The sequence below is a fragment of the Procambarus clarkii genome, chromosome 49, assembly GCF_040958095.1.
Source record: "Procambarus clarkii isolate CNS0578487 chromosome 49, FALCON_Pclarkii_2.0, whole genome shotgun sequence".
NCBI lineage: Eukaryota > Metazoa > Arthropoda > Malacostraca > Decapoda > Cambaridae > Procambarus > Procambarus clarkii.
Genome location: NC_091198.1, coordinates 17,167,088 through 17,239,176, shown reverse-complemented (window position 1 = coordinate 17,239,176; position 72,089 = coordinate 17,167,088). Strand labels below are relative to the sequence as shown.

Here is a 72,089-nt window from a genome sequence, read left to right as displayed (position 1 = left end):
TTTAAATGCAATTTTTCTTTATGAAAAATTTTCAACTTTGAGACCTAATAAAACATTCAGTTTCTGACCGATTCTCACCATTTTTACATATTATGTGCAAAGTTCTTAGTGCTAAGGTTTCTAGTGAATCGATTAGTCATAAAACCATAACATTTGGAGTTATAAATATTTTGCGTATAAATTTGGCACATATTTGGATGGCCACATTCAAAAAATGCTTTACAGTAAACTATACTCTAAAACAATAATTTTCAACTTGTTTTTTCTGTTCATGATATGATGTTGCTCCATAAGGAAAAGTTGGAGCATTTGACATGAAGATTATGCACAAAAAAAAAAATTGAGTGTGTATGAGGAAGTTTCTATGCACATGCCCTGGGAACCTTAAGCTAGATTTGACACAGTCTCGCTCTGTAGGGTGCAGAATGTGGTAGAGATGGAACAGGGAGCACTGATTTACAGGAGCTACTGTCTTCACTAAAACCAAAAGAATTAATGAAAAACGTACGAATATATTCCTGGCCAAAACAATGGCGAATGCAGAACATGCAAATCATACAATCAACAGTGAATACATTTATCCCAACTAAAGAAATTGCAACAAAACAAGTACCTACTGATGGATGTAATATAGGGTCCACCTTCTGTGATTGTTACATTAATGCTATCTGTTATAATCACCAATCAAAATCAACTTTCCCCTTGTAACAACTGATCATCTGAATATGGCACTGTTCACCACAACTGCTTGGCCAGATGACCCTTAGATACTTGTGTGACTCACTTGGGCCATTTGGTGTGGCAGTCTCACCACACAACTGTTTTCTTTTACATTCCACACTAAGCACTTAGTTTTCGTATTACTGTACTTTCTCACCTCTACCTTTAGTTGCCGACTGGTGATGATCAGGACTACACACTGACATACCCCCCTTCTCCCAGATATATCCCTAATGTTGAGTCAGCCACACGACTATCTCTGACCCTTTATTTGGCTGTGCAAAGGGCAGCGGTGAATCCCGGATCCACCTGTACTTCCATAAGTTCTCCTCCAGACAATGGCACCCTGTACTGTACTCTGGCAACTTCCCAAGGAAGTTATTTGCTGATGATGGCATCGCTTCCATGAGCACTTCATGTCAACCAAGAGTCTTCTGTTCTAGCCAAGTCACTCTCCTCTGAGTAGTCAAGGTGTAGTGACAACTGGCCTGCACCTCCTCGCCTCCCTTGCGAGTCAGGTGACCCCAGTATTGGTTGAGCCTTAATTGCTGTTGGCCTGTCACCCAGTAAGTACTGATTTAACCCGCGTCATTGGGTCGTTCACCAGCTTGTTCTCAGTACTTGTCCAGCCATTATGGTGGCTCCTTTGAAAGAAAATGGAGCACTCTACTCCAGTTAAGCGGATACTTTAAAGTTTCAATGGATTTTATGTTGGAGAATGACTCTAAATGTAGGTGCCTGAATGGAGGAGTGATGCTTGAAGGCTGCACCTGTGATAAGAGCACAATAAAGTACTGTTCACAGGATGAGTGGTGAGCACAGTGAAATACTGCTTGCAGGATGAATATGTAGTGCACAGTAAACTACCATTTATTCAATGACTATTAGGTGCACAGTATGGTGGCTATAAATTAGCCACCATTGGCAGCAGCAATCAATAAGAACTGTTTTGCAATAAACTTTAAGCAGCAAGATCCTGAGAAATACTGTACAGTACTTGTAATAAGGGAAAAAATCTTTTTATAAACAGGTTTTCTTTATAGGATACATTTTTAATTTCACTCATTGAAACTTACTTATTGCTTCAGTCTCCTTTTTAATGAGTTTCATTGATTGGCTTAACACTAAAAGATGTACAGTATTTGGAGTTTTGGGAAAGCTAATGAGCACTATTTAAGGGGGCATATTATTGTAAAATTAAAAGTGGTTCAATTTACTTATAAATTTATTTATGAAATGGTTATAGAAAGGGCTGCAGCTGGTCCAAGTTTCACCATCACACCCTAAACAGAAAAGGAGAAAAAAAATACACAACGAATTATGCAACGAATTTTCAAATAGTTTCAGGGAACACATGTGTCAACTAAAATCATTTCTATAACACTCAGATATTAAATTTAGCACATAATAAAGGATTCTAGTGATCAGTTTTATCAAAAAAGTGTTTAGTGCAATAATATAATTATTCAAAGTTACCCTTCTAAAAAATATGCAATATATGATATTTATAAATTTTTATAAAATCAACAAATAGACTTTGGACTAAAATGTCTACTACATTCTGTAGAAGCACAAACGCTACATATAAGGTGTAATTTGCATGTAAATTGATTAATAAATGAAAGCTCTGAAGTACTTTGAAGGTGTAAATTACTTTCCAGAGTAAAATAAAGATCCAAGTTCGGCCACCTGTAGCTGAGCTTGACTTCGACAGATTTCGTTCATAATTGGCACCCTTGCAGATAGGCATCCATTGAGCAAGGTGTGCAAGTTTCATGCAAATCCCTTGATAACAAACGAAAAAAAAAAATTGGCCAAAAAAAAAAAGAAGAAAAAAAAATTTTACATATAAATATATTGCACATACATATTACAATTATTACAAGAGTTTGTGCTTCTACAGCACATAGTAGACATTTTAGTTGACACATGTGTTCCCTGAGATTATTTGAGAATGTTGAACATTCGTTGCATAATACGTTGTGTATTTTTTTTCTCCTTTTCTGTTTAGGGTGTGATGGTGAAACTTGGACCAGTTGCAGCCCTTTCTATAACCATTTCATAAATAAATTTATAAGCAAATTGAACAACTTTTAATTTATAATGATTTATAATGATATGCCCCCAAATAACATTCATATAACATAGATATAACAAAATTCAATGATTTGTTTCCATTTTGAGTTGGTGTAGTTTTCGTTCACTTAGGTTAGGGCCTTGCTACATTGTTTTGAGGCGTGGGCATGGAAAATATGTTTGATATGATGAAATCTCTTTACAGGCAGGTTCTGGTAGTTGTCCTTCATACTATGGTTTAAAGTTAACAAATTTTGCTCAGTAAAATTTACCCATAGAGCTTGGGAAATACAGTAAAAGGGAATGGTTGTGATCAGATTTTTAATCATTTTTATAATGGACACAAAACTAGGAGTAACATGGATCTAATCATGTTTTTAATGGCAACGTATGAGATACATTTGGTACGTTCAAGATGCCAGTGCTCTCTAGAGAGTACTGCTGCACAATGACAGCCCCTTTCAAAGCTGGAGAAATTGCTGACCTGGAGAGCATGCAGAGATTCTTTACTGCTAGAATCCACTCAATAAAGCATCTAAATTATTGGGATCTACTAAAGAGCCTAAATCTGTATTCTCTTGAGTGCAGGCGGGAGAGATACATAATAATTTACACATGGAAAATAGTAGAGCGGCTGGTCCCAAACCTGCACACAGAAATAACATCACATGAGACCAGAAGGCATGGCAGGGTGTGCAGAATACCCCCGTTGAAAAGCAGAGGTGCAACAGGTACAGTACTCTGAAAGAGAACTCTATCAACATCAGAGGCCCGAGTCTGTTCAACATGCTTCCACTTCACATAAGAGGCATAACTGGCCGACCCCTCACAGTGTTCAAGAGAGAACTTGACAAACACCTCCAAAGGATACCTGATCAACCAGGCTGTGACTCAATATGTCAGGCTGCGAGCAGCCGTGTCCAACAGCCTGGTTGACCAGTCCAGCAACCAGGAGGCCTGGTCGATGACCGGGCCACAGGGATGCTAAGCTCCGGAAGCATCTCAAGGTAACCTCAAGGTAAGGCCTGGTCAGAGACCAGGCAGCAGATACATTGATCCTGAGAATCATCAACAGGTAGTCAACAGGTAGGCAGGTAGCATTAAGAAAGCCATTGAGCATATTTAAAATAAAATTCTATAGTTTATATTCATTTTAATTTTTACATGAAAAATATAGAAAATTTAGTAATAAATAGCCAAACATGTGAAAATTTCCTGAAAGCTGTACAGTATTTCACAAAATTTAGATCTGGTCTAGAATGATATAATCTGGATTATGGAGGTGTACTTGTGCTGTACTATTATCAGGAAAGCCGTATGATTGCAGGTGATTATAGAATGTAAGAGAAAGTTAATATTTTATAATTTTCTATTTCAGATTACGGAAGATGATATCAAGACACAGTTTAGCTTGAAAGGCAATATAACAGATGTCAAACTGAAGTATAAGAATGGAGAATTTCGGAGGTTTGGGTTTATAGGTTACGAGAAGCATGAAGATGCACAAGCTGCTTGCAATTTTTTTAACAATACCTTCATAAAGCAGTCCAGAGTCACTGTTGAAATTTGTCAAGATTATGGTAAGTTATTTGATATAGATCATTTATAATCACCTTAACATAAATTTTGAATATACTACTGCAAAAGTGTTTTTCTTTTGTTAAAGTAAATTGCTGTTTCTTTTATTTAAATTAATCCAAAAGTTAAAAGAAAGTACTGTAATTGTTAAAGATTAATTAACATGCCAGCCTTGGTAGCCTACAAATTAGTCATTTATGTTCAAATAGGTAAACCTCCAGTAAATCTCTCTCTTTGAGTTATGCTTGGATATGAATAATTATTACCATACTTTATTTATACAGAAACAAAGAGTGAGCAGTCATACATTTGTTTAAATATTGGAATTTGTGCCACTTGTGCACCTGTTCCTTAATAATTTGGTTTACTGGTTTTAATTTTAATTTGGTATGCATCCATCAGTCTGTGATGGACCAAAATAATTTGGTCCATCACAGACTGGTTTTAAAACATATTAATGTACTGTGCATAATTTATAATATTAAATTAGATATAAACAGTCAGTATTCACTACCAGTTCCTTAGCATGTTTAAAATACAGTACTGCCCGAAATGTAAAAGTGGTATTAAAAAGGAAAATACAACCCTTGGAGAGCTATAGAGCCTAAACAGAAGGCCAACACAACTCCTGGAAAATAAAAGCCAGAAAAAATAGGATAAACTAAAATCCTCAGAAGAATGCATGAGGTAACAACACAAGAAAGATCTCAGTCCCTGTAGTTACTGATATGTAAGCAACTCCAACTGCTTCATTCCCCTTTCGAGGGGAATGAAGGAGAATTTTTTATGGTCTTTAGATCATGTTCTTTCGTTTTATATTTGTCTTCTCATTCACGGGTGTGTACTTTACTTTGTTATGATTTCTTCATGGTTGTTTTCGTGTTTGCTCAGGGTTTTCAGTCTTATCAGCTTCAGTTTTCAATGTCATTTTAGGTGAAGAACAAGACTTTGGCGTTACTGAAGGGTCCTTTAATGAGTTTGCCTTTTTTCCAGGTGTTAGGGGTTCACGTCTTGGGTTATCTCGATGGCTGGGTGGTTTGGGTTCTAAGCAAATCTGTGTCTGCAAGCCAGGGATCTGGTTCTTCACATCTCACTAGGTTTTTTTTTTTCTTTTGTGAAAGTCCCTTTTGGTTCCAAAGTAGGTTTGGACTTTATTGGGCCTGGTCTGAGATTCTTGGTTGGCTTTCCTTCCAGTCACCTGCATTGCTGCTCTACTTGGATACAAATCTCCAGGCTGGTGGAGGATTGTCTCTGGGTCATTCGTCATTTGCTCAAGCAGCTGTGTGGGAGTCTGAACTTTGCCTGCATGGTGTATCCTCTGGTCAAGGTCTAGCTCTGAGCACTATACTGTACTGTTGTCTTTGGTTTTATACCTTTTGCCATCACTGAGACTGTTGGGTGCCGGTTCTGTGGGGATCTTCGATAGCTTCTGGTTTGTCAGTTTTCCTTCAGGCTTTTTGGGGTTTTCCCATGACATGGTATATGTCCCTATGATATATGGTATATGTCCCTATGATATATGGTATATGTCCCTATGATATATGGTATATGTCCCTATGACATATGGTATATGTCCCTATGACACATACCACCCTCTTTGAGCTTCGTCATCCACCTTCACTCGGGCTGCTCCCAGGTGGTTGATTGTCTCAATTGCTGGGGGGTTGTTTTAGTCTCTTCCCTTGTGAGACAGGACTCTATGGGTAGCTCGTCTTCTGGATTTTCTGGGTTTGGCTCACTTGCTTCTTGTGTTTGGGGCATGTCCAACCATAGATGAATCATCCTTTGCAAGATGTTCGGCTACTCCAAGGTAGACCGCTTCATGTTAATGGCTCCTAATTTATGTGACCCCATTCCCTGATTGTAAGACTTACAGTGGACGCCTTTCATCTAGACTGGGGTCCATGGCAGTTTCTTTATCTCTTTCCTCTAATTGGGTTGTTGCTTTAAATTGTGTCTAGACTGGAAACATTCTCTAGCAAAGTTCTCCTGTTGGCTCTCTTTTGGCTGGCCCAGTCATGGTTTCTGTCTTTTTGGCCCCACTGCACAGATCCACATCATTTTCTGCAGCTCCACCACTTTCAGCAGGAAGGTCCAGATATGTTTCTCAATGGTCCGTGGCTTTCTGGCTTATGTACAAATTTGGAGTGTTTTATTTGTATACTACTATTTATGTGGTCCACAGGCAGCTGATCTTTGGGTATCTCACCTTTGGTTTTGGGATGATGACAAGGTTTCTTGGTGCTTATTCCATCTTTTTCACTATCTTCATCTATTGCCTTCAGTTTCTGTACCTGTAATCCTTTTATTTTTGTTGTGATTATTTATGATAGGCTTGTAATGCGCTATACTGTTACCTCATATTGTTCAGCCTTGGTGTAGTTGCTGCTGTTTATATTTAGTGTTGACGTATTGTTGGCCCTGTTTTACAAGTTGTCTTGGGCAATTTTTCACCTCCAGCTATCTTACGTGCCTCCGTAGCTTTCTTGATCTTTGGACAAGGTTTTATCATCACTCCCTTGGTTTTCTGCTTCCCCTTCAGACCAGGATTATTTCTTAAAGGCTTTGCTTCTCTTGGCCCTTACCTTCGATTGTTGAACTGGGGAGTTTTATGCTTTCCTTGGGAAAGTTGGGGTTTTACTCTTTTTGGTACTGGGGTAATTTTCTTCACTTGAAGCCGCCTTCAAATGTGTCCTCATGGCCATGAGGACACACTTGAACAACCACAAAGGAAGATTGACAATGAGAAAGCAAGAGACAAAGAGCATAGAGAATAGCATAAAATTCTGCTGTGAAGATGCTAGTCTCCAGAGGTAGGCGACACATATAAGTGTGGTCAGGAAAAACAACAGAGTAGCCTACACTGTCCTCAGACTTAAACCCATCGGTGAAGATGGAAACGGAGCAGAAGTGTGAAGAAAAATGTTCAAGGAAAAGGCGTTTAAGAACCGTAGGAGGGGTAAAAGCTTTAGTGATGCAGGTCAAGGAAGAACAAAATTTAGGAAGGGGGACTCGCCACAGGGGCAAGAAAGGAACAATACGAGGAGAAATATTAGAAATATGAACCGAAAGAGAATCCTGTAGGCGAGATGTACTACCCTCAAGACATGGTTTTCCATCCTCCCTGAGCCAGTAGCGCTCCATCTGCTGGTTGTACTGTCTTAAATTAAACATTGGGAGTTACCGATATGCTATCCAGAAAGGCGCATTTCATTACCCCCTAACTTATTGTTTATTTAAAAAAAAATTAGATTTTTTAATTAGCAATACATACTGTATGTCTATATAGGCTTGTATAGAAAAAAATATTGTTTTGTAAAGCTCTACTGAACAACTGCCATTTATATTTTCAGGAAGTGATCAGAAACCTGTTTCTTGGTCAGAAAAGAACAAGCAACGTAAAAGTAAGGATGAAAAGAAGCTTCTCGATAATGTCACTGAGAGTGAAATTGATGCTAAAAAGAAAAATAAGAAAGACAAACAGAAAAGCAGTAAAGTGTCTCTGAAGGAACAGTTGTTGGAGCAATATGAGGCTGATCCTGAATTTAAGGAATTCCTAAGCATTGACGAAAAGGGATTAAGTGAAGGAGCCATCAATGCTTCACAAGACACAAACAATGAAAGTGTTGGAGATGGAACAATAAATGTAGAAGAACAGAATGAAGAGGGTGACAAGGAAAAAAAATTAGCTTTTAAAAAGAATATTTCAGATTTAGATGTAAGTTAAATTTTGTTTGTTTGCATTACTTTACAGTACATTATCTTATTATGTTGTTATTAGGTTAAAGTAAGATCCAGCTGTGTCCATAGAACATAATTAGGCACAGTCAGGGAGGACAAAATATTGGGACTAGTGTCACAGGAAACATTTCAACTTATCCATGAAGGGTGTGCAATACAATATTTATTGTCACAGGTGTTTGTGGTGGCAGAGCTGCTATCCAGAGTATTGGCCTTTCAGCCAGATTCTATCCTCCATGCATGCACTTTATGGTACAGACTTTTGTAGTCTTTAACTGTGGCTGTTGCGAGTTAGCCATTACCTTGAGATGGTTCCGGGGCTTATCGTCCCTGTGGCCCGATCGTCGACCAGGCCTGTACCATACCAAGTACCGACCAAGGTACTGTACAGGGACTCCAAACTCAGAGACCGCCATGGTCGGGGCCGGAGATGAACCACCCGATCAAGGGCTAGAACGACCCCGGCCTCTTGAAGCAGAGCCTCTGTCGCACGAGCCCCAGGAGGTGGATGTCCTAGTCTTGTACCTACGGGTTTCAGAGATCATCACGGCCCTCTTTCACCCGGGGCCGGCTTCCTTCAAGACCAAGTAGAAGGAAGACTGATAATTATTAATTAATTATATTATTTATAGAATTTGAATATAATTATATAAACAGTCATGATTGCTTCACAGTCAAGTAAAATATAAAATGAAAACATAATAATGCAGTAATATATGTAGAAAAAATATATACTGGTTATGTTATATTGTATTGATATTGAATGGATTTGTGGAGTTCAGCATTAAGTGTACGAGAATAAATGATGGTGCTACAACTTATTTTGGTATGGTATTGTAAGAAGATGGGTTCCCAACAATTTAAAGCTTTAACCTTATGGTGAGCTTTTTTCATTGCTTTTCATACAACGCCACAAGATACAGCAGTATGTTACATTATGTTGTACATTTACATATTTTTCATGAATGTCTTTTAATACTGGTTTGTTTCTATTTTCAGTATCTCAAAAGTCTCATGAAGTCCCAGCCGGAAAGCAGTGATGATATCGAGGGCAAAAAAATTGAAAAGGAAAAGGTATAATACTTGATGTTACATGTATTTTGTGTGTGCGTGTAATTACCCAAGTGCAGTTACAGGATGAGAGCTACGCTCGTGGTGTTCATCACTCTTTGTTGTCATATAACGCTTTGAAACTACTGATGGTTTTGGCCTCCACCACCTTCTCACTTAACTATTCAAACCGTCTACCACTCTGTTTGCAAAAGTGAATTTTCTTATATTTCTTCTGTATCTTTGTTTAGTTAGTTTAAATCTATGACCTCTTGTTCTTGAAGTTCTAGGTCTCAGGAAATCTTCCCTATCAATTTTGTCAATTCCTGTTACTATTTTGTAAGAAGTGATCATATCACCTCTTTTTTCTTCTGTCTTCTAGTTTTGGCATATTTAATGCCTCATACCTCTCCTCGTAGCTCTTGCCCTTCAGTTCTGGGAGCCACTTAGTAGCATGTCTTTGTACCTTTTCCAGTTTGTTGATGTGCTTCTTAAGATACAGGCACCACACAACCAATGCATATTCTAGCTTTGGCATAACAAAAGTCGTGAACAATTTCTTTAGTATTTCACCATCCATGTGTTAGAAAGCGTAGCATAGGCTCCTCGCACAACGTTCTTTATGTGGTCCTCAGGTGATAGTTTACTATCTAGAACCACCTCTAGATCTTTTTCTTTATCAGAATTCTTTAAAGATTTCTCACATAATTTATATGTGTGTGTGGGGGGGGAGGGACACCACCTACTGTGCATGTGTTGGCTATCTTCATTGACATATACTGCAATGTACTGCAGCAAATATTGCAGTAATGGCAGAAATTATAGCTATCACGTTACACTCAATGCTCAATTTACTTTCTTCTTAAATCCTCATTGATCAGATTTTGTGTTCAACTAATTTTTTCATATACAACAACAATACCCAATTTTAATTTGCTGTCTTATCATTATTTTCAGAAATGGAAGGAATTTCATACTGTTGTTATTCGAGCTAGAGGAATGTGCAAGTCCCAGCAAAACACTAGCCGAACATTTACAAAGAAAAGCGTGAAGACGTTCCTCAAACCTCTAAAATACAAAAGTCTTAGAATTCCAAAGAACATTCGATTAGTAGCCTATGTTGGCTTTGGAACTGAAAAGGAAATGAAGCAGGCTTTGATGAAAGATAAAAGTTTCTTAGGTAAGTATCTATGCCCTAGATCACATATATATAAAGTCATTTTTTGCCTTTTGCAGTTATTATTGGGTTTCTCATTATTTCCCCTACATCACAAAATAGTTTAATACATCTGCTTGAATATAGGACTTTAAAATGTCAGGGGTGACATTCATTCATTTTGCTTCCACCATTCTGTCTGTTGGATTGGTGACACCTATGATCCTGAGTTCTATGGGGTTTGTTCCTCCCCAGTGTGGCTCTTCTCTTAGACATTCCTAGTGAAATGCAAGCTTATCAGGTAGCTGTTGCCTTGCGCATTTGATTTGCCCACCTTCAGCATTCATGACTTTGTGCCCAGTGGATGCCTTGGAGTTGGCCTGTCTTGGTTTTAGGCACCTGGAATTGGAGGTGTTGATGAATTCCACCTTGGATCTGTCCACATCTCTTCCTTCCCTTTCAGGTATAGTGCCCCCGGCTTCCACTCCCTCCCTCCCTCCCTTGCTTCTAGCCCCAAAATGTCTTTGTGCTGGGATAAACACCTGAACAAGTGGATCCTAAGAGTCATTCTAAACTAATTTAATTATGTGATTTAATTTAATTACAAGACATGCACCACCTGATATAAGGAAAGATGCAAATGGAGTTCTTCCTAAGGAGGAATTGCCTCCATTAGAGAAAATAACTCTGTTCACATGAAATCTTCGCTAAACAGTGTGCCATTGAAGATAACTTTGAAAGCATAGCTGAAACAAAGTATAAACCGTGAGACATGCAAGGTGACTGGGAAATACAGTTACAAAGAGTGTAATAAGGTATAAAACAAACACTACACAAATAAAAATAATAGCAAAACCAGCCACTATGCAAAATATTCTCAGTCTGAGAAAGACATGAGCCAGACAGCAGGGAACTGGCTGAAGATTGATAGGTTCGGTCGAAGCCAAACCCCTGGTAAATTAGCTGTGTGTGTGGTGACAGGAGAGGGCAGTAGCTGGTTGGTATTTTGCTTCCTTGTCAATAATTTTTGAGTTTGGTATTTGTATCCAACATTTTTTCTTGAGTGTTTTGAGCTTTTATGATGCTCTTTCAGCCCCTTTAGTAGGGTTTTCCCTAAATGTGTGGTGTCTTGATACCTTCAGCTTCTTCGTTTCAGTCAGGAGATGGAATTCTGGTTCCTGTGTCCGTTACAACAGTGAGAAAGTCTGAGAGTGTATTGTCCCTATGGTGGCAGTCATAATGGTGAAGAAAGCCACTGAGGGAATGTAGTCATCCCAGAAATTATTGCAGAATTTATATATTATTTTATTGACAGTTTATTTAACCTTATAAAATGATTTGATGCTACTGTATCTTCGTTCCATTTCAGTTGAACTTCTCTACTTAAATACTGTATTGAAAGTATTTCAGTAAATATTGAAAATTGCAATCAGTCATTAACTCTTATTCTTTAAATAAGATTCATTATTGTGTATTTGTACCAATTTACTTTAAAGAATGGTATGCACAGTAATAAAACAATGCCAGATGCTCTGTACAGTACAGTATATCTAATTAGAATTTGTATATTAAAATTTGTTACATATTTTTCTACTTCAGATGGTGTTCAAGTACATATCATGAAATATGAGAAGCCTCCTGAAATGAATGATTTTTCACAAAATAGTGCTCCTTGGAGTGCTACTGAAGAAAAAGTGAAGAATGCAGAGCCTGTAGCTGAATCGGGAAAGATCTTCGTGCGGAACCTTTGGTACTCTATTACTGAAGATGACTTGCGGGAACTTTTTGTGAAATATGGTAATTTAAATATTGTTAAGATTTTGATTTTTAATTATTAATTAGAAATGGGTTATCTTTATACAGTACAGTAACTATATTGTATATCTACCTCAGAATAAAGATGGCCCAAATACCTTTGGTTGTCTGAGCAGCTGTTTTCCCTCCATAAATATTCACACTGAAATTAGATTAACTACTTAACTGCGCCAACCGAGTATTCTCGGTCGGTGGGAAACTGCGCCAACCGAGAAAACTTTTTGATTTTTTCGTACCCATTCTAAATGTGTGTGAAGTTGGTTGTGTACGAAATGGACTCTTAGGACCTTGTTTGAAGAACATAAGGGTCATAATATTGGTGAAGCTAGGTGCAATAAGGACCTAACACAAAGGTCGGATGCAAGTGATACAGCACCTATGAGGACAATACAGCGAGTGTATCCAATTGTAACTCTGAGCTCCATCCTTGCCCACCTATGCTATGCTATCTCCAATTTATTTAGATGATACATAGATGAATCATTTTCTACGTTCAGTGATGATGCATCTGATACAAGTAGCATAGATGAACAGTATTAGCGGCTTCCATGGTGGTGTTTTCCATAGATATTTTCAAGAATAGCTGAATCTCTTCTTGACTGGCGGACACATTTTGAGGCTGGCTGAATCTCTTCCTGTCACTTCCTTACAAAGTGATCTTTTCATGACTACCTTACAAATTGATCTTTTCCTGTAATCTTTTCAAGACTACCTTACGTTTTACAAGCTTGGCTACATATCACCTACAGGTACTAATGCCAAGGGTGTACATGAGTGCGTTATTTGCAAGCACACAGAATGAAGAAACAGGAAGCGAAAATCTATCTGTACTTGGTGTAACGAGAGCGAAGTTGCGCTGTGTACCATGGACTACTTCGTTGATTTTTTCTCACTTCCAAAATACTGAGTGTGTAATACAGTGTGTTACTGTGTAAATAGTGTGTGAAACTGTACATATTGTAATTTTAGTGAATTTTTAACAAGTAATATTGCAACAATAAACATTTATTGTGGAAACATTACTGACACATGTATCACAGTTCCATGGAACATTATGAACATTCTACTGTATACATATTGTAAAGGACACAAATGTGCATCATATACGATAAAAAAACAAATAAAACCGCATTGGAAATACATAGAACAAATAATTGAAAATATATTTGTGGCAACACCCGGTGCTTGAATGGCCCGCGTGACTGTGTCTGGGTGAATCACGCACGGTCGACCAGGCCCTCATGACGTCACAACGCACCTTGTCCACGTCCCCACAACCAAAGTAAGTGGAATTTAGTATATATTTTTACATAGACATGTTCAGGGAAGGAAATTATCATTTTATGAAGAAAAAGAATTTTTTGAACACTTTACAGTATTTCATGCGCACAGGGGGAATTTCACAATAAACTTGGGGCAGCATGGTGGTTAATGAAAATACTGTGTGGAGTAAACATGAAAATATCTTTCTGATCATGAGCCATCTGATTTTTCCATTAGTTAAGATCTACTGTGTCCTCTGGACAACAGTACTTATTAAACGTTTCATACAGGGCTCCTTGAGGTTATCTTGAGATGATTTTGGGGCTTAGCGTCCCCGCGGCTTGGTCCTCGACCAGGCCTCCTTTTTGTTACACTCCCCTTCCCCAGGAAGCAGCCCATAGCAGCTGTCTAACTCCCAGGTACCTATTTACTGCTAGGTTACGGGCATCAGGGTGAAAGAAACTCTGCCCATTTGTTTCCGCCTCCACCGGAGATCGAACCCGGAACCTCACGACTATGAATCAGAAGCGCTGTCCACTCAGCTGTCAGGCCCCTCAAGATTCTTGGGTTGCTGAAAATTCTAGAATAGCAATGAAAATATGCTCAGTTCAAGTACGAATTACCGATATTCCATATTTACCTGCTCCTGATTTCATGAATTCTCTTCCTACATCCTGGCCTGTGGCCAACTTTTTCTGTTAATTAACTGGTCTGTATGGCTGTTTTGTAGTCTGTAAGCTCACATAGCAACAACAGCCAGGCTGATCTGGTACTTTCAGCAGAAACTTTGCCAGCTCTCTCCTGAGAGCTTCCATTATTAATTGAGACATTTCTTATGTTTGTTGATTGGATATTGAAAAGTAGTGGGTCTATGATGTTTACCCTGTAATCTCTAATTGTGCTTATAGCACCCTAACTTTTCAGTGGATTTATTTTACATTTCCTACCATATTTCTCACTCAAATATACTACAGTTGTTCTGTGCAGATTTGAAACCTGACTTACAATTTCCCAAGCATATACAGTGACACCTCGACTTACGATTGCCCCTACTAACGATAATTTCGAGTTACGATGTAAATTTCATCGAAAAATGCAACTCGACATCCAATGGTGTCGTCGACTTACGATATTTGTTGGTACACGTTCGGGTCGACCGAGCGCGTGGTTCCCAGCCACGCGGTCCGACCTGCCTCAGTTTACTACAGCTGCCCGCTTAGTGACGATCGCGCCTATAAGAAATTCCGCGTTTGTGGTGATTTTTTGCATTTTGAACATTAAAGTAATTATTATATATCACACCATGAGTCCCAGGAAAGTCAGTGGTAAGGCTCAACATATGAGAGCCCATGTAAGAATGACCATAGAGCAGAAACAAGATATCATTCGTAAATATGAAGATGGTGTGTGGGTTGTTGAACTGGCTAGGCAGTACAACAAACCTCAGTCAACGATATCCACCATACTGGCTAAGAAAAAGGACATTATGGGTGCTAAAGTGGCAAAAGGCGAATCAATAATCACAAAACATAGAACACAAACACTTGAGGATGTTGAACAGTTATTCCCAAGGGTTTTCCCGTGGCTCCGCCTCTTTCAGATGATCGGTCTGGTTCGATCTTCTCCTTGAGTCTTCGCGTCTGGTATGTTTGACTCAGGTCTATCACCATCTGTATGGTGATCAGGTGGCTTCGTTGATGATGTCCCACCTGCGTGCTTCGTCTCAGTGGCAGTATGTAGTTTCCTCGCGGTCCTTGCATTTCTTTTTGTCTCTTTGTAGGTTTACTTTGCTTCAGTTCGGGTAGTCTTGTCCTTTCTCTTGTGGCTGTTTCAGAACCGTCATCCTATGCTGAATACTGTTGCCTCTTATCGTGTGACGCTGGCGGTGCCGCTGCAGCTTGCTTTCGGCATTGATGTTACTTCTGTGCTGTTTCGCAAGCTGTCTCAGACATTGTTTCACCTCCGGCCTGCTCATGTGCCGCCTGAGCCGTCGAGGTCTTTGGATAGGGTTCTCTTATTTCTCTCCTCGGTTTGTTGTGGCCCCTTCAATTCTGGATCATCTCTCTGAGGCTGTTTTTCTTGTTGGCATTAGCCTCTGGGGGTCGGGTCGAGGAGCTTCATGCTCTCCTCCGGCACAGGGGTTTCTGCTCATTTGGTCCTGGTGATAGGTTTGTTCGGTTGCAGGCATCTCCCACTTTTCTGGCGAAGAATGAAACAGCTGCTTTCCGGAGGGGTCCTTGGGTTGTTGATGCTTGGTTGGTCAGGCTGGGGGTGCATCATGTGTTGCGTCTGGTTGTAGCTCTTTGCCGTTATTTACCGGTTTCCCTTCTTCCCTGTTCCAGGATTCGGGTCTCTCAGATCATCCGCAGGTTATTCTGTCCAGCCGGCCTGCGGTCTATTCCCGTGCCCACGACGTTTGTAAGTGTGCTGCTCCTACTGCCATCTTCGGTTACATGTCTTGGGCGGACATTTGGGCATAGGGTTTTTGCAGTCTAACAGGGTCCTGGCTGCGTGTTACCTGGTAAATGTTCCTGGGCCTGTGCCGCTTTGGGTCGGCGGTTGCAGCCAGTTGTCTCAACTTCACGTTGAGGAGCAAGCAACGACCGCCTCCTGGGTAAGTCCCTCATGTTTTCGTCTTTTGGTACATAGCTCCAGGGAGCCAAATGGGCTCCCCCCCCTTCCTCCCCAGAAAACCAGCGTTGAATGTAATGAAATGCCATTTTCTGGGTGAAACCCGGAGGCTTCCCGGCAACCCTCCCTCCCTCCCTCCGGTCGGCAGTTTTTTGCATGTTTTTTATATCCAGCCTCAGAACTGAGGTTTTGGGTGGCTGGCACAAGGGGTTAGGGGTTCCCCTTTTCCTCTCCCGGGGAGGAAGAAGGGGAGTTGCACAGACGGCGGCACGGCAACGTAGTGACGTCTTGCTCGTTTGCGTGTTTTTCTTTGGGGAGTTCTGTCCACTCGTTTGACTTTTAGTAGTAGTTTCAACTAAAATAGGGGTTTGTTTTGGGATGCTTACCTTTCTGGATGCCTGACCCAGTCGATGGTAGACATAGAATGCTCCAAACCAGGGACTGGTCCAAACGAGCCAGGACCAGGGGCCAGGTCCTGGCTCGTGGTCCCCGGTTGGCCTAAGAACTCTATTCACACTAACTGATGCCAAAGTCTAATATATGCATATCAGCCTGGATAAGCTCCAGGGAGCCTCTGGGTCTCACCCAGAAAACGACGTTTCATTACATTCAGCAGGGCTGGTTTTTTACTTTAGTGATACTTAAAATTAAACTTTTAAAGGTACAGTATGTGAGGTGCTGCTGTGATAAGATAGCTGACATACAATATAGTTTATTGATGTGCTAATAAATTCTATAGTTTTTTATGAAATTTGTTGATATAAAGTGTAGTTATGTTCAGTATGTTTATTATTTACATAAAATAATTTGAATTCTTTTTAATTCTTCATCAGGAGAAATTTCAGATATTAGTCTTCCTATCTGTAAATTCACCCGTCGCCCAAAAGGATTCGCTACAGTGACCTTTCTGTTTCCTGAGCATGCAGTCAGAGCTATGACTGAATTAGATGGAACAACTTTCAAAGGAAGATTGCTACATATTCTTCCAGGTGTTTCAAAAGAAGAGGATGAGAAATCTAAAGGTAATGATTATTTTTGACACTGTTCTGAATATATTCTGGATCCAAGTCATTCTTGTGTGATCTTGGGTCACCAGTTGCAGCCAGTTGTCTCGTCTTCAAGTTGAGGCTCGTGGTGCTACCGCCTCCCAGGTTATCTTGAGATGATTTCAAGGCTTAGCATCACCGTGGCCCAGTCCTAGACTAGGCCTCCTTTTTGTTACACACCCCAAGGAAGCAGCCCGTAGCAGCTGTCTAACTCCCAGGTACCTATTTACTGCTAGGTGAACAAGAGCATCAAGGTGAAAGAAACTGCCCATTTGTTTCCGCCTACGCCAGGGATCAAACCCGGAACCTTAGGACTACAAATCCCAAGTTCTGTCCACTCAGCCGTCCCACCTTTACTTATCTTGGGTATGTAGCTCAAGAGAGCCGACAGGGCTCCCCACAGAAAACCAGCGTTGAATGTAATGAAACACCATTTTCTAGGTGAGCTCCGGAGGCTCCCTGGCACCTTCCCTCTCTCCAGTCAGCGGTTTCGTTTTCATTTGCTTAGTCTCCGAAGTGGGAAGAGGGCTGCCGGCACGGGATCCGGTACTTCCCCTCTGGGGTGGGGAGAGATGCACAAACAAATGGTGTGCTGGGTTGATGACATTTGCTTGTTTCCTTTTGTCTTTTGGGGGAGTTCTGGATCTCTGTTCGGTCTCGGGTTTCCAATTTTCTACCAGGTGGGGTTTGTTTTGAGACGCTTATCTTTCTGGTCTGGGGGCCTAACCCCAGTCGTTGGCAGACGTGGAATACTCCCAAAAACAGTGGGGTTTCCTTAGGCAATTGCTCTCTGCGCCTCTCTGAGGGGGCTAGGTTCTGGTTTGTGGTCCCCAGTATGCAGAACTCCAATTGACTGAAGCCCCAGACTAATACAGTGGTACCTCCGTTTTCAAATTTAATCCGTTCCCAGAGACGATTCGAAAACCAAAAATTCAAAACCAAAACAAATTTTCCATAAGAAATAATGTAAATTGAATTAATTTGTTCCACGCCCCAAAAAATATTAACTTAAAAACACATTTTATACATACTACTGTACTTGTACATACTGTAGTACAAAATATAAGTACAATATATCTTACCTTTATTGAGGACTCTTGTTGGTGTATGGAAGACAGTGAGGAAGGGGGGAGGAGGAGAGGTGTTAGTGTTTGGAATGGGAGTCCCCTTCCATTATAACAGCAGTGATGATATTTCTGGGGTACTCTCTCTCTTATGTTTTGCAGGCATTTCACTAGGACCTGGTCGTGGCTCACTGCTTGCTTGTCTTACTAAGAATCTGTCTATAGACACTTGTTTTTCCCTACGTTTTAACATGTGTCTGTAGCGAGACATCACATTGTCTCGCTATGAATGTTCGCTTTTTTTCCTCTATCGTCATCTTCACAACTATTTTCTTAGATTGAACTTTACCACTGACTTTCTTGGAACCCATGGCGTGATATATAATAGCTCTTATATTCAGAAACCAAAAAAGCACAAAACCAATTAAATTCTTCATAAAGAATTCAAGCGTGGTCATCACTAGGCGGGAGACACGGATATACTGAAGCATGCAACGCATTCAGTCGGCCCTTATGTGTATCGACAAACTTGAGCACCAAGGAAAACCTCGAATGTCGAGTCAAGTTTGTCTATGAAATTGAGCTTGAGAGCCAAAAAAAATTGAAAACGAGGCCTTTTTGAAAATCGAGGTTTTAAATGTTAGGTAATATCAGTCTAATAGCTCCAGGGAGCCTCCGTGGCTCACCCAGAAAATGGCCTTTCATTACATTCAATGCAGTTTTTTTGTTTTGGATATTCCTGATGAAATAAAAATTGCAGTATATAAGAGATAATATATGAACATTTACATAGGATCACTAAGGAGTGTGCTGGGGATACCCATTGTAACAGAAAGGTGGTGGTTAATTGTCGGTCGCAAGTAGGAGTGACTTGGTATAGAGCATCCTGCTTTTTATAGCACAAGTGACTTTGTATGATACTACACTAGTGGTACTTTCAGCACGAACTGAATTGTATGTTTTACTTTATTATTCCTCTGTATGTTTCAGAGGGTATGAGCTTTAAAGACAAGAAAGCTAAGGAGCAGAAAGCCACAGCTGGGTCATGGCACAACTGGAACACCTTGTTCATGGGTAGTAGTGCTGTTATCGATGTCATGGCTGAGAAATACAACAAATCCAAACAAGAAGTATGTAATTAATCATTCATTGTCATTTTTTTTTTCTATTGTACCTGCTTAGTTGTGCTTGCAAGGCTTGAGCTTACTGTTTTTGACCCTCTACAGTTCTTTTCCATTCTATCTGAGTGAGTGTTTCAATGCCTCATGATAGTGAGTTATCTTTCAGCAATAACCCTTGCACTGTCCACCTGTTTCATGTGACAAATGTCAAAGGTGCAGTTCTGAATGGATTGTTATATATTACCTGAGAAGTTTTAAAAACCAGAACAATGACAAAATATTGCCAAATTTAGCAATTTTCACTTCAAATCAGTGAAACTAACATTAAAATATTGCAGAATTTAAAATTTGTTCACACCACCCATTGAGTGCCTTAAGGCACTATGTGCAGTGCAGTAGTTAAATATATTATGATTTATAGGTAATGCTTGCTGTTATTTCATATTAATGGAAAATATTCTTGCATCATGTAGTATCTCATATTGTTTCAAGTATCATCCTCGGCATTATAATAACGTAACCCGATTTTTGCTGTAATGGGAAGGGGGAGACATCGGCTTGGATAAAGAAAAAGGAGCACCACAGTCTAATGAAACAGTTACACAAATTTAAGCATAGCATTTATCAATTTATCCAAATATCATTGTCACTATATAGCTCTACGGAGAGAGAAGACAATCACACTGCAGCAAATCTTAGACATCAACACCTAACCACTTGATAAGACAAGATGTAAACTACTACTCATGAGTTGAACTGTATACATTACAAAGATTGAGTCCCTCATAACAAAATGCTGTCACTCAGAATTGTTCCTCACCATGTCGTGTGCTGTTTTTATTCTCCTACACTTGCAATGTTTGCCTGTCTTCTTCTCATCCTTCCTCTTACTATCCTCAAGTTTGCTTGAATACACTTGCTGCCTGTCTTTCATCATTCATTTGCTCAACATGCCAAAATTTCCTCAGTATGCTTTCCTCAATCTTGCAATTCACTCGCCTCTTTCCATGACATTTTCATTTTTTATTCTAAAAATTCTTCCAACATCATGCCTGTTTCTTGGAGTATTAATTTCTACTGTTCTAATTTTTTTCTTTTTATCTTCATATCACACCGTCTACATAAGGGTAGGTATTATTTCTCCTTAATGCAGCTTTGTATCATCCTTCCTTATCTTATTTTCTGGTCAGATTTCTTCAGTAGTCCCCCTCAGCTTATGGCAGTGATGCAGTAAGTCTCTCTTAACTAAGCCTTGAGTGGCAGGAAGTGAGTCCTGTCCTTTAGATGGTTTTGGGTGGTGCTGCTTTTTGGCCACACAAAAGCTGCTTGCTTGTTCTGGTTCTTCCCTGGATGTGAATAAGTTGCAGCTCCTGTCCAGCTGCTTTTGGTCTCTGAAGCCCTTGCTGAGGAGGCTCACAGGGCTCATGCTCACTTGGTGGCCATTTTGTACATCTGGGTGGTTCTCTGACCAGCTCCAAGGTGATCTTGAATGTTCTGGCTTTGGTGTGGCTACCATGTTGCCTGCAGCTTTGACCTTGGCAGTTTGGGAGGCACTGGCAGCATTTTTCTGGGCTCATCTTGCATGTTGACAGGCAGTGCTGGCCCAGGCTTTAGATTCATGTTTGGTTCTTAATGCTCTAGCCCACCTTCCATTTTTTGCTCCTCTTTCTAGCCCCCTCTCATTTGGGTTCTTTTGCAGAGGGGATCTGTCTTTTGCGTTGAGCCCTCATTGGTTGCTGGTTGGGGTAGCAAAGCCTGATTTCTGTTTGTTTGTACTTCCTCCAATTGGTGCTTCTTTTGGCCAGTGTCATTTCCCAGGGTCTCCAGAGGAGTAGGTCAATCACCTTCCCACCCTTCCTTTAAGTTCAAGGGTGTTGGGTTAGGAGTCCTCCCCTCAGATTCATGTGGTCATCGCAATGTGGTTGGGTTGATTATGGTCGAGTTCACTGCCTCTGTTCAGTGAGTGTCCCTGTTGTTTCCATTCCCCCAGCAGGACTTGGCAAACCTGCGAGACATTCTCGACCTTTCAGGATTGAACTGCTTCATTCCCTGTCCAACCTTCTGCATGAACTGTTTATGTTTAGCCTTGGCAAAGCTGCTCTTGTTTCGCCTTTGGTGTTAACATTTCTTCAGCACCAAGAGAAAGAAAGAAGGGGAAAATAGGAAACTTTTGGTAACCATATTTCCCCAACTTTGCTTCACAAAAACACACAAGGGCTGACTTGTGCATCCACATCAACTTCCAGCTGCAACAACACACATGGAAAAACAGACCCTTAAAGCAGCAGCCGCCCGATAAACCCCACACACATACAAACACAGCACACAAAACACATACATGATCCATATATCATAGGGCAGGGAGGGGCTGGGGTGGAGCAAGAGAGGAATGGATCCCCTCCTCCACAACAACAAACAAAGCAGGCCCCATAGTGGAAAGGATGTCCATAAGCAGTTTTGACAGAGGCAGTAAGATTGGCCATTGCCATGGAACAAGACCGAGACATTCAGCAATTTCTCGCCTCACAAGGGCAGCACTGAGGGGCCAGCTTAGGAACACACAGCTGTGATAAGGCATAAGTGACACATCCCAGCAAAGAAGAAACCCCCTCCCTAACCTCAGAGCTCTCACAGAAGAGTTGCCAACCTGTGCAGTACTCATGGCGAAGCACCTTCCTTCTGACGGCTGGCCTCTCTGGGACTGACAGCTAAACCCCACCAGGCAAGTAAATCCTGTTAGGATGGGGGCAATTCTAGCAAGCACTTGGGGAAGGGAACCCTTAATCATAGTTAAAAGTCCATATAAGAAAGCAGGTAAATAAACACATACACACTTGAAACAAATGCACAAAAATGGAACAATACATAAACAAAATGACCCCTGCAGGACAGTGTCCAAAGGATGGCCTCCACTTATCTGAATAACAAGGACTTGAAGAGGAAGATGTGATCCAAGGAGCAGCAGTGATCTGCATAAGGCTACATCAGGCTAAAGACTGGCCATGCACTATGAGGTGGTGGTGGTTGGCTGTTACTAGAATGACTTTCAGTTCCTGCCCTGCTTTTCTTCTTGTGATGCCTGAGGATTGTTCTTCTACACATTGTGGAAAGGACTGGACTGGCTGGCCAGAATCCTTAAGTGACCAAATCTGCCACCTGGTGGTGAGAGAGTGAGTGTGCCTAACTAGCAGTTGGACAATGTGTATATAGTTTGGACCAGTTTCAAATGTCCAAGCAACTGCTTGTTTTGAGGTACTCTTCCTTTCTGGTGGATTTTTCATTTGGTTCTGTAATGATCCAAAATCCCCAGACTTATTTTTGCTTATACAGTATTAAGGGGACCCGAGTCTGATCCTGGTACCTACTAGTCACTAGTGATCCATTTGAGCCTGGTGTGGTATCTAAGGTTTGGAGGGGTCCAGATGGATAGCTCATGGGGCCACCAAGGGACCCACCAGAAAGAGACATTTTATTACATTCAATGTGATAAAAAACCCACACTTGTGTACTGTATTTGTGAAATTTCTGTAAGGAATTACACCAAGTCTTTCACACTCTTGAGTGCTTTATTAAGGTCTGAGTGTGTGGTTAGAATGAGACTTACATCTTTACATCTAATCTGTCTTAATATGTCTAATGTCAATGTCGTGTGTCTGTGAGAAGCCATTACCATTACAAAATGCAGCATTGAATGTAATTAGTGACCTAAATTTAAGGTAATTAGAATGTAAGGTTTTATATTTGAAATATCTTTCCAGATCCTTTACTCAGAAGGCAAGCAGAGTGTGGCTGTCAATCTGGCTCTTGGTGAGGCTCAAATTGTAGATGAAACTAAAAGGTGAATATAAAATTTATTCAGATATTGAAGTTTGTCTTGACTTTTTGTGCATACACACTTTAGGTTTGTCTAATTATAACGTCACATTTTTTAACATAAGTCACTCAGTTCCTCCTTAGGCAAGCCCCACTTCTCAATAGGGCCATGCTACCTACAGCCAGGGTTAGAACAACTTTCTCATCACCTTAGCCAGCAGAAATCTTTTTTAAGTCTCACCACCCAACTACCTTAAGAGGACATTAGACATTGGAGTTCTCAATCCAGGCAGGACTGAGCATCAGGTCAACAAGGGACTGATTCTTAGTTGAGCGACAGCAGATGTGTGTGTGTCTTTGTGCAATGATCTATGCTTGCAAACAATTTATGTGTGTACTTGTTTGTGTTTGCATGTCTATGAGCTTTGGTGATGTGACGTGGACAGACTTGTCTTCTCTCTGCTTGGTCTGTGATACACTCAGCTGGGTTACTCTCCTCTTGAGAAGCCTCTTTGTACACAGGTGCCTAGAAATCAGGTATGAGATATAGGCATTTGGACTGTGCACATTTTTAATTTTATTTTTTATTTATTTATATATATACAAGAGATTTTACATTCTTGTACTCCTGCACATATTTTAATGTGTTTGGTTTCAGTGCCTCACATGTGGGCTCGAGCATCATACATCTTTGGTTCTCTTGATTATTCTGTGACATTTTTTAAAGGGCCTGAATCTATTCTGCATTGGCTAGCTCCATGTCTATAGTCACACCAAGCCCTTGAGAGTCCTATCTACCGGAGACAACAGGCCAAAACCTGGCCCCCATCAGAGAGGTGCAGAGTTCAACTGATCTCCCTCAGCAAGGAACCAATCTTCAGAAATGTCAAGTGAATCATAACAGACAACAGCAAGGCAAATGTATGCATAGTAGGTAATGACTCCCCCCCCCCTCCCATTATTTAGGTCATTCACCTTATAGATGCAGCTGCTGAGCCTGTCAGCAGAGTCTGGCTGCTCCTAGTCGCCCAACCCTTCGGGTCCTGGTTTATCTTTCCAGATAAGCACTGGTCATCCTCTTAAATGACTGGAGCCTATTTTCTTGTGTACTCATTTCCATTTTTTAGTATTTGCTTCACTAGCATGTGTTTATATCCTTGTTGAAACTTGGTGAAACTGTTCACCTTGAGCTGCAAAAGTCTAGGGAAGTTGTAGCTGCTGTATTCCATGCTGCTTTGGCATTCATTGCTCTCTTTTACACTATTTGGCAACCCAGGCAAGACATGACATTCCTCTAGATTGCATGGTGGTAACCATTCAAGGCATGGTGATGTGACCAAGTTGAATATTCCTCCTTGCCCTGGTTCTCCTCCTCTTGGTGATTTTTTTTCTTTCTTTTAATTCTGAATCAAGATGAAATGTGAAGTGATTTTATGTGAGGACCATGTTGTGGTTAGGTGCTGCCATCTGTTGGCAGTCAGTTGCTCTGACTGCCATTGTGTGCCAAAATGCAGCTGTGTCTGGAGTTGACTTATGGGTTTATGGAAAGTACTTTTCTGTCTACATTCTAGTTTGTATTAATCCACCTCCAGGGCAGCCCTGACCAAGCTGTAAGAGGAGGAGAAAATGTCTAAATCATCTGCAATAATCTACACTGGTACAGACCAAGTGTGCTGCTTAGTATATATGTATACTGTACAAGTGCTTTTCACATATTTAAAGCTTGTTTGTTCGTTTCATGAAGCCTAAATAAATAGCTACCAAAATTCTAATTAGCATGATTTTTTAATATACTGTACATTATATTGTATAAACTATTTGTTTTAATAAAATAACTCATTTAAACAAAATTACTCTACTAATAGGTTCCTAGAGGATAATGGAATATCTTTGGAGGCATTTTCGAGTCCAGGCGTGCAGCGATCTAGCACAATAATTTTGGTGAAGAATCTCCCAGCTAAAACAACTGCCAGTGAATTATCAGAAATTTTTGGCCGCTATGGAGAACTGGGACGGGTAGTTTTGCCTCCTGCCGGTGTGTCTGGTAAGTATCTTGAATTTTGTCTCCCCCTTTTATTCTCCTCATAGTGGTTTAAACATAATATCATACTCTTCTCAATATTAGCATTAGTTTGCCTCGATGTTTTTATTCAGTTTTCTCAAAATATTTTTAAATTGTCTTGAATTATACTTTAAAATTGACATTGTACTCTGCTTTTCTAGGTGTTATTGAGTACCTAGATCCAGGTGAAGCCAAGAAAGCATTCCGTAACCTTGCTTACTCAAAATTTAAGTATTCACCCCTGTACTTGGAATGGGCTCCTATACAAGTTTTCAAGACAGACTTTACACCCAAGCAACAGAAAGAAAACATAGAGTCTCCAGTACCTTTACAGGAAGGTATGTAAAATGGTATATTTATGATTAAGCGTATTTTTGTTTTAATAGATTTATACATGATAATAAGAGCAAGCATTATACTCTACAATGCTACAAATTGATTGAAACTACCAAGACTAGGCACACAGACTGGACTGGTAATGATTCATGAGAGCCTATCAGGGCTCAGCACTAGAACCTGCCTCCCTCCCTTTTCCTGCACCAAGTTTAAGGTATGTAAAATGGTATATTTATGATTAAGCGTATTTTTGTTTTAATAGATTTATACATGATAATAAGAGCAAGCATTATACTCTACAATGCTACAAATTGATTGAAACTACCAAGACTAGGCACACAGACTGGACTGGTAATGATTCATGAGAGCGTATCAGGGCTCAGCACTAGAACCTGCCTCCCTCCCTTTTCCTGCACCAAGTTTAAGAAAGAGTCTAGGAATCAAAGATCACCAAAAAGTCAAAGGATAAATTAAAAAAAAACAGAAAGGTGCAACACTCCAAAACAAGCAACTGCTTGGACACATTTGTGACCTTGACTAATAGTGTAAACACACTTTACTGTAGTTAAATCACCATCTGAACACAAGTCACTTGCCACTAGATAGCAAGCAAGGCATAGGCAGCCAAGCAGCTCATTCACAAGCAAGATGTCCCTCCGGGAGGATGCCACTCACTCTACAGGAGCCTCCGTCTCCACACCTAATGTACATACGTTGTTGTTGTTGTAGATTTAGCTACTCGGGACAAAAGTTCCAAGTAGCACGGGCTATGGTGAGCCCGTAGTAGACTTACCTGTCTCAGGAGCAGGACTGTAACTGAAATAATGTACATACAGAAAGCTTACCTGTTATATTCCTTGAGGCTCTCTACAGTTTTATCTTTTGCTAACCTCAATGAGAAGATCCTCCTTTTTGGGTGTGAATACACAGGTTTCTTTTGAGTTAGTCTGTTGTAGGGACAAATGTCCACAATTGGTGCAGTGTTCACTAATAGGTTTTTCTCCTTTGCTTTGTTAGATTATCAGTACTCACACAGCTGTAAATATGATATGAATCAGACAGTCTGGTGTTGATCTACTTGCTCAACTTTGGTGCCAGATTACTCTAGGGTTTGACAATTTAAGAGATCACCTTGTAATGTGTCTCATATTGTATACACTGCAAATATCTATCCAAGGTCAGCCTTACTACACATTTCTAAACTGTGTAAACTGCTGCAACAAGGGACCAGGGCTGCTAGAAGTGAAGACCCACATGTGTTCTTCATGCCCAAATAAAGATTGCTGCTGTTTTAACTACTGTCTTGGACCATCTCACAGGACTCAAATCAGTCCAAAGTTCTAAGTGGGTGAGTGCTGAGGTTGGGTATCCTCTTTTCATAACATCTGGGCAGCGAGTAATGGCTGCTGACCAATCCTAGGCCAAATCTACTGTCGTGACCTTTCATGTCATCTCCCATTGGTCCTCCTAGGTCATGTGATGTGAAAAGCATTGTTGCATCTCATGACATCGTAGCTATGCCAAGCACTATACTGTTTTGAAAAATATTCCAGTGAAATACAAGAATTCCAAAATACTCAAAAGTATACTGTACATTGTAAATGAAATTAAATTTTCTCTGGCAATCATATGTGCTGGTTAAAAATGAGTATGCTCTCAAAGAGGGTAGAGTGGTGTTAAGGTGAACTGTAAGTACCATAACACCAACCTATCATAAAAGAACATTTCATTCAACACTTGATTTCTGGGAGATCTTCCATGGTAGCTCCTCAATGCTACAACCTTGGTAGTCGAGCCTGACCTCAGGCCAGGATCGGGGAGTAGAAGAACTCCCACAAGCCTCTTCGGGTATGGTAACATCCAAGCCTTAAAAGCCAAACTAGACCTCTAGCAAATCCTGCACAGTTAACAGAAGCCGAGACCAGAATATGGCTCTCTGAGAGGGGCTAAGGGAAGCTGGGTGAACTAGGATCATCACAGTACTTAGTGAATTAACCACCAGAAAAGATAAAGATAAACAAGCATGGAAACATTTGTATTGTTGATGCTATGTTAACACTTGTTACCAGAACAAGGACACCGCTTAGATACACCAGTTCACCATAAAATGGCAGCCTCAGCAATTTGGTGCCCTGGCCAGCCAAACAACTGTCTCATGCCTGTTGCATTCTCAGCCACACTGCACTACTGGGCCCCTCAGTTTTCTGTTCAGATAAGTGGTGTTGGCCATCCCTAAGATTGTATTCCAAATCAGAGAACTGTCCTCTTTGAGCACAGTTCTTTGAGCGAGCGAGCGAGCCAGATTCTGGTTCTGGCCTCTGGTGGGTGATCAGGATTTGCTAAAGACCTGGTGTGGTTGGTAAAGCTTGGATGTTATCAAAGCATTAACACTTTCGCGCTCTCGGCGCTCAAAAAAAAAAAAATACCCCAGATGCTTTCGGCACTTCGCGCGCCTACGCGGTAAGACCGAAAAAGTGTACACTCTTTTGACTGTCCTGACAATAATTGAAGGCGCACGTATTTAAATTTGGTATCACTGTGTTCGCAATGAAATTGTCTATAAGAGCATACCTATAAAATGCCGCCCAAGCATAAGGAGTATCAACACCAAATAAAAAACTATGCAGATCACTCGCCGAGAGCGCCAAACAGCAACAAAATGTTTCCACTCTCTTAATGGTTGCGAAGCCTACAGTTGTCCTACATCGCTAATTTTGGTATCATTGGAATCACAATAAAATTCTCTACACGGACATATGCATATGAATGTTTAATATAGGTAATTGCCCACCCGCAAGAGTGTGTGAAGTGGAGAGTAGTTAGCCGCGAGTGCACTGGCGAAAACACAGGGAAAAAATCATGCTTGGAAAGTTTATACGTTTCCTGACCCTACTTTTCTATGTACGTATTTCTTTTTTATACCAATGTGTTCGCAATAAAATTTTCTATAAGATGAACTGTATAACATTTGTACAAAGCATGTGTAAGAGAAGCGCCAAATATAGAACCACGTTGCTCAGTATGCGTTGGCGGCAGAAACGAACGCATTGTTTTCGTTCGTTTGATGTTTGTCATGTTTATACTTGTTGAAACATTTTATAATTTGTATGACAGTGATCGCAGTAAAATTCCCTACACAGACATATACATAACACATACAAATATTTCCCACGTGTTGGATATATCAACGGCTAAAGGGAACCCACTGCCACACGCTCGCCACACCCCCAAACATACTTTGTGTATTTTTTTTTTTTTACTCATAGAAGTTTATGTGATATAATATTCATTCTTGTACCAAAAAATTCGCAAATAAATTCTCTACAAAACAAAAGTATCCCCATCCATTTCGGTTAAAAAATGGAATTTATAGAAATTTTTTTTCGATGGACGAGAAAAGTAGGCTGTTATGCGGAATCGTAAGAAAAAACAGCAACGAGTTATCTCTAATCTAAAGCGCGAAAGTGTTAAGAGTGCTAATGAGGTCTTTGCCAGAAGAAAACCATTCATTACAGTCAAAGTGGGATTTATAATATTTTAAGTTTTTATTGTTCTTACATTTCCTTGTGTATTTGCAGAAAAAGCAGAAGAGAAGGACCAAGAAACCACAGGTGACCTGCCTAACCCTGAGCCAAGTACCACTGTTTACGTTAAAAACATTAACTTCGCAACTACTGAAGAAGTACTTAAACAGGTACATAAAACTTATTATAGGTGTATCTGTTTTGTATGATTGATATTACAATTTTCTGGAGGAGCTTCTGTTGGCTCCCTGTAAGTATATCATAAAGGTAGCTTTCCCCTACTGAGTCACATCAGCCATAGGAGTCCTATTTGGCCTATCAGGAACCAGAGCCAGAATCTAACCCCCAGTCATCCCCTCACAGAGGCACAGGGGATTGTTACCATTGCCAGCACTGAGAAAGCAGCCAGAAAGTATGTGAAGCAATATAAACAACGGCACGTTTCACACAAAATGAACACCAAAATAGCTAAATGATTCCAAAACTGATCTATTTAATTCCAAATTATTCAATCAAGAGTACCTTGATAGATATATTATGACCACAATGCTACCAGAGTCGTATGTAAACACAAACTTATATAGATCAGATATAAATGACTGCATAAGAACTGATAATATTGGGATGTATGATAATTTAGTCTTCATGCAAGTTAAATGCTGACCTTGACTAACAGTTATTGGATCATTTACCACAAACAAGTATTTGTAGCTTGACCTAATTTCTAACAAGAGCATAACTAATGGGCCGGCCTCCTTATTTAGAAGAGTGCTATACGCCATTGATATAGTGCTCTAGTACTAAAGTATATGAATGGAGAGAGTAGAAAACTCCATTGAAAACATAGATGCCTGCTAGTAAAATCTATAGTAACTGAAAAAATATCACTGATGATAATTTTGTGTACAGTATATATTCAGTTCTCTTAATATAACCTTTTTATCTTATAGCATTTTCAGAGAGTTGGTCCTGTTCACTCAGTGTTGATAGCCAAGCGTCGTGGACTTTCTCAGGGTTATGGGTTTGTTCAGTTCTTGAGAAGAACAGATGCACAAAAGGCTCTTAGAAACTTGAATGACACACCTCTTGAAGATCACACACTGCAAGTTAAATTGTCAGAAAAGACGCTGGTGTGAGTATTTTGAAATTTTTTGGCGATTTAAAAATGTGATTTATCGCCGCTTCTGTAATCTTATTGTGGATTCATGGCAAATGACTTACTCCAACTTTATGTATATTGGTCCTTAAAACAACACATGCACTCATAACGTCTAAACTGTTGGTATAGTGCCTATAGGCGAGAGTTCATAGTATACTGTAGTGTACCAAACTAAATTGCTTAAAATTTACTGATACCAGTTTGAACTTGTGTGGTGACAATATTACAAAAGTTACTTCTGACCAGAAAATAAACACACTGTGAGTGCAAATACAGTATGTAGCCATTTGAGATTTTTTGGGGGGAGGGGGGGAGGGTTGAGCAGCCAACAACTTGAAAAGCACAATTTGGCTATTGGAGACTTTTGTACACAGTATTATAAAGCTTTCAGTAATGTTTGCCTATATTTATCTACTGATAATTAACTTTACAAATATAGTATTGGCATGAATATATCATGTCATAATATTCTTTACAATGCTGACGTTGCTTCACAATAATAACCTCTTAAATTATTAAGTATTACGAAGAAATGACATAATTAATAAAGTACTAACCTCTTAAATTAAGAGCAAACTATTACTGTATTGCAAAATAGCTTAAATTACATGCATCCTTCAATTCAATAGTATTTTATCTCTCACAGAACCGAGTTGAAAAGTACAAGAAGAATGCATGACAAAAGGGAGCAGACATCTTCAAAAATAATGGTGAAAAATATTCCTTTCCAAGCAACACATAAGGAAGTCCGACAATTGTTTGCGTGAGTTTTGTGAAAAGCTTTAGTTTGATTAATTCTAATCCTGTATTTACCTAGGTCTTTCTGTATCTAAAAACTTATCTAGTTTGTACCATCCATTATTTTGTGTTAATATATCTAACACTATTATTATTCATCTATTTGCAGTACTTCAATTATGTCCTTACTTTTGCCTTTCTAGATAATGTGCTTACCTACCAATGGTTACAGGGGAGCGAGATCTAACTCAATGTCCACCACCTAGCTGCTAATGCATACTACAGTATATTAACTCCTTGTGCCTTTCTCAACATTAATGGTTTCTTTATAAAGTTGTGAATGGAATTGACTTCATTAATCTCGTCTTTCAATGGATTCCACTTGCTAACAACCTGTACAGGCAACGAGAGCTTCCTTACATCTCTTCGACTCTGTTGTATATCCGGCTTCCACTGATGTCCCCTTGCCTTTTTTTTTCTGTGGGGAGCCCTGTCGACTCCCTGAAGCTACCCAAAATGATATGTGCTATATTAGTTTGGGGTCATCAGTCACAGGAGTCCTTATACCTACCAGGAACCATGAGCCAGAACTTGAGCCTCTCAGAGAGGCACACAGAGCAATGGCCTAAGAGCACTTTACACTTAAAATACTGTATGTCATAATTGCCGTCGACCAGGAAAGGACCCAGAAAGGTAGGCAAATCAAAACAGACCACTGCCTGGTTAATCTGTGCAATCTATATCCCAAAGGATCAAAATACCTCCTCTAGAAAGAAAGCAAACAAGTAACCCTTCATGCGACTAGCACTTCTGCTCGTTAGCGCGACCTCCTTCCACCCCCGGGGAAGGGGGGGGAGCCCACCATACACTTTTTTCTTCTCCTTTTTGGTCCTCCTTTCCTGAGGAGTTCAGGGGGTGATTATGAATGAGCAGGTGAAACCCTTGCATGACTTTGGCTGGCATCCTGTGGATGCAGTGGTTTGTTGACCTCAGACAAACTACTATTTCCGTTTTTTCTTTCTTTCATCAAGATAAGTATGTAGTGTGCTTTGCTTCACTTGGTTGTGTTTGGCAGTTTTATCCCACTTATGAGGTTGAGCTTAGTACCCCATGAACCTCTCGCTTCTGTGAGCGCACCAGATTCTGGTCCTGAAGCTCAGTACAGGTGCACAGATCCAGACCCTTGGTAGTTGGCTGTCTGAGGTGCACCAGCGCTACAGAGTCTGCCTGGAAAAGGGCATTTCATTACATTTGATGTTTGACTTCTAATAAATACTCTTCAATGTACATTTGGAACTTTCCTGGTGTTTTAAAATGGGCTTACATTTTTTTGACCAAGAATGAGACAGCCGTCCTGTAAGGGCATGCCTTTATCTTGGCATGTGTCTGGTTCGTTTAGCTTTGTCTTGAGGTTATTTTGAGATGATTTCGGGGCTTTAGTGTCCCCGCGACCCGGTCCTCGACCAGGCCTCCACCCCCAGGAAGCAGCCTGTGACAGCTGACTAACACCCAGGTACCTATTTTACTGCTAGGTAACAGGGGCATAGGGTAAAAGAAACTCTGCCCATTGTTTCTCGCCGGCGCCCGGGATCGAACCTGGGACCACAGGATCACAAGTCCAGTGTGCTGTCTGCTCGGCCGACCGGCTCCCTGTCTTATTTGCTTTGTAAGATTTTTGTGCCAGTATGTATGTATTTTTATCACCCTTCATCCAAGTCTATCTCCCTCAATCTCCATACTATAGTGTAGTTGTCTCGGTTTCTTCACAAATTGGGTAAATATTGATATTCAGCCATTGTCTATTTCCCATACCCATGACCAGCAGAACTTTGCTACCTACAAAGCATTCTTTACCATGATGTCCTGTGCTTACTCTGGACTTGGGGCTTTTAGAGGTCGAACAGACATTTGTTTCGCAGTACTCCCCAAGATTCACCACCTGTGCCATCAGTGTACAACACTTAGGCGAGTGTCTCCAGTGTTCATCCCCCTCATGCAGGGTTCTGGATCACTATGGAGGCAGGTCTATTCTTACCCTTAGGCCATGTCTGCTAACACTGCAGCACATAAGTACATTCCTTTTCATAAGTAATTGTCTTCCAAGATACTTTTGTCTAAGGGAGCAACCCGATTAATTCTAATATATGTACAGTACTGTATATCAAATCTTTAACGGTAAATGAAAGCTGTTTTTCTAAGTAGTGCCGTTCAATCCCTGTTTTGGTTTAACACTTTGTATATTGCTCGAGATTCGAGTCAAGCAAAATGTGAAGTACTGGAAGTTGGTACCAACTTCAAGTCCTTGCATCTCTTTTTTTTATATTTAAAGCCAATTCAAGTACTGTAAATGTCTATATCTTTATGACCACATCAGTTGATACTGTATGTTTAGAGTATCTGGGTCACCCTCTCAGCATGTAGTACCTAATTAAACCAAACTTCTGAACAGGACGTTTGGCGAACTTAAATCTGTCCGTTTGCCAAGTAAACCAGGAAGCTCCGAGCACAGAGGGTTTGGGTTTGTTGATTACATTTCAAAAGAGGATGCCAAGGTAAATATACACTAAATCTTTATAACTGTACATGTAACATAAGACAAAAGAATTAGAAGCTAATACTGTCAAGTACTGGCATTGTATATGTGAAGAAATTTAAATAGTCAAGGTTTATACCGCCACTACATCAGGAAATCAGTCAATAACTTATGACCATAATTCTTAATGCAAAAAGATAAGGTTTTACATGAAATATTGCTTAGTATATAAAAAAGAAAAAAAGATAATTTACTGCTTATGTTCACACTTTGCTCTAAGAAAACTTTAAACACAATCTTAATACTTTTTAAATTATATACACAGCATATATATATATATTTAATATATACATACTGCATATATAGTCTCTCTAAAAAATTATGTTATCTTAAAAATTTCAGCACCTTGTTCAGTATGCCACAACTTGAAAAAAAAAAGATTGAAAATCTCCACCTTAATATACTGTGTTTCCAGACTTTCAAATATGTTATTTTAATTCTTCAAAACAATGCAAACTGAAAAGGGGTTTATTGCAATAGTATTTTTTCTTCCCCTCAGAAAGCCTTTGAGGCCCTTGGGTTCAGCACTCACTTGTATGACCGCCGGCTGGTACTAGAATGGGCTAAAGACGACGAGTCGGTTGAGGAACTACGGAAAAAGACAGCAGAGCACTTTCTTGCTGCAGGTAATTTAATGCATTAATGCAGATTGTAAACAGGTACATTTTGTGTTACTTTTCCACACATTGCACATCAGAGTTAGCATACAAAATCTTCAAGCATTTATTGATTTCCATACATAATTTCATGTACAGTACTGTACTATATTTATGATGTGCACAATTTGAAACTGTTCTGACTGGAATTTCATTCTCTGCTGGAAATTTTTCATTGTCAATTTTACCGTAAACTTTAGTGAGAAACTGTTTAAACAGTTGTCTTTTGTTTCAGGCCCTGCTAAAAAGAAAACAAGACTTGACCTGGATCCAAAGGCAACATATGACAATGATGAGGACTAAGACGGGGAAGGAGAGACTATTGTGATAATTTATAACACCGGTGTAGGAGTTACAATGTTGCCCCCACACGATGACTCTTATATACATACTTGCATCTCTTAATGAAAGCAAAAAGTGCTGAATTTTCATCATTGTTTAGTATGGCTGAATTTTTATACTGTAACAGAGCATATCTAGATATTTGTTAGACCTTTATAATTACTGTATAGTGGTTTATTATTAACCCTTTAACTGCGCGGCTTATAAATATGACACCCCCCAGTGCGCAGGAAATAAATTATCTTGAAAAAATAATTTTGTTTTTTTAAAGTGTCAAACACCTTTCCCCCAATATGGGTATGTCAAAAAAAAATTTGAACTTGTACTTACTTTGGCTGCTATAGGGTCCGTAAGTTGGCGCGTGACGTCATCATTCCCCGTTCGCCCGTGCAGTAAGCAAGCTCCCGGGGCCGGCGAGTTGCCGCGAATATATTTTTGTTCAGTTTTTGCGCACAGCTCCAAATACATTTATTTGTTTTTACGTGCTAATCCTATGTATAATGAACACGTGCACTATATTATGGCAGTAAAACATCCGTACTGTCTGAGGATACTGTGTTACGTGCATGACACTTGTGTACACATATGTTGCACATATTTACCATGTATCATGCTAATTTATGTATATATACAATCTATTTACAGACTATACACTGTCACACACTATATACATTCACCATCAACACTCGGAACACCGTGAGTGTGAGCAGCCACAACTAGCCAGCCCTCCCTCACTCCAACATTGCTCCTCCCACCGTACTGTTATTGTATTTATTACACGATTTACACATGTTATATATACCTATCTACATGTTTTATTTACCAGAACTATGTAAGTAAGCCGGTATTGTGTCCAAACAGTACAATGACCACCTATACTGCATGACAAATCACACAGCAGACGACACCACAGACGTAGAAATAACCTAAGCTACTCTATCCCTTTGAGATGTATTTCTTTCTTGTCTCAATAAACATACTTGAACTTGAGCCACGATTACGACGTCACCTCCCTCACCAAAATAGCGCCTCACAACATACTCCTGGTGCTGTTATTACACTATTCACACTCACTGTATATACCCATGTACATGTGTGTTCCCTATAGCGAACCACGAAGCTAGTACGGTGAGCAAAACAAGAGTTACTGCCACACAAGTGAGGCTACCTCAATTCTCTTCCTCCCTCCCTCCCTCACCAAAATTCCTCCTTCCTACGCACAATGTTCATTATAACCACAGTCCTGGTCACTAATACCTGTGAATGAATAATTGGGAAGGACTGCTTTTCATGGTGGATGATCAGGGTTTTACTTTGTTGACTTACTCTCTAGGAAGGTAAAAGTTCATTAGAAATGTTAAGATCCATCTCCCTACTTTGCCAGTAATTTCTTGTGTGCAATGACACCATTGGTCACATTTATTTGTCAAAGGCTTTTTTGAAATTTGTGTACATCTGTGTTTTGCTGGTCTTCCATAGCATCTAAGGCCATGTCATAGTGGTCTAGCAACTGAACTGAGTACCTCGCATTAAAAGTACCCCCACATCAAATATACTGTACTCGCCTATTTGTGCTTGCGAGGGTTGAGCTCCGAGTCTTTGGTTCCGCCTCTCAACCGTCAATCAACAGGTGTACAGATTCCTGAGCCTACTGGGCTCTATCGTATCTACACTTGAAACTGTGTATGGAGTCAGCCTCCACCACATCACTTCCTAATGCATTCCATTTGTCAACCACTGACACTAAAAAAGTTCCTTCTAATATCTGTGTGGCTCATTTGGGCACTCGGTTTCCACCTGTGTCCCCTAGTGTGTGCGCTCCTTGTGTTAAATAGCCTGTCTTGGTCTACCCTATCTACCCTGGTCTACCCTTGAGAATCTTGAATGTGAATCATGTCCCCCCCAACTCTTCTGTCTTCCAGCGACGTGAGGTTTAATTCCCGTAGTCTCTCCTCGTAGCCCATACTTCTCAGCTCGGGTATTAGTCTGGTGGCAAACCTTTGAACCTTTTCCAATTTAGTCTTATCCTTGACTAGATATGAACTCCATGCTAGGGCTGCATACTCCAGGATTGGCCTAACATATGTGGTATACAAAGTTCTGAATGATTCCTTACACAAGTTTCTAAATGCCGTTCTTATGTTGGCCAGCCTGGAGCCTGGCATATGCTGCTGATGTTATCCTCTTGATATGGGCTGCAGGGGACAGGTCTGGCGTGATATAAAGTCTTTTTCTCTCTGACTCTTGAATTTCATCTCCTAGATGATACCTTGTATATGGCCTCCTGCTCCCTACACCTATCTTTATTACATTACAGTTGCTTGGGTTAGACCCTAACAACCATTTGTTCGACCATTCCTGCAGCTTGTTTAGGTCTTCTTGAAGCCTCAAGCATTCCTCCTGTCTTAATCCTTCTCATAATTTTGGCATTGTCAGGAAACATTGTGAGAAATGAGTCTATACCCTCCTAGAGATCATTTACATACATCAGAAACAGGATAGGACCGAGTAGAGCCCTGTGGGACTCCACTGGTGACTTTACGCCAATCTGAGGTCTCACCCTTCACCGTAACTGCTTCCTATTGCTCAGGTACTCCCTTATCCACTGGAGCACCTTACCAGCTACTCCTGCCTGTCTCCAGCTTATGTACCAGCCTCTTATGCGGTACTGTGTCAAAGGCTTTACGACAATCCAAGAAAATGCAGTCCACTCAGCCTTCTCTTTCTTGCTCAATCTTTGTCACCTGGTCGTAGAATTCTATTAAGCCTGTTAGGCAAGATTTACCCTCCCTGAACCCATGTTGGCAATTTGTCACGAAGTCCCTTCTCTACAGATGTGTTACTAGGTTTTTTCTCTCGATCTTCTCCATCACCTTGCATGGTACACAAGTAAAGGACACTGGCCTGTAGTTCAGTGCCTCTTGCCTGTCACCCTTTTTGTATATTGGGACCACATTTGCCATCTTCCATATTTCTGGTAGGTCTCCCATGGAGAGTGGCAAGCAAAGTGCCTCTGCACACTCTTTCAGTACTCGTGGTGAGATCCCGTCTGGACCAACAGCCTTTCTAACATCCAGATTCAGCAGGTGTCTCTTGACCTCATCTCTCGTAATTTCGAACCCTTCCAAGGCCGCCTGGTATACTTCCCCCTCTCCTAGCGCAGTGACCTCGCCTTGTTCTATTATGAAGACCTCCTGGAACCTCTTGTCAAGTTCTTCACACACCTCTGTCATTCTCTGTAAACCTGTCCTCGCCTATTCTAAGTTTCATTACCTGTTCCTTCACCGTTGTTTTCCTCCTGATGTGACTGTAGCTTTGGTTCAGTCTTGGCTTTGTTTGCTATATCATTTTCATAATTTTTCTCTGCTTCTCTTCTCACTCTTAACATACTCATTCCTGGTTCTCTGGCATCTCTCTCTCTCTGCTTTCTGGTGTTCTGTTATTCCTGTAGTTCATCCATGCCCTTTTGTTCAGTTCCTTTGCTTCCATACATGCCCTATTATACCATGGATTCTTTTGCTTCTTGGATTTTTTCTTTTGGGCCGGGATAAACCTGTTTACTGTCTCCTGACACTTTTGGGTAACATAGTCCATCATATCTTGTACAGACTTAGCTCTGAGGTCTGTGTCCCAAGGTATTTCTCTTAGGAAACTTCTCATCTCATAATTCCCCTTTCGCTATGCCAGCCTTTTGTTTCCTAGTTCTTTTTTGGGGGAGATAATTCCTAACTTTACCAGGTCCTCAAAGATCAATACACTGTGATCACTCATTCCCAAGGGTGCTTCCATCTTAACTTCCCTTATATCCCACTCATTTAGGGTAAATATCAGATCGAGCATGACTGGTTCATCATCTCATCTCATTCTTGTTGGTTCCTTTATGTGCTGGCTTAGAAAGTTTCTTGTTGCCACGTCCAGCAGCTTAGCTCTCCATGTGTCTTGTCCTCCATGTGGGTCTCTGTTCTCCCAATCTATCTTCCTGTGGGTGAAGTCTTCCATGATTGGTAATCCAGATCCATTCCTGCTAGCAACAGAAGCTGCTCTCTCTATTATGTTGATGGTGGCCATGTTGTTCCTATCATATTCCTGTCTGGGCCTTCTGTCATTTGGTGGTGGATTATACGACTACAACTATAATTTGTTGTCCTATAATTTTTTGTCCTCCAGTTGTTATGGTACCTGTTATGTAGTCACTGAAACCTTCACAGCCCTGAATAACCATCTCAAAATCCCAGCCTTTTCTTACCAGCAGAGCTACACCACCACCACCTCTTCCTTCTCTCTCTTTCCTCACAACATAATAGTCCTCACGCCTCACTGTACCTCACATCAGAAGTACCTCGCATCAAAACAACCACCCATCAAAAATACCTTACCTTGCATTAGTTTCGAGGATCAAGAGGGTCTCCTAGTTGTCCAACGGTGTGATCTAGTCAACTACACTGCTGGACACAGCTGCTTGCAGTGTGACATATGAACATCATAGTTGATCAGGTATGCTTTGGAGGTGTTCATCAAATTTTCTTTTGAACACCGTGGGAGATTGGCCAGTGACAAACCATAGACAACTTTAGTCCTGCTTCTCCCCCAGGTGCTGGCCAAAGGAACATACCAACAAAACCTGCCAGGCTTAAATCCCTTAATTAAGCCCCACTACTATGACACGGTAGCTGCCAAGGGAGTAACATGTTGAAAAATAGATAATTATTATTTATTTTTCTGTATAAAGTACTTAAGAAAAATTAATTAAGAGGTATGGATACAAATTATACAAGATCAATATACAGTATGTTGAATTTTATTTACAAGTCCAAAAGTCACACCATTATAATCCATTTAAATCTTTGATCAAAGGTATGAGAGCTGTAAAGTTCTACCAAAAAAAAAAAAAATATGGGTGAAAGGAAAAATTTTGAAGACTAATAAGCATCAATCCTAGGAGTAGGTGTTTGATAGTGGTCTTCACTGGAACGCTCTCCTGCAAGCCACTGACGATGACGCTCTATACGCATGGCCTGCGTACGAGCCAGCTGCAAAATATACATGCGTGCCAGTTCTGCATCTTAAAACAATTATTAATTGAATTGAGGAAAAAGCTGATAATGGTATAGAGAAATAAAAGCCTTACCCTCAATTTGGTTTTCCTCTACACATTTTTATTGTAGTTTTTATCATTTTCAATCAATATTAATATTTAATACTGTGTATGGAATTTATATTTCCTAAAATAAAAGTAAACTTCAGCATGACCTTTTAATACTTTTAATATATTAAAATAATTTGAACAATAAATTTATCTATCCATCTACATATACTTACTTCCCACTCCCACAGTAACAACTTCCAACAACATATTTCACCTTTCTACTTCAATCTTACATCTCCCATTTCCCTCTTCCCTTTCACCTTGTTTCTGTATCGAGTTCCTATTCAGGGATAAGTTCTGTACTTAAATCAAAGAGGACAAGCAAATTCCACTAATTTCTGGCCAAATGAAAACTTTCCAATAGCCTCTCGACAGAAAAATGAAGCCACACACACCAAAAAAAGCCAATTCCTATGGAGAAAAGATGCATTTGTGGATGCTGAATGTCACACACACAGAATGAAGACCCTGTCCATCTCCCTTCTGCAAGAGATCAAATGGCAGCATGAACAGTCAATGAGCACGTTCAAGAAACACGAAACTAAATAACATTGAAAGCTAAACCCCAAGAGAAAGATTTGCATTGTAATGCCAACCAGTACGCCCCACACACCATGGAAAAATAATGTAATGAAATGTCTCTTTCTGATGAGCCACTGTAGCTTCCCAAGCTACATCCTGAAGGCAACCAACACTGAGAATATAACATTACTATGACCCACGAATACCTACTGGGAATCGGGTCCAGAATCTCCCTCACAGACAGGTGAACGAGACACCTGGGGATCAACGATCGCTACAAAAATTATACTTCAGTGAGAAAATCACTGAAGTAGAACAGGGTGATTTAGCATCACCTACCAGCATCTCGGTAATTGCCAGACGTGAGCCATAACCGCGCCACATGCTGAAATGTTATTCAACCTGTGACAATACTGTATCCTCTAAGAATTCTGTAGTGATAAAACTAATCACAAACAGTTTTTATGAATAGCCCATATGCACTTTTGTGTAGACCAAACCACACACTAGAAAGTGAAGGGACGACGACGTTTCGGTTCGCTCTGAATCATTCGTTCTGAAGTCGATTGTGAGAATGGCTGCGAGTGTTACTAGCTGCGGAGGGTAGCTTCATGCCTATAGTCACACGAGACCCTTGCTAGTCAATTAACCTGGTCCATGCCAGATGCACACCATACCCGAGCCACAGCTTGCTAAAATCGACTTGAGAATGGTCCAGGACGGACCGAAACGTTGTCATCCCTTCACTTTCTAGTGTGTGGTCTGGTCAACATATTTCAGCCACGTTATTGTGACTCCTCGTCTGCACTCTTGTGTAGGTATGATGTTCTCCACTATTTTGATCTCTTCAAATACACAAGGAAACCACAATATTAATAGTGTAGTATCAATGAGAAAATCGCTGGATCAGAGTAGGGATTGAACCAGCATCTTGGTGAATGCCCGACATGTGCCATACCATAGTAGTGTCCTGGGTTGGACAGCTTTTTAGCAAGCTGTGGCTCGGGTATGGTGTGCATCTGGCATTCACCAAGACATTCACTGGTTCAATCTCCTCTGCTACAGCAATTTTCTCATTTGCCTTACAGCTGTCCGTTTTAATTTGCTCTACCTTTCTGGGAGTTGGTTCATTGTTGATGGTGATCCATAGATCCACTGCTCTCTTTTCCCTCTTGAGGGGACCAGGTTAAGCTGGTCTTTAGTAGACTTGTTATTGACTAACAAGGATCTGGTGTGACTATCGGCATGAAGCTACCCTCCGCAGCTAGTAAGCTGGGAGCCACCAAGTGGCCCCTATAGAAATACAGTGGCGCCTCGATTAACGAATTTAATCCATTCCGGCACCGAGCTCGTCATGTGGAAAACATGTCTTGCGAGACAACAACACTATCGTTGGAGGTGTCTGAGAACCAGCGGGAATGCTCTTTAATCGAGTGAAAGCTCGTCAGTCGAGACAAATTTTCTGCGAGTGGCTTCTTCGTTACTCGAAATGCACGTAACTGGAGTTGCTCGTCACTCGAGGTTCCACTATATATATATGTTATACTCCAAACATTACAATCAGACCTTACGGAATATTTTGTAAATATATTATTACCATTTGGTTATTTTTCTGAAACTTTTATATCACCATATTTTTTTTATTTGCCTCATATTGGGGTGACTTGTGGCCTCCTTAGATGTAGTGTGAGGTGTTAATTAACACTTTCTCATTCCAATGACATTAAAATGCATCACAAATGTTCATATTTATTTGTTTGGGATGGGCTATGTGGTGTCAAAATGTTTTGCAAAATAATACTCGAGAGAATAGATGGAAAAAATTATAATCGATTATGTGCAACAATGATAAACATGTTTTGCGAGTAACAATAGGCTGATGCATTTTAGCGTCATTGGAACAAGAAAGTGGTAATTAAAAAGCTCCCTGAAGCTATCATACACTGATCAGTATCATACTATGAGGTGCCATCAGTCGCAAAGTTTTATTGGCCTACTGGGGACCACGAGCCAGAACCTGGCCTCCTCAGAAGAGGCGTAGGGAGTGATAGCCTATGAAAACTTTACATTTAAAGATTGATCATACTTGCCACCACCAGGAAAGGCCGCAGAAAGATTGGCGAACCAAAAACTACCACATAGTTTAAAAAGAGTCCACAGCCTCTAAACTTGCAAGTGAACTCCCCCCAACAAAAACAAAATCCAAATTTTTAGGAAACTAGTGCCAGCTAGTACGCCCCACCACCACCCTTGTTTAGGGGGAGGAGGGAGGCATACCGGATCAGCCGGCTCACAACAATCTGACCATGGGGTGATAGCTCACAAAATGAGGTCAATGGGAATAACTGGAAAAGTAGGACGCTGGATACTCAATTTCCTGTCGAACAGAACACAAAGAGTAACAGTCAATCAGATAAAATCGAGTCCAAGCGATGTTAAAAGCTCTGTACCTCAAGGTACAGTCCTTGCACCGCTACTGTTCCTTATTCTCATATCTGATATAGACAAAAATACACGCCACAGCTTCGTGTCGTCCTTTGCAGATGACACAAAAATCAGCATGAAAATTACCTCTGCTGAAGACATTGGAAAACTACAAGCAGATGTCAACAAAGTTTTCGATTGGGCAGCAGAAAATAACATGATGTTTAACAGTGATAAATTTCAGGTACTCAGGTACGGCAAAAATGAGGATCTGAAACATAATACAGGGTACAAAACACAATCGAATCTTCCCATAGTAGAAAAACAGCATGTCAAGGATTTGGGAATAATGATGTCCGACGATCTAACGTTTAGGGAGCATAACCAAGCAAATATCGTGTCAGCCAGAAAAATGATCGAATGGATTACGAGAACTTTCAAATCCAGGGATCCCATCACAATGGTTGTACTCTTCAAGTCACTTGTGTTGTCCCATCTCAAGTACTGCTCAGTACTCACTTCCCCCTTCAGAGCAGGAGAGATTGCTGAAATAGAGGGAATACAGAGAACATATACGGCACGCATAGACGAGATAAAACACCTAAATTATTGAGATCGTCTCAAAGCTCTCCAAATGTACTCTCTAGAAAGGAGATGAGAGAGATACCAAATAATATACACATGGAAAATACTGGAGGGTCAGGTCCCAAATCTACACAGTAAAATAACAACGTACTGGAGTGAACGATATGGAAGAAAATGCAAGATTGAACCAGTGAAGAGCAGAGGTGCCATAGGCACAATCAGAGAACACTGTATAAACATCAAAGGTCCGCAGTTGTTCAACGTCCTCCCAGCGACTATAAGAAATATTGCCGGAACAACCGTGGACATTTCAAGAGAAAACTGGACGGTTTTCTAAGAGAAGTTCCGGATCAGCCGGGCTGTGGTGGGTACGTGGCCCTGCGGGCCGCTCCAAGCAATAGCCTGGTGGACCAAACTCTCACAAGTCGAGCCTGGCCTCGGGCCGGGCTTGGGGAGTAGAAGAACTCCCAGAACCCCATCAACCAGGTATCAACCAGGTAATCTCAGTTTGAAGATGATAAACGCACCAATGCCCTGGGAAAGGGAAGTTGTCACGGAGCCTCCGGGGCTCACCCAGAAATTGCAGTTTCATTAGTCAATGCTGGTTTTCTGGGGAAAGCCCCATCGGCTCCCTGAAGCTAACTACCTATAGTGAAGGATGGGGGAGAGAGGGAAAAAAAAAAAAAAAAAAAAAAAAAAGCACCAACCAGGGAGGAGGCAGCACCACAAGTATCCATATGAGGAAGGAACAATACACAAAATACCATGCCGCCAAGATCCTGCCCGACTACCAACAAACCTAATGACGATGTGGATAAACCAAGAAAAACAAGGGTGTGCAGAATACCCCCATATGATGTGCAGAACACCCCCATATGATGTGCAGAATACCCCTGTTGAAAACCAGAGGTGCAATAGGTATTCATAGAACTCTATCTACATCAGAGGCCCGAGACTGTTCAACACGCTTCCACTACACATAAGGGACATAACCAGCCAACCCCTCACAGTGTTCAAGAGAGAACTTGATAACCACCTCCAATGGATACCTGATTAACCAGGCTGTGACTCATACATCAGGCTGCGAGCAGCTGCGTCCAACAGCCTGGTTAACCAGTCTAGCAACAAAGAGGCCTCGCCGAGAACGACTGGGCTGCAGGAACTCTAAGCTTCGAAACCATCTCAAAGTAACCTCAAGGTAAGGTAAGCCCCCCACCCCCACATCCCGAATACTGACCTTAGACGGAAGCACAAACACAGCTGGCAAGACGAAGAATGATGTACAGGATGGGCACGAAGATAGACCACAGGCTGGAAAGACTGAACGACACTGTGGATGACCCCGAGAAGCATTAGCCCTGGAACAAAACCAGAGAACCCACAACGAGGCCACCAAGACAGATACAGTGGCACAAAGGCAGCAGCGAACAGCCTCCCCCTGTCAAGGTGCATGATGCACCCCTGGCTGAAGGAACCAAACAACCATGACCAAAGAATCCCTCGGGAAGACTGCCGACCCACATGTTGCCAGCAAAACCACCAGATGCCCACCAGGAACTAGAACAAAAAACACAGGTGAAAAACAGACCACCTGAACCAACAGACCAAACTGAACCAAACAGGGGCCACCTGAATATGAGCAAAAGAGAAACAAAAGAACTTGGCCATAGAACAGGTAGGTTCAGGAGGTGCATGAGCAGGCTGGAGGTGAAACGGCACGAGTGTATTATATTTCACATATTTCTCATTTGCATGAGAAATATGTGAAATGGGGCTAAAGACATTGTAACCTTGAATGCAGGCAGGAGTGGCTCCGCCACATGAGGCGGCGAAAGCAGTCGGCAAAAGTCGCAGACCAAGAAACAGCCACAAAGGACAAAACCCACTGGAACCGAAGAACAATGACAAAGTAATAGAAAATGGCAAAAAACTGCCAAGGATCCATACTGTCACAAGGAGAACTGCAGGTGTGACACCTTTTAACAAGCCACCTGATCACCACAGAGAGGGTGATCCACACATGTCGACCCATCATATGCGAAGAGCAGAAGAGAAGGCCGAACCAGTGGCCAACCCTCGGAAAGAAGCGGAGCCTCAAAAAAATCCACGATGTTAGACACCAATGTTAGACGCAAGCAGCGCCTGAATCAAGTAGGGCTGGCACTAAAGAGCCGGAAGATTAAGACTCCAGCTGCACCAGCACCCGGAGCAACAGTCAGGCCTGGAGAGAGAGGTAGGAACCCCCCTTCTCAACCAGCCCAACTGAAGGCAAACACCACGAAGCCTTGCAGTCAGGAAACGCCGCCGCAAATGGCAAAATAAAATTAAAACGCCAATGCATAGAGTATGTCTGAATGCCCAAACGTCTGGCAAAGCCAGGGATCAGCAAAAACAGTCCAAACCGTAGAAAGAAGAAAAACTGGGAAGGCCAGGATGTAGGACTGGGACTGGACACAATATAAAATGGAGAAGCAAACCCTAAAACTCAACAGACAAGCCCGAAGTGACCTGCCTCAAAGAGACATGGACCAAAGCCCAAATGGAGCTGGAACACTATGAGCCTGGAGAAATACAAACTCATTGCAGCACCTGCCACACATCTGCAAATTCCTGCACTGAAAACTTAACAAGGGTGTCAACAACCACTGCCAGATAGGTAAGTGCAGGCCAGAAACCCCAACTGACTGCCAAGGCAACTGAGAAAGTCAAGCAAGGATGAAGCAAGAGCAAGGAACAAACCCTGAAAACTGAGAGAACAGGTGACAATAACTAGTACAATCCCCCTGGAGTCTGCACCCAGCGATCACGAGCGGAAAAGGGAAGGCCCCAAAAGAACCCGACCCTCCAAAGACAAACCCCACTTAACGGCAAAAATGAGAAAGGCAAGGAAAAGGCTCCTTACTGCTCAAGCAATCACTGAGCCATCCGGATCCCTCTCAACACCAGAAAGGTCAAGCTGCAGCCGGAGCAAGGCCACAGGAGGCGGAGAAGCAACGCCGACCGGAAACCCAATTGATGCCTAACCAGTTTTGACCACAGGACGGAATACAAACCTGGAATACACAGCGTTTGCTGCCTCAAACATCAACAGAGGAGAGGGTAAGTTGGAGTACATTGGGGGGGGGGGGGTGAAACAAGTCCCACATGACTCAGGATCGTAAGTGTCACTGACCCAACAGGCTGCACGGCGGAAGCAGAATGAACAAACTTTACCAAGTGGTACAGGCGACTAACAACCCTCAAATTCGCACAAGGCGAGAGCAGACCCTGAAGAGGTATCCATAGTACAACCGAGCTGGTACTGTAGGGGATTTTCAGGGCTGCAGGGTATGTGCCCTGCAGGAAGTCCGGACACTGGAAATGTTACACCGGTAGAACCCCCTGCTGATAACAGGCCACCTGAAGCTAACGGGAAGGTCAAAAGGGGAGGGGGGGGGGGGGAACCAACAAGGGGGATTCGGCCACACACACATATACCAGTTGATTGACAGTTGAGAGGCGGGAGCAAAGAGAAAGCACAACCCCCGCAAGCACAAATAGGTGAGTACACACATACACACGCACACTCTGTGGAGCCGGTGGCCAAGCGGACAGCACACTGGACACGTGATCATGTGGTCCTGGGTTCAATCCTGGGCGCCGGCGAGAAACGATGGGCAGAGTTTCTTTCACCTTATGCCTCTGTTACCTAGTAGTAAATAGGTACCTGGGAGTTAGTCAGCAGTCATGGGCTGTTTCCTGGAGTGTGTGTGTGTTGGTGTGGAGAAAAAATAGTAGCAGTAGTAGAAACAGTTGATTGACAGACGAAAGGTGGGCCGAAAGAGCAGAGCGCAACCCCCGCAAGCACAACAAGGTGAATACAACTAGGTGAATACACACATACATACCCTAGGCAAAAGGCAGAACTCCCCAAGTAGATAAAAGTGCAAAATGAAAATGCACACAAAAGACCCCTAGTCACCTCAAATCGAGCCACAGAGAACAGGCAATGAGGAAGAAACACCGGCATACCTATGTGCTCGTGGAAAAGCTGGTCATGCAATTCCCCCCCCCCCCCCCCCCCCCCCCAAGCCCAAAACACTCCCAACCCCAGGGAAGACTGACAGGCCACAGTAGAGCCTACAGTAAGGATGAGAACCACCCTCAAAGCGAGGAGGCCCCCTAGAGGGAGCGTATCCTGAATGCCCCAAAGAAGGTAGACCTGACTGTAAGGGTAGTACTCCAATAGTGCACAGGGAAGAGAATCCCGAGCTCATGCAGCTCCATTTATTCTAAACTCTTATGAACAGCCTCGGAGCAGGGTTGGCAAAACCAATAAAGCCAAAGCCATGGACGTAAACACGTGGCAACAAAATTGGGTTCCTTATAACCCAAACGGGCTACAAAGAGCTGAAAGTAGCGAACAGGTTGCAGTGAGCCGGCTGACCCAGTATGCCTCCCTTCTCCTCCCAAACGAGGGGGATGGTAAAGTGTACTAGCAGACACGATACTTTCATGAAAATTTGGGTGGTTTGCTTTCATTGTTGTTGGGGGGAGTTCCCAGATTGTTAGGAGAGTTCTTTTGGCAGTTTTGAGGCTGCCGTTTCATTTTTAATCCATGTAGTACTGTAGTTTGTGTTGGTTTGCTTACCTTTCTGGGTGCTTTCCTAGTGGTGGCAAGTATGATCCAACTTTAAATGTAAAATTTTCATAGGGCATAACTCCCTGTGCCTCTTCTAAGGGGGACCACGTTCTGGCTCGCATTTCCCAGTAGTCCAATAGAACTCGGCAACTGATGGCACCAGATAGTATAACACAGATTAGTGTATGATAGCTTGAAGGAGCTGATGAGGTTTCCCCCCCCAGAAAACATGTAATAAACAATGAATACAACTACAGTACATTGTACTGTATGTAAATACAGCAACACCTACCTGTTTCGTTTCAAAAGCACATTCCCTAAGATCATCAAGGTAGTCTATACACTGAATTCTTCCACGCTGCACTCCATAAGCTTCGAGACACTCCATAGCACGCATCTCAAAGTCTGCACACTTTGGGGAAGACTGATGAGTCAATAGGCGACCAGTCAAGTCTGTCAGCGGAGTACGAAAAGCTGGGGCGAAGTGAGTGGCCATGACTGGAAATGTGGTTAGTTTTATATATTACATTCATTCCCAACTGACAAAAGTTTATATAGTAAACTGCTTACTATATACAGTATTAATAAATTAGAAAGAACAATGATTGCCTAAGCAACTTTTGTAATAATTAATAACAATTAACACTTTCGCGCTATCTGGACGCGCCGGCGCGTTCGGTTTCGTCTAACGTAAACGCATAGTGGACATAAAGTTATGTCTACTTTTAAAATATTTGTATAAAATTCAATTTTTATCCGATTTACTTTGGGTTTGTTTCAAACTGCGCGCTATGAGGCTCTCTTTCTCACCACTAGGCTGCATGGTACAATAAGTTCATGAAAGGTGTGGATAACTTCGATCAAATGGTATTTTGTCCCAAACGGGTTGCAGGTGGGTGACTTTAGCCGTTTATACTGGTAATTCTTCCCCCATATCATGTATTATATGCATATGTCTGTTTAGGGAATTTTATTCCGATCAATATACAACCAAAAATAACTGTGTGCAACAAGTATAATCTTGACAAACATAACAAAAGTAAAAATATTTCGTGTGTGTTTGACGCTCACTGATATGTTCCAGCGTTGTTTTATATTTGTCGCTATTCTAACTTATGCTTTGTTGATATTTTTTACCTATGGGCACATAGAACATTCTATTGCGAACACATTGACATAAAAATGAATGACGTACATAGAAAATTAATGTCATGAGAGTGAAATAAGTATAAACTTTCAAAGCGCCGTGAGTCGTACCGTCACCGATACCGGGTAACAATTTCACCACTTCCCACACTCTTGCGGGCGGGCTGCATCATTATTCTACGCTTATATTCATATCACCGTGTTGGGAATTTCATTGCGAGTCCATTGATACCAAAATTAACGCTGTAGAACAAGTGTGGAGGTGATTACAATCCCAAGAGTAAAAACATTTTGTTGCTGATGGGCGCTCACGGCGAGTCATCTACGTAGTTATTTATTTGGTGCTGGTATCCCTATATGTTTCGTGACTTATTTTACTAGTGTTCTTCTAGAGAATTTTATTGCGAACACGTTGGTACCAAAATGAAATACGTAGCATGAGAACTAAGGTCAGAAGAGTAAAAAGAGTATACACATTTTTGTTTTTACGCTTAAGCGATAAAAACGCAGCGCGCACATTCGGTTGGCTGAGTGACCTTTGCGGAGAGCGCGAAAGTGTTAAGAATTTATTGTGCAACTCATCTATCCATGATAAAATATATGAAATAATACAAATTATTATACTTGCACTGTATCCATATTTTGCTTCTAGTAGATAAATGGCATGCATGTTGAATGTACAGGTTGTGACTAAAACCACAAACTACAGTATACTACTATTATCCTCTTAAAACAAGTATGTAGGTGTGTGTAGGGTTTTAGAGTTCAATTTCCTAGATGATATGATTGTGATACTAATGCAAAGTGGCAGACAAACATAAGTGTTCAAGCTGTGATAGAGCATCAATTTAGCATCAGTAGTGCTATAAGAGAGGGAGGTTAGCTTGAGATGATTTCAGGGCATAGCATTCCCGCAGCCCGGTTCGATAACAGAAATTAGTTTAAAGTTAGAAAATGAATTACAGTATGTACGAAAAGCCAGGTTAACTTGACTGAACTTATAATACAGTGGTACCTCGGAATGCGATTGTCCCTGTATGCGAGGTTTTCGGAAGGCGAGCAGTATTTACTCCAAAAATTTGTCTCAGAAGGCGAGGGTTACTTCGGGACGCGAGTTTGTTGATACGCGTACAGGCGGACCTAGCGCGTGGTGGTTCGGCGATCGTCGCCCCTCCGCCCCTCAGTTTACCATTGTCTCGCGCTCAGTGACTACCCCCACATCAATTCTTCTCGCGGATTTTCAGTGCTTTGTTGGATTTTTGGTGATTTGTCTATACAATTTGTTATTATATATCTCACCATGGGTCCCAAGAAAGCCAGTGGTAAGGATAAAGGCCAGAAAGCTCATGTGAGGATGACAATAGAGGAGAAACAAGAGATCATTCGGAAGCATGAGAACGGTACACGTGTTGTTGAACTTTGTAGGCATTACAACAAAGCCACATCAACAATATGCACTATACTTAAGAAGAAAAATAAGATTATGGGTGCTAAAGTGGCAAAAGGAGTAAGAACATTAACGGCACAAAGACCACAAATACTTGAAGTGGAAAAGTTGTTATTAATTTGGATACACGACAAGGAGTTGAGGGGTGATAGTGTTTCGGAGGCCATTATTTGTGAGAAAGCCAGGGTGTTGCACGAAGACCTTCTAAAGAATACCCCTGCAACGAGTGATGCAGATAAGAAAGAGTTTAAGGCAAGCAGGGGCTGGTTTGAAAAATTTAGAAAGAGAAGTGGTATCCATAGTGTTACAAGGCATGGGGTTATGTGATGTGATTATGGAAGGGGACTCCCCTTCCAAACAGTAACTCCTCTCCTCCTCCCCCCTCCTCACCATCTTCCATACGCCTACAGCACTCGACAGCAAGGTAAGTAATAACTGGAACACAGTTTTGTAGGTTTATTTAGATGAATTAGGTAAATTAGGTATAAAAATTTAGTTTGATGTGGGGTTTTTGGGGTAGTCAGGAACGGATTAATTCATTTCCCTTTATTTCTTATGGGGAAATTAACTTCGGAATGCGAGTTTTCGGAAGGCGAGGCGTCTCCAGGAACGGATTAAACTCTTATTCTGAGGTATGCCTGTAATTCTTTATTAGTACAGTATTTGTATTAGTAAAAGTACACACATATAAAATGAGTTACAAACATTCTTGTATTTCTTGTTGGGTTTCTAGATAAGAGCTAGTACAGTATATACTATGTCTAGAGCCACTAACTGGGGCACAGCGTCAATATTGGGATAACATTTTGGCATCCAGCTTTACTGAACTCCTGTATCAACCCTTAAACTTAGTTAAAAAAAAAGTTTCTGCCATAAAATTGTATGTAAAGTTGCATGTAAATTGTTGCAACGGTTTGATAGGCCTGACGGCTGAGTGGACAGCACTCGAGATTCATAGTACAGAGATTCCAGATTCGATCCCCGGTGGAGGTTGAAACAAATGGCCAGTTTCTTTCACCCTTATGCTCCTTTTCACCTAGAAGAAAATCGGTACATGGTAACTACCATGTACCTATTTTCTGCTAGGACAGCTGCTACGGGCTGCTTCCTGGGGGTGTGTAACAAAAAGGAGGCCTGGTCGAGGACCGGGCCGCGGGGACGCTAAGCCCCGAAATCCTGCCAAGATAACAGGCCGCCACTACGCAACAATCAGCTGTGATGTGCAGAGAATGTTAGTGTCTCCCAGACGCTGCCCCTCCCCCCCCCCCCTCACACAACACCTGTGCTACGGGTGCTCACACTCATACCTCACACTTCACACTCACCTCACCTGAGACACAATATGATAGCACAAGAGCGGGAAACTTACTGACAAAGAGAAGATCTCCCCGGCCGGTCCTGCTAGGAACCTCACAGCTGGTCTGAAGATGGCGGCCAGGGATCCCACGTCTAAACTGCTGACATTCGTCAGCTAAAGGTTAATAACCAGCGAATTTTGTAATAAAAAGGAGCCCAATATTTTATTTACTGACTGATACGAGTTTCAGAGTAATATATTTTATTGCATAGAGTACACTACATGATTTAATGGTTCTGTCAATATAATCAATGAATGTATATAATGTTCCATTATATACCATTATTTGTATATAATATGTATATATCAACGTTAGTTTAGTTCATTTATTTTGCACCCCATACCCATCTTGTGGGGGCGGTAGTGGAAAGGGTTACAGAGGCACATAATGGGCTCAGGGACTGAACCCCACAATTCATTTACCTGTGTTTACTAGTTGTGTTTTTGCAGGGGTTGAGCTCTGCTCTTTCGGCCCGCCTCTCAACTGTCAATCAACTGTTTACTAACTACTTTTTTTTTCCCCCACACCACACACACACACCCCAGGAAGCAGCCCGTGACAGCTGACTAACTCCCAGGTACCTATTTACTGCTAGGTAACAGGGGCACTTAGGGTGAAAGAAACTTTGCCTAAGTAAGTTACAATGTTGATGAGCTAGTTACAAAATTCAATATCCTTTTCAATAAAAATTATTGAATAAAATTCAATAAAAATTCGTATCCTGGCCGGGGAGGATTTACTGGGCGCAATTCCTTAACTGTAGCCTCTGTTTAACGCAACAGTAAAATGTGTACTTGGATGAAAAAAACGATTCTTCGCGGCAGGGGATCGTATTCCAGGGACCTGCCCGAAACGCTGGGGACTGGTCAAGTCGTATACTGCAATTTCGGATACCGGGTTAGAAACAACTTCGTTCACTGAGAAGTTTGTACATACAAACCATTCCGTTCGTATATGCGCTGGTTTGTGTTCGCTGTTGTTCTCGTCTGAATAAATACATGGCATTTGTTCATATAATTAGCGCTTCCATTATTAGAATTATTTATCCATTATTAGAATAACAAGGTGCAAACCATACCCCCTTACAGTTGAAATCTATTTATTTATATACAAGAAGGTACATTGGGTTGCGAGAGTACATAACATATATTAAGAGGTACATTGTAGCAAGATTTGAGATTAAAGGATTTAAGACTAACACGTTTAGAAACAAGGCGCCCCCGAAGGAGGCTATTATTTGTTATGCACCCCATACTCAACCAGTAAGTAGTGGAGCAAAACATAGATTACATGGTCATAAAGTCTTAATCAGACCAATTCAATTCATGGTACAAGAATTCAACCAACTACGAACCACTTAGTTTGATGAAAGGGAGCAGTAGAACAACAGAAGTGCACTTACATCGCATCAGGCTTGGATACCCATGTGCATGGGAAATAGGCTTACAGGTTCCGGAAGATGAGAGGAAATGTCAACACTGTGGAGAAATGCCCGTCAGACCACTGGAACATTATCTAACACAGTGCACAGTCACAAACCCATTAAGATTTCAACTTAGATTCAACAGAGCAGAAGAAGTTGTTAAACACATATGGCAAAATCTTACTGAAGCGACCATACGAGTCATAAATACTCATACTCCGCCCATGTAAAACAGAAACAAGCAACACTTAGTGGGCCAGCCAGAGGCTTAGGGCCAGCCAGAGGCTTAGGGCCCGCGCAGGAATATCCCTGCAAAAAAAAAAAAATTCAATTCATTTTCTTTTTTTATTATGCACCCCATACCCATCCCGTGGGCGGTGGTGTAAAGGATTACAGAGGCACATAATCGGTTCAGGAACTGAACCCTCTAGTTCGTTTAGCTAAGCAAATAACAATTTGTGACGCTAGTTACAAAATTATTAATATTATATATACATGTACACACTCTCATACATACATACATGTACATATATATATACGTATACATATATACATACACATACATATCTAATCACCTACACAAATACACACATCAATAATCTTTGTGTCACAAGTGATCAACAAGAGGCTCACAACAGTCACTATACAAGGCACTTTACATCTATGGTGAGTCACACAATTACTAGTCTTGCTGCACACCCACCCAACTGGGCGGCAGCTTTACAGTCATGTGCTCCACACCCACCCAACTGGGCGGCAGCTTTACAGTCATGTGCATGCATTACCTACAGTAAGCAAATTTTGGATACTTCGCTAAGATTTCGAGCAGCACATCATTATGAATGAAGTACTTACACATTTCTTGGACACTATTGATGGTGTTATCTCTAAATTCCGCGATTTTTTCACATTCCATTATATAATGACGCAAAGTATGCGAATAGTTCTGCTGACAGAGTTTACATTTAGTCAAATCTACATCAGCAGATGTTACAAACTCCCAGAGGTACTTGTAGCCGAGCCTAAGCCTAGCAGTGGTAACATCTAGAAGTCTGCTAACATTATTGGATGACCTATAGACGTGCGGTTCTTTTTGCATAATAGAATGATGATAGATGGAGTAACTGGTGTGAATTTAACTTTGCCTCAAGTCTCCGAAATTTAGTTGATGTTCCTGGGATATTGCTGCCCTCAGGCTGCTCAAAGGCAGTCCAAGTTGGTAATCAATTCCCTCTTTACGAGCAAAAGTCTTGGCCAACTCATCAGTTCTCAGTGGCTATTTTTACATTATCATTTACAACTAACTTAAGTTAAATAACAACCAGTAAACAGACTGCTGTTTTCTAATTCTAGTTCAGGCACTTCCTGGGATAAAACGCGAACATTCCTTGAGGAACTGTGAGGTGCTTATCTGTTTTTCCTCGTAACGGTCCCAAAGCTTCCACAAATGTTCATGTTTCTCTTTATTGCCCTTGCGGCGACTAGACTTTAGCTTTTGATCAGAAACCAGTTGGTATTGCAAGGTTACCAGGGACGCCTCACGGTACAGTAAGGGGATTAAAATATATAAAGCCAAGTTGTTCCTCACTGCCCTTTGATTCAGACGCTGGTGTCATCCTTCTACGTCATTGTTGGTCCTCACCAGTCGTCTAAATGCACACCAGTTCCCCAATTCCCACACACTGTTGCACAGCCACGTATTTTTTTATGTAATAAGTTAATTGTGTCGTTAAGGGTGGACTGCTAGCCGACTTTTCTAATTCAGCAAACGCCTTACAATTATGTAGTACATACGTACCACATAAGTACGTGTGTGTTACACACGTACACACACACACACACCTTGTCAAGCACAAGACGAAGCTTGAAAAAGTTTAGTGGTATGCCAATAGGCTAGTCCCAGGACTAAGAGGCATGAGTTACGAGGACAGGCTGCGAGAAATGCACCTCATGACACTGGAAGGCAGAAGAGTAAGGGGAGACATGATCACTACCTACAAAATTCTCAGAGCAATTGATAGGGTACATAAAGATAAACTGTTTAACACGGGTGGTAGGCGAACAAGGGGACACAGGTGGAAACTTAGTACCCAAATGAGCCACTGGGATGTTAGAAAGAACTTTTTCAGTGTCAGAGTAGTTAATAGATGGAATGCATTAGGATCGTACGTCAGGCTGCGAGCAGCCGCGTCCAACAGCCTGGTTGATCAGTCCGGCAACCAGGAGGCCTGGTCGACGACCGGGCCGCGGGGACGCTAAGCCCCGGAAGCACCTCAAGGTAACCACCTCAAGGTAAGGTGATGTGGTGGAGGCTGACTCCATACACAGTTTCAAATGCAGATATGATAGAGCCCAGTAGGCTCGGGAATCTGTACATCAGTTGATTGCCAGTTGAGAGGCGGGATCAAAGAGCCAGAGCTCAACCCCCGCAACCACAACTAGGTGAGTATACACACACACACACATACACACACACGTACACACACACACACAGACACAAACATACACACACTAATGCCTCTATTCACCTTGCAGTAAATAGGAACCTGAAAGTCAGGAAGCTGCTAAAGGCTGCATCTTGGGGATGTGTGTGTGTGTTAGATAAAAATATATGTTGTTTAGATATGATGGAGGAAAAGAGGGCGAGAGTCGGTACATTAGACAACAGACGCTTAGAAAGGCGGGGTCCAAGAGCTAACAGCTAAATCTTAGAAATAATAAATTAAAATATTTAATACACACACATACATGTTTCACATGAATTTGGCTGAGGGCAGACTGAGGGCTGATGGCCCCGTCGACGGGGCAGGAAGTCGGCGGTTGATCAAAGGCCTCCCACATCCTCAACATACCTGAGGATTATTCCGGCTAAATTTTAAACGGAAGTAATGTCTTGGTATTTACGGCTTCAGCGGGTGGGTGGGTCCGTGGGTTTATTACACTATGAGTGAAAACAATCGCCTATTCTCTATTTTATATTGCCGTTTGTAGAGCTAGAAGCTGTTGCCTCTTGTGTGCGTTGCACAAGGGGATTAATATCTGGATTAATAGCTTTCAATATTTCCAGTATTTTTTAAGGTATCGCTTAAATACCGAAGATACTGTTATTGGACACCGCTTAATTGACAATGTCTCAACAACGCAGGCTGAAGATGTGCGTGGCTCCTGCTATTGCAATGATGCTCATTTGCTTTTCAATGATGCGCCTTAGTTGCCCCCTCTCTAACTTACCGTTCTAAATACCCCTTCTCCATCTCTCGCAAACAATCCCCCCCTCATACATCTCCCCCCTTTCCTCCTGTCCCCCTGTCCATCTTTGTCGCCCTGTCCATCTTTGTCCCCCTGTCCATCTTTGTCCCCCTGTCCCTCATTTTGTCCCCTTGCCCACATTTTCTGTCCTCTGTCCCCGATCCCTTTCCCCCTGTCCCCCTCTCTGTCCCCCCTTTCCATCTCTCTGTCCCCCTGTCCCTCTCTATCCCATTGTCCCTCTCTCTGTCCCCCTGTCTCTCTCTGTCCCCCTGTTCCTCTCTGCCCTCCTGTTCCTCTCTCTGTCCCCCCTGTCACTCTGTCCCCCCTGTCACTCTGTCCCCCTGTTCCTCTATGTCCCCCTGTCCATCTCTGTCCCCCTGTCCTTCTCTCTGTCCCCTGTACCTCTCTGTCCCCCTGCCCACTCTTTCTGTCCGCTGTCCTTCATCTGTCCCCCTCCCTTTCCTCCAGTCCCCTTGTCCCTGTCTCTGTTCCCCTGTCCCTATCTCTGCCCCCTGTCCCCCTGTCCGCCCTTTCTGCCCCCCTGTTCCTGTCCCTCTGTCCCTGTCCTTCTCTGTCTGTCCCTGTCCCCCTGCCCACTCTTTCTATCCCCTGTCTCTCCTCTGTCCCCTCTCTCTTGGTCTCCTGCCCCCCTCTCCTCCCTCTGTCCCCCGGTCCCCCTCTCTGACCCTGTCCCTCTGTCCCCCGGTCCCCCTCTCTGACCCTGTCCCTCTGTCTCTGTGTTTCTGTCCCTCTGTCTCTGTCCCTGTCCCCCTCTCTGTCCCTGTCCCACTGCCCCCCCCCCTCTGTTCCCCCGTCCCTCCTCTGGCCCTGTCCGTCTGTCCCTGTCCCTCTGCTCCTGTCCCTGTCCGCCTGTCCCTGTCCCCCTCTGTCTCTGCCTCTCCTCGTTTCTGCCATTCTTTGTGTCAGCCTATCTCTCTGTCTCTTTCCTCGCTCTATCTCTGTCATTCTCTCACTGACTTTGCATATCCTTATCTATCCGTCTCTGTGTCTAACATTCTCTCCCTGACTCTGTCTATATCTATTTCTCTGTCTCGGTCTCCATCTCTTTCTCTCTCTCTCTCTCTCTCTCTCTCTCTCTCTCTCTCTCTCTCTCTCTCTCTCTCTCTCTCTCTCTCTCCTTACCTACATACATACATACATTTATTTAACACATGTGGTACACGCACAAGGGGACACAGGTGGAAGCTGAGTACCCAAATGAGCCACAGAGAGATTATAGAAAGAACTTTTCAGTGTCAGAGTAGTTAATAAATGGAATGCATTAGGCAGTAATGTGGTGGAGGCTGACTCCATACACAGTTTCAAATGTAGATATGACAGAGCCCAGTAGGCTCAGGAATCTGTACATCAGTTGATTGACGGTTGAGAGGCGGGACCAAAGAGCCAGAGCTCAACCCCTGCAAACACAACTAGGTGAGTACATACATACATACATAAGATATAAAACAGTGGAGGATTCCCAGGTAGAACAATCAACCACAATGCCCATTACCCCTTTACCCTGTTGTCCTTAACTACACAACTATACAAGAGTCATTAACACGTGTAATGGCTGATCCCCCATCACGATAGCATGAAGACCAATTGCCTGACCCGCAGTCCGTCTTGCTCCTCAAATAATTTTCGGGTTAACATGAAAACGTCTCTCGAGTTTATCTCTCTAATGTTGTTTTCCCATCTTTCATTTTATCAGCTTAGTTCCTTTATTATGCCCCAATTACTCATCCATTGAGAGGTAATTAAACTGAACCCAAATTTAATAAAGTTCCTTTTACTAAGCAAGCTACAGTCTTGATAAAGTCAGATATATTGTTTGTTAACACATTTCTCAACAATGAACAGTTAGTTTTATCAAGCTAACATATGCTAACACAACGAGTGAGAGTATTAACTGGTCTAATTATTTTATTAGACCAGTATATATTATTAGATTATACTGGCATAATTATATATATATATATATATATATATATATATATATATATATATATATATATATATATATATATATATATATATATATATATATATATATATAATGTATATATAATATATAGTGCCTGTTCATTACAACTATTTAACACTGGGAAGGGATCAGGATAAGGATTTGGGATGGGATGGGGAGGAATGGTGCCAAACCACTTGGACGGCGGTCGGGGATTGAACGCCTAGGACTGCTACTGTGCATTTAAATTACTAACTTACCTGAGAGTCTATATCCCTACATGTCAATGTTTGTGTATACTGGTAATGTGAGGAACATACAGAAGATAAGGGTAGCTGAACACCACAAAATGCTGAAGGACAACTTTATTAAAGTTGCATAATGAAATGTGTAAGTACTTCATTCATAATGATGTGCTGCCCGAAATCTTAGCGAAGTATCCAAAATTTGCTTACTGTAGGTAATGCATGCACATGACTGTAAAGCTGCCGCCCAGTTGGGTGGGTATGGAGCACATGACTGTAAAGCTGCCGCCCAGTTGGGTGGGTGTGGAGCAAGACTAGTAACTGTGTGACTCACTATAGGCATAAAGTGCCTTTTATAGTGACTGTTGTGAGCCTCTTGTGTAGTACATGTGTATACAACATTAATAATTTTGTAACTAGCGTCAAACATTGTTATTTGCTTAGATAAACGAACTAGAGGGTTCAGTTCCTGAACCGATTATGTGCCTCTGTAATCCTTTACACCACCGCCCACGGGATGGGTATGGGGTACATAATAAAGAAAGAAATAGAAGAAATTGAAATTGCATAATACGGTTATTGACATTCAATAATAGTAAGATAAAGCAATGAGGACCAATTGGAAGACCAGTGATCAGATGAATATTATAGGCTCAAGGGTAGCCTTCTCTTCTTGTATATAAATGAATAAATAAATTCGTTTGTTTAATTCTAATGCTTGTAGGCGAGAACAGTTGTGAACGCCAGCTAGCGCACAAGTACATGAGCGCCCAAAATACTTTTACACAAAAGACATGTACAGACAGGCGTGTGGCTTCTGACTTCGCTTTTATTGATTAATATTAAATATTAGGCGCTTACCTATAATAGTTATCATTTTATACAAGTATAACTCTCACATAATAAACATAAAAGGAGTTTATCCAAAAACTGACAGAAGTGTTGTGTTTTGTGCGTTGTATCGTGTTTGTGGGCATTCGGGTGTGTTGTGTTTACGCTGGCGGGCGGCGTCCCTACCAACTCCGGATTATGTCTATTACATCACTAAATTTCATTTAATAACTATATGCCTGTTAAGTATAAGATTTTAATTGCTAATAGCATTATATTGTCGTTTTAATATGGAACACGTACACATATGCGAAACGTCGAAAGCTGGTGTCCGAAGTGGTAAAAATATTAGTGTGCGATGTTGTCAATGTACGGAGTGTCTTGTATCCGAAACGCTACGCGTACTAGTGGCTCTACAAGAATGTAACAACTCTTGTATATATCTCAAAAAAAAATACACAGCATCACATCAACAATGGGTTCGAGATCGACCAAAAATACAGTTTCTAAATCATGCAACTGACATATGTGGAGAGCTAGTGTCACAATTGATATGTTTGTCCTGCACACCGCCCCCCATCCCGTGGGCAGCGGTGGATAGGTTACAATCACTTAGTTACTACCTACCTATTTCGCTAAAATGTCTGGTAGCAGATCATTTTGAATGAAATATTTACACATCGTTGGAACATTGGTTATAGAATTGTTTTTTCGCACTCCATCACATAGTGACGGAGGGTGTGCGAATAATTTTGTTGACACAGTTTACATTTGGTCAGGTCTACATCAGCAGATAATGAGAATTCCCAGAGATACTTATAACCGAGTCTAAGCTGAGCAGTAGTAACATCTAGAAGTCTGCTGATTTTATTGGATGATCCATAGATGCGTGGCTCCTCTTGCTATAATGATAGTATGACGATAGATGAAATTACTTGTGTCGATTTCACTTTGCCTCAGAGCTACAAGATTTTTGTGAAGTTCTTTGTGTACTATTGCTCTCAGACTGCTTATTGACATTCTAAGGTATTACTCAATTTCTCCTTAAAAGGCAGAATCTCTAAGACAAATAGTTCGGTCTGAAGGGTAATGGCCCAGTAGAGGCGGGACCAAAGAGCCAAAGCTCAACCCCCGCAAGCACAACTAGGTGAGTACTAGGGAGGGAGTTATTTGACCTCTCGACTCCCACCAGGTGACGATTTATTTGCTTAAAGCTAAAACATATCCATCACAATACAGTTACGGTCGTTTAATTAAAATATTTTTTCTGCGGTTGGAAGAAAACGCTCACAAAGTGGGACTTAATTAATTTTTATAATAATACTAATTAATTATTTATTAAATACAAATAATTAATTAATAATCATAAGTGATTAAGTAATTGATAATCCTTAAATGAAGAAGCATACTAGCTCATTATAACGAATAAATAGTTATTTAGTTCAATTGAAGCCCTTGAACGGGCTAACAAAAATTGCCGTAGCCGACGCTTTTACACGCCGACCCAGCGGGGTATTGGTTAAAGTTTTCAACTAGCAATAATCGCACCTCGGATATACCTCATTGGTTACGATACTGCCACGGCGCAAAGCTAGAGAACACACGGGCTGTGCGGACCAACCTCCGGGCGCTGCGGACCACGCCCTCTCACCTGTACTTTATGTTCTTATATCCGACATTTCAAATATTAATATAAATACCTTGAATAGTAATATTTATGGTGCTTTTGTCTATTTTATCTATGGTATTGATGTTAAACTAACTTACTGAGCACTTGAATATGTCATATACAAAATAATTTGTTATGCTCAGTTTCCGTCACTGCGTTAGATTAACAGGGTTTCGTTGAAGTTCTTGGTGCATTATTGTTCTTAGACTCAGACCAAGTGAAATAGAATAAGTTACACATCTATGAATCAATAAAATCAGCAGACTCCGATATGTTACTAATGCAAAGCAAAAAATAAAAAATCAACCTTTATATAAACGAGTGCCTTACCAAGTATTTGATTGTTGTTGAGTTTATTATGCACCCCATACTCATCCTGTGAGCGGTAGCGCAAAAAGCATTACAGAGGGCACAAAAGGTCTTTATCAGACCTCATCTTAGATTATTACATAAACAATTTCATCTATACACCTTACAGTTACAATGTCAGCGAGTTACAAAGAAAGTGCTATTTCAAGAGCTATATATTTACAGTAAGTCATTATACATTAATGGTAGGTCTTATCGCTAATATATAATAGTTTGACTAATGGAGATATTACAGTCATAGGGGAGCTGCTGTTTATTATTAGTCCTCACGATACACTACTTGAGCAGCGCGGATCCCTCCTCTAAAGGCTGCATCAAATTCGCGGTTGCAAATTCGCAAATAAAACCAAGGTGTTATCAAGCAGTGCTACACTAGGAATGGAACGATCATTGTAAAAGAAGGAAAGAACAGAAAAAAGATATGAAATAAAGTGTGACCAACAACTACTGGCCTTCTTTAATGATTGTGGTATATCTGAAAACCAGAATCCGTCCAATGCTAATACTGAAAAAAACTCACGAGTGACTGAGCCTAGCCTAACCTTGTCCAAGGTGCTGTCTTGTTGCTATAGATTCAGCTACTCGGAACAAGCTCCATGTAGCACGGGCCACAAGCACAACTAGGTGAGTACTAGGGATGGGAGTCATTTAACACCCAGCAGGTGACGATTTATTTGTCTAATGGTAAAATATATCCATCACTCTTTAGTTAGGATGGATAAAAGTTTAAATTATGTGTGAATTTGAAGCCCTTGAACGGGCTAACAAAAATTGCCGTAGCCGACGCTTTTACACGCCGACCCAGCGGGGTATTGGTTAAAGTTTTCAACTAGCAATAATCGCACCTCGGATATACCTCATTGGTTACAATACTGCCACTGCGCAAAGCTAGAGAACACACGGGCTGTGCGGACCAACCTCCGGGCGCTGCGGACCACGCCCTCTCACCTGTACTTTATGTTCTTATATCCGACATTTCAAATATTAATATAAATACCTTGAATAGTATTTTATGGTGCTTTTGTCTATTTTATCTATGGAATTAATGTTAAACTAATTTAATGAGCACATGAATATGTCATATACAAAATAATTTGTTCTGCTCAGTTTCAGTCACACTGCGTCAAATCTTATCTTGAGGTTATCTTGAGATGATTTCGGGGCTTTTCAGTGTCCCCGCGGCCCGGTCCTCGACCAGGCCTCCACCCCCAGGAAGCAGCCCGTGACAGCTGACTAACACCCAGGTACCTATTTTACTGTTAGGTAACAGGGGCATAGGGTGAAAGAAACTCTGCCCATTGTTTTTCGAGATCGGATCTCGAGACCTGGGATCGAACCCAGGACTACAGGATCACAAACCCAGCGTGCTGTCCGCTCGGCCGACCAGCTCCACGGTCCCCATATTAACAGGGTTTTGTTAAAGTTTTTGGTGTATTATTGTTCTCAGAGTCAGACCAAGTGAAATCAACACTAGTAATTCCAACTATCATCATACTATGATGCAAGAATAAGTGTCACACATCTATGAATCAATAAAATAAGTTGACTCCTAGATGTTACTAATGCACGGCTTAGACTCGCTATAAATATCACTGGGAATTTTCATTAGCTGCTGATGTAGACTTCAGCAAATGTCAACTGTGTCAACAAAATTATTCAACACCCTCCGTCACTATGTGGTGGAGTAAAAATAAAAAAATAAGATACTAGTATAGACCCAGAACCAAACCTCTTATCTAGTATCTATGACAACGCCTTAATTAAGTCATATTGATGCTCTCTCCACAGAGCATTCTCTCTCTCTCACACAAATCATATACACCGATGGTGCCCTACACCGCCCCACGGGTGCAGCTGGAAGTGCAGTTGTCCTGACAATGGGTGATGGCTTATATTTTGAGTGGAGAGTCCGTATAAACATCTGGGCCTCTATCCTTCAGACCGAACTATCTGCCTTGCTCCTTGCACTGAAATGTGTACAAGTCTCCAAACTTGATACATTAATTGTAAGTGACTCTTTATCATCCTTAAATGCTCTCAACTCTTTAAGACATAACTGTAACATGTTCGTGTCCGAAGCTAGACACAAATACAACAAAATTATTAATGATGGTAACAGAGTCCATTTTATGTGGTCTCCATCTCATGTTGGCCTCCGAATGCATGATAGAGCTCATGAGTTAGCCAAAGAATCTGCCTTTACAGGAGAAATTGAGTATAACCTTAGATTGTCAATAAACAGTCTGAGAGCAATAGTACACTTCAGCAAAACTTGAACTTCAGCAAAATCTTGAAGACCTGAAGCAAAGTGAAATCGACATCAGTAATTCCATCTATTATCATACTATCATGCAAGAGGAGCCACACATCTATGGATCATCCATTAAAATCAGCAGACTTCTAGATGTTACTACTGCTCGGCTTAGACTCGGTTACAAGTATCTCTGGGAATTCTCATTATCTGCTGATGTAGACCTGACCAAATCTAAACTGTGTGGAACTGAGCCGTGTTCAGAAGTACAGTACAAGTATCTGGGCATGTATGTTGGATACACATGTGAGAGTAAAAATGCTAAAATAAATCATATCAGCACCTTATGTAAAGCCCGTGTGCATCCTCTAAAAGCACTGGCTTTTTCTGGTAAAGGTGTTGGGGTACCTATCTTGCGGATGTTATACATAAGTACTGTTTGGTCCCTTATAGACTACGCAGCACCCGTTTTGTCTTACACAGGGCAAGGCAGAATTAAAAAATACAGCTGATACAGGACGAAGCTATGAGGATTATTCTTGGATGTCAAAGAAATGCAATGATTGAAATAGTGAAAATGGAATTAAACTTGAAGAGTGAGTATGATAAGAGTCCGTGACATTAACACTAGAGTATCTATTCGTTTCATGCGGAGAGGAGGAGGAGGAGGGGATAAGCTGCTTCACAGCGTTCAGAATTGCTTGAGTGACGTACACACTTCCCGGACACGGAGAGACACGCTTCACGAGGGGATTAGCTCATGACCTTAGGGAATACGATGTACTTGACTGCTGCAAACCCTTCCGACAGTGTAATAGGTCTGCTCCCTGGAATGTACAGAAAATAGAAGTCGAAATTGTACCCCTCAAGGTGAAAAAGATTCATCATGAACCGGGACAATTACGGTGTTTGTATGGAAGCATGATATCTGGGTTACCAAGAGACAAATTAATAGTTTACATGTATATTGTGACGGGTCGCAGTCCTGTCACAATAGTCACCTGATGGGAGTCATTTGATACCCAGCTGGTGACGATTTATTTGTCTAAAGGTAAAATATATCCATCACACTATAGTTACGATAGATTAAAGTGTCAAGATTCTGTGTTAAAATGAAGCCCTTGAACGGGCTAACAAAAATTGCCGTAGCCGACGCTTTTACACGCCGACCCAGCGGGGTATTGGTTAAAGTTTTCAACTAGCAATAATCGCACCTCGGATATACCTCATTGGTTACGATACTGCCACTGCGCAAAGCTAGAGAACACACGGGCTGTGCGGACCAACCTCCGGGCGCTGCGGACCACGCCCTCTCACCTGTACTCTATGTTCTTATAACCAACATCTCAAATACGAATATAAATTTATTAAATAGTAATATTTATGGTGCTTTTGTCTATTTTATCTATTAAATTAATGTTAAATTAACTTACTGAGCACTTGAATATATCATATACAAAACATTTGTCCTGCTCCGTTTCAGTCACTGCGTCAGATTAACAGGGTTTTGTTGAAGTTCTTGGTGTATTATTGTTCTCAGACTCAGACCAAGTGAAATCAACACTAGTAATTCCAACTATCATCATACTATGATGCAAGAATAAGTGTCACACATCTATGAATCAATAAAATAAGCTGACTCCTAGATGTTACTAATGCACGGCTTAGACTCGCTATAAATATCACTGGGAATGTTCATTAGCTACTGATGTAGACTTCAGCAAATGTCAGCTGTGTCAACAAAAATATTGAAACACCCTCCGTCACTATGTGGTGAAATGCAAAGAAAAAAATAAGGTACGTGAATTTAGAGACAGCTCTGTAGTGACTTCAGTTCTCCCTACACCATAACGGGTTTCAGAGAAATTCAAGTGTACAAGAAATTCGTGTATATTTAATTCCAATGACCAACTACTAGAAATTTTAACCAAGTATCCCCAGTTTGCCAACTGTTGTTAGTAACAAAATTCATTTTTTTGGTTCAGTCCCTGAGCCTATTATGTGCCTCTGTAACGCTTTCCACTACCGCCTCCTGTATGGGTATGCGGTGCATAATAAATGAACTAAACTGAACCAGTCTCAGTCTCGTAAACAAAACATGTAAGAAAACGCGCATATATTTGGAGGAGTAACTCAAAAATCGGCTAAAATCGGAATTAGCAACCTTAGTATTTATATTATTATTTATATATATTGAAGAGTTCTTACATTCTTGTAAAGTCACTAGCACGCATAGCGTTTCGGACAGGCCCTTATTCTTAATTTTCCCAGGAATACGACGCGCATAAGCGTTTAACAATCACGTACCCATTAATAAACAATACACAAATCAGTTGTAAAGTTGATGGTAAATTCCTTGGTGTCCTCATCGATAACAAGCGGAATTTCCAGGGACACATTCTAAATATATCAAAAAAAGTTTAAAAAACTGTTGGCATTCTTTCTAAGATCAGTTTTAGTTTAGTTCATTTATTATGCGACCCCATACCCAGCTTGTGGGCGGTAGTGGAAAGGGTTACAGAGGCACATAATGGGCTCAGGGACTGAACCCCACAATTCATTTAGCTAAGCAAGTTACAATCTTGATGAGCTAGTTACAAAATTCAATATAAGTCATCACATCAACAATGGGTTCGAGATCGACCTCAAGTACAGGTTGTAAATTAAGCAACTGACATATGTGGAGAGCTAGTGTCAAAATTTATATGTTTGTCCTGCACACCGCCCCCCATCCAGTGGGCAGCGGTGGATAGGTTACAATCACTTAGTTACTACCTACAGTTAGCAAACTGGGGATATTTGGCTAAAATTTCTGGTAGCAGATCATTTTGAATGAAATATTGACACATCGCTGGAACATTGGTTATAGAATTGTCTCTAAATTCACGTATCTTTTCGCACTCCATCACATAGTGACGGAGGGTGTGCGAATAATTTTGTTGACACAGTTTACATTTGGTCAGGTCTACATCAGCAGATAATGAGAATTCCCAGAGATACTTGTAACCGAGTCTAAGCCGAGCAGTAGTAACATCTAGAAGTCTGTTGATTTTATTGGATGATCCATAGATGTGTGGCTCCTCTTGCATGATAGTATGATGATAGATGGAATTACTGGTGTCAATTTCACTTTGCCTCAGATCTACAAGATCTTGTTGAAGTTCTCGGTGTACTGCTGCTCTCAGATTGCTCATTGACAATCCAAGGTTACACTCAACGGCTCCTTTAAAGGCAGAATCTTTGGCTAACTATATCCTTGCACTGAAATGTGTACAAGTCTCAAAACTTGATACATTAATTGTAAGTGACTCCTTATCATCCTTAAATGCTCTCAACTCTTTAAGACATAACTGTAACATGCTCGTGTCCGAAGCTAGACACAAATACAACAAAATTTCTAAGATCAGATATTATGTACCTCGCCATGCCCTGGTGATACTCTATTACTCCCTCGTCTATCCTTATCTCAACTATGGTATTTGTGCTTGGGGTTCTACTACTCAAAATCATTTACGTCCTCTAATTACTCAACACAAAGCTGCTATTAGGACAATATCCAACTCTGGCCCAGAACATATACATATAAATTTTGACACTAGCTCTCCACATATGTCAGTTGCTTAATTTACAACCTGTACTTGAGGTCGATCTCGAACCCATTGTTGATATGACGACTTATATTGAATTTTGTAACTAGCTCATCAAGATTGTAACTTGTTTAGCTAAATGAATTGTGGGGTTCAGTCCCTGAGCCCATTATGTGCCTCTGTAACCCTTTCCACTACCGCCCACAAGATGGGTATGGGGTGCATAATAAATGAACTAAACTAACTGGCGCCAGACATCACTCGGTACCCCTACTCAAATCTCTGAATATGTTAGATATTAAGTCACTACACATCCTCTCATGTGTATTATATATACAATCTTTGACATGATTGGGAAGGTCATTCCACATTCTGGGTCCCTTGATTTGTAGAGCATTTCTAGTTCGATTAAGTCGTATTCTTGGAATATCAAAAAGGTATTTGTTTCTGGTGTGGTGCTCATGGGTTCTGTTACAACCTTCAATGAAGCTTTTGAGGTCAGGATTGGCATTACAGTTCAGCGTTTTATATATATATATATATATATATATATATATATATATTGGTGTATACTGGCAGCAGGTTTTCTTTCAAACATGTTTCATTGAATATGACCGCATATTCTGTATTTATTATTTTCTGGTTTAGGGCTTCTATCCCTCTAACTATTTTCTTAGCATCAGGGCTTAATTGAAATAGGAGTTCTCCAAAACTCATTTTCGTACTTTTAAGGTGAAGAAAAGAAGTGATTTACTATAGAGTGTATTACACTTATTTGTATAATTTGCACGACGTTTCGAACCTCCATGGTTCATTCTCAAGTGAACAGATCTTACAATACTAGTTGATTTTATACCCGCATTTAGGTCAGGTGATAATACAATAAAGGTGAAAACATGGGGGGATACATAAGGGATAAATGTGAGGTGAAACATAGAGGCTGCAGAAGGCTTATTGGCCCATACGAGGCATCTCCTATCTAAACACAAAGATTAATCCAGTGTAATTGGCCTGTTATGTTGGACATTGTCTTCTGTGTTGGCATCGATATGTTCTTGTCTTGTCCTTACTCTCATGGTGGGTAGAGTAAATAGTTCCGTGATTTGGGTGTTCATGGCAGGTCGCTCTATTCTTATGTGAATTGCCTCAAGAATTTGTAATCTTCTTGAATCTTGGGTTTTGTCTATTATGCAAGTATTCTTGTTCAACATTTCTCTTGTTAGAGTAATGTCATGGGCTTGTCTCATGTGATTCCTAGGGGCACCAGATTGAAGATGGCATGTCAAACGCCTCGTCAGCTTGGTCGACGTTATACCTATGTACTTACATTGAAGGTTACATCCTTCGTGGGGGCAAGTGTACATGTATACAACGCTTGACTGCTGTAGAGGGTTCTCCGTCGGCTTCGGGCTGTTTTTGATAAGGAGTTCGGAAGTCTTCTTGGTTTTGTAGAATATTATCAGGTTTATGATAATATAAACGCCTGGAAATCGAAATGCTTCTGGACGATATCCATAAGCTAGAAGACAACAAAAAAGTCATCACCACTGACACACTTCAAGCTGAACTACTTGCAGAAGCAGGGAAAAAACGAGGAACATATTCATCTACAATCTTAACCCCACGACTCAAAGAAGCAGCGAAACAACTAAAAAATCTGAAAGACGTAACAATAAGAAAAGCCGACAAAACAGCAGCATATGTATTGATTCCTACCCATGAATACATGAAGAAAATTAGCGACATCCTAAGTGACGACTCCAAATTTCAACGAATCACGAGGAACCCCGTAGAAGACCTTAAGCGGAAAGTAAACAAAACAATTACAGCAATCAACGCAAAGAAAGGTAGTGTGCATTTCAATAAACTTCAAGGCGACTATGGCTTAGGATATGCCTACGGCAATGTTAAGACGCATAAACCAGGTAACCCACTACGCCCTATAATCAGCCAAATACCAACCCCAACTTATCACCTGGCAAAGAAACTCAATGAACTCCTAACTCCATACACTCCAAGTAAGTTTAGTCTACAAACATCAGCAGATTTCCTAGAATTGATCAAATCTACCCAGCCCGATGGAATCATCGCTTCCCTGGACGTTGAATCCCTATTCACCAACGTCCCAGTCGACACAACCATAGGAATGATACTGGACAGAGTATACAGAGACGAGAGCACCCCCAAATTAGACATACCTGAGCCACACTTGAAAAGTCTTCTCGAAGCATGTACAAAGGAAGCCCCTTTCATCAGTCCACAAGGAGACATGTATTTACAAATAGACGGAGTAGCAATGGGCTCCCCCTTAGGAGTTTTATTTGCTAATTTTTATATGGGAACCATCGAAGATAGGGTCTTCAGTAGCAGACAAAAACCAACTGTATACTGCCGTTATGTAGATGACATATTCGTAATAGTAAAAGACTCAGATGAACTAATTGACCTAAAAAGACACCTAGAGAGAGAGTCAGTACTCCGATTTACACATGAAAATAGTGAAAATAACAGTCTGCCATTCTTGGATGTACTAATAACAAAAACAGGAACCTCTTTAAGCACCAACGTATATACCAAGCCCACCAACATAGGATTATGCCTGAACGGTAGAAGTGAGTGCCCCCAAAGATACAAAGCCAGTGTTCTCAATGCTTATATTCGTCGAGCGCTTACCCACTGCTCTGAATGGAGCAACGTGAGTAGAGAGTTTGAAAGAGTAACTCAGGTATTGGTGAACAACGGATATAGCAACGCGGAAATAAACGCTGCTATAAGAAGACACTTGGACCGTTGGTATAATTCAGATCCTAGAACAGAAACCACAACACCCCCAATAAAATTATATTACAAATCAACCATGCACAGTGAACATATAAAAGAGGAAAGAATAATGAAAGAAATAATCCGTAAAGGAGTAAAAAGCACTACTCCTAACCAAAACATAAACCTGATAATATTCTACAAAACCAAGAAGACTTCCGAACTCCTTATCAAAAACAGCCCGAAGCCGACGGAGAACCCTCTACAGCAGTCAAGCGTTGTATACATGTACACTTGCCCCCACGAAGGATGTAACCTTCAATGTAAGTACATAGGTATGACGTCGACCAAGCTGACGAGGCGAATGACATGCCATCTTCAATCTGGTGCCCCTAGGAATCACATGAGACAAGCCCATGACATTACTCTAACAAGAGAAATGTTGAACAAGAATACTTGCATAATAGACAAAACCCAAGATTCAAGAAGATTACAAATTCTTGAGGCAATTCACATAAGAATAGAGCGACCCACCATGAACACCCAAATCACGGAACTATTTACTCTACCCACCATGAGAGTAAGGACAAGACAAGAACATATCGATGCCAACACAGAAGACAATGTCCAACATAACAGGCCAATTACACTGGATTAATCTTTGTGTTTAGATAGGAGATGCCTCGTATGGGCCAATAAGCCTTCTGCAGCCCCTATGTTTATCCCTTATGTATCCCCCCATGTTTTCACCTTCATTGTATTATCACCTGACCTAATGCGGGTATAAAATCAACTAGTATTGTAAGATCTGTTCACTTGAGAATGAACCATGGAGGTTCGAAACGTCGTGCAAATTATACAAATAAGTGTAATACACTCTATAGTAAATCACTTCTTTTCTTCACCTTAAAAGTACGAAAATGAGTTTTGGAGAACTCCTATTTCAATTAAGCCCTGATGCTAAGAAAATAGTTAGAGGGATAGAAGCCCTGAACCAGAAAATAATAAATACAGAATATGCGGTCATATTCAATGAAACATATATATATATATATATATATATATATATATATATATATATATATATATATATATATATATATATATATATATATATATATATATATATGCGAACAAGCCTGAATGGTCCCCAGGACAATATGCAACTGAAAACTCACACCCCAGAAGTGACTCGAACCCATACTCCCAGGAGCCACGCAACTGGTATGTACAAGACGCCTTAATCTATATATATATATATAAAACGCTGAGCTGTAATGCCAATCCTGACCTCAAAAGCTTCATTGAAGGTTGTAACAGAACCCATGAGCACCACACCAGAAACAAATACCTTTTCGATATTCCAAGAATACGACTTAATCAAACTAGAAATGCTCTACAAATCAAGGGACCCAGAATGTGGAATGACCTTCCCAATCATGTCAAAGATTGTACCTCTCTCAACCAGTTTAAGATAAAAACTAAGCACTACCTAATTAACTCAATGTACCCTACCTTATCCCTATAATGTCAACCCATGTCTACTATTTTTAAACAATGCTGTTTGTCGACCAAATTGTATTTTTGCTGTTTTTTTTTTGCCATGTTACCCCTTTTTTTATTTTTTTATTTTCTCAACACATTTTATACTTTAATCTCAATTAGCATTACGTTTTAGTCTTTAGTGTTTTCCTGCCCGAAACGCTTAGCGTAATAGTGGCTTTAGGCATTGTATGTACTAGCTCTATCTATAAATTCATCAATATCTGTATCACCCCTTGTATGTATGTACTTTACCTGAATAAACATTTGAATTTGAATTTTGAGATAAAGAAGGCAGCGTATATACATGGAGAGGGGCACCCCGCTTCTCGGTTAGTATACACTGAGTGTTTACTCTACTCCTGCACTATGTGCAGGGCTTTATATATATAAAGTATTCTTGCTGATTGGTCAGCAAACTGTTGTTGTTGAACAAATCCACAAGGGACGTGACGAGGATTCGA

At 41.1% G+C, this 72,089-nt stretch overlaps 2 protein-coding genes and 3 non-coding genes across 5 annotated transcripts in view; 1 reads left to right on the top strand and 4 right to left on the bottom strand.

Moving 5' to 3' along the window:
• LOC123763221 (probable RNA-binding protein 19) overlaps positions 1-34,739 on the top strand; it is a 39,499-nt gene extending 4,760 nt beyond the window's left edge. Inside the window, exons 2-17 of the mRNA XM_045750281.2 lie at positions 4,175-4,376; positions 7,728-8,092; positions 9,115-9,189; positions 10,123-10,345; positions 11,921-12,118; positions 16,864-17,052; positions 19,131-19,270; positions 23,020-23,099; positions 24,940-25,118; positions 25,298-25,474; positions 29,051-29,166; positions 29,947-30,128; positions 30,802-30,918; positions 33,343-33,445; positions 33,986-34,112; positions 34,378-34,739. Of these exons, the coding sequence (XP_045606237.1) occupies positions 4,175-4,376; positions 7,728-8,092; positions 9,115-9,189; positions 10,123-10,345; positions 11,921-12,118; positions 16,864-17,052; positions 19,131-19,270; positions 23,020-23,099; positions 24,940-25,118; positions 25,298-25,474; positions 29,051-29,166; positions 29,947-30,128; positions 30,802-30,918; positions 33,343-33,445; positions 33,986-34,112; positions 34,378-34,445 (2,541 nt within the window). The 3' untranslated portion in view covers positions 34,446-34,739. The remainder of the gene's footprint in view (positions 1-4,174; positions 4,377-7,727; positions 8,093-9,114; positions 9,190-10,122; positions 10,346-11,920; positions 12,119-16,863; positions 17,053-19,130; positions 19,271-23,019; positions 23,100-24,939; positions 25,119-25,297; positions 25,475-29,050; positions 29,167-29,946; positions 30,129-30,801; positions 30,919-33,342; positions 33,446-33,985; positions 34,113-34,377) is intronic.
• A 4,525-nt stretch (positions 34,740-39,264) lies between these two features.
• On the bottom strand, positions 39,265-51,890 carry ND-15 (NADH dehydrogenase (ubiquinone) 15 kDa subunit). Its single transcript, XM_045750295.2, has 3 exons — positions 51,745-51,890; positions 48,075-48,280; positions 39,265-39,514 (listed from the first exon to the last, which is right to left on the bottom strand). Exons 2-3 carry the CDS (start codon positions 48,276-48,278, stop codon positions 39,404-39,406), a joined length of 315 nt encoding a protein of 104 aa, XP_045606251.1. The 5' UTR covers positions 48,279-48,280; positions 51,745-51,890; the 3' UTR covers positions 39,265-39,403.
• Positions 51,891-60,899: 9,009 nt separating this feature from the next.
• LOC123763443 (U4 spliceosomal RNA) lies at positions 60,900-61,040 on the bottom strand. Its single transcript, XR_006773457.2, has one exon. It is a non-coding gene; the product is annotated as a U4 spliceosomal RNA (small nuclear RNA).
• Positions 61,041-62,234: 1,194 nt separating this feature from the next.
• LOC123763442 (U4 spliceosomal RNA) lies at positions 62,235-62,375 on the bottom strand. Its single transcript, XR_006773456.1, has one exon. It is a non-coding gene; the product is annotated as a U4 spliceosomal RNA (small nuclear RNA).
• A 2,479-nt stretch (positions 62,376-64,854) lies between these two features.
• LOC123763444 (U4 spliceosomal RNA) lies at positions 64,855-64,995 on the bottom strand. Its single transcript, XR_006773458.1, has one exon. It is a non-coding gene; the product is annotated as a U4 spliceosomal RNA (small nuclear RNA).
• Between the last annotated feature and the right edge of the window lie 7,094 nt (positions 64,996-72,089).

What these genes read in the sequence shown, in the direction of transcription:
- ND-15 (XM_045750295.2), bottom strand. Translation starts at nt 48,278, where the DNA reads ATGGCCACTCACTTCGCCCCAGCTTTTCGTACTCCGCTGACAGACTTG. An exon ending in GTGCTTTTGAAACGAAACAG is followed by an intron (nt 39,515 to 48,074) that starts GTAGGTGTTGCT and finishes TATATTTTGCAG; the next exon opens with CTGGCTCGTACGCAGGCCAT.